We start from the raw sequence: 60,948 nt of genomic DNA on the forward strand, positions 1-60,948 counted from the left end.
TTTTCAAAAATTGTCAAAAAAAAAAAATAAATAAAAAATGAAACCGCAATAAACGAACCGCAATGTAGCAAGGGATTACTGTAATTTGAATTTCAAAGTGACGTCAGCAGCGCGACATCGCGGTCAGCAGCGCGACGTCAGCAGCGCGACGCGGCGTTGTTTACATAAAGGACAAAGATTGACTCGACGGAGTTCTCTTTCACTTCCGTGGATTGAAGTCGGGGGCCGGCGCTCGGCCGGCTGGCTGTCCAGGGACGGTGGATGGGGCTCGGACAATGCTTTTACGCACGCCCGGTCCTACTCTACCGAGCTGTCTTTCACCTCCGTGGATGGAAGTCGAGGGCCGGCGCTCAGCCGGGTGGCTGTCCGGGGACGGTGGATGGGGCTCGGTCATGGCTTTTACGCACGCCCGGTCCTATTCTATGGAGCTCTCTTCCAATTCCGTGGCTGAAAGTCCACGCCGCCACACGCCTGGAAGTTTGTTTTGTTAAATAAAGAGCCGTTTACCAAACCCACGTCTTTTCTTGAACTTTGTTAACGCTACAATATAGTTATATAGTAGATCTGTGGAATAACGACGAGGCTGACGTCAGGGCGCACCCACGCGCGGCGTTGTTGACAAAGGACGAGGAATTTGATCGATGGATTTAATGATTTAGAGTGCACAGATGGTTTGATAACATTATTGCTTATATAATAGTTATTTGATATCTAATTTATATATCGTTATATGGGCCTGTGGAATATTTTGAAGTGCAAGAGCCGTCAGCGGCGCGCACGCATTGTTGACAAAGGACGATTGATGGATTTAATGAATTGGAGTGACACAGATGGTTTTATTAACGTGTTATTTATGTAATAGTTTTTTTAATAACTCTGAATTTTACGTCAGGGCCGTTTCTCAGCTCTTAGTTTGTGTTTATGTCACGTTAGCATACCTATCGTTTAGCCTGTTGTTGCTCGTTCATGACTGTTCTTGGTGTTGGATTTTGTCGAATAAATTGCCCCCCAAAATGCGACTTATACTCCGGAGCGACTTATATATGTTTTTTTTCACTTTTTTGGGCATTTTATGGCTGGTGCGACTTATACTCCGGTGCGACTTATAGTCCGAAAATTACGGTAACTACTTTCATTTTATATGACTCATTTATAACTAATGTAAGGAGTGATGTCTACTGTAAACACAGATCTGTCACAAGCAAAGCAATTAGAACGATGCTATCATGCTGCCAACAATTTTCTATTACTTCTCTATTAAGGATCCGTCAGGCGTATTCAAACTGTGAGTACCGTAATTTTCGGACTATAAGTCGCTCCGGAGTACAAGTTGCATCAGCCATAAAATGCCCAAAAAAGTGAAAAAAACCATATAAGTCGCTCCGGAGTATAAATCGCATTTTGGGGGGCAATTTATTCGACAAAATCCAACACCAAGAACAGTCATGAACGAGCAACAACAGGCTAAACAATAGGTATGCTAACGTGACATAAACACAAACAAAGAGCTGAGAACGGCCCTGACGTAATATTCAGAGTTATTCAAAAAACTATTACATAAATAACACGTTAATAAAACCATCTGTGTCACTCCAATTCATTAAATCCATCGATCGTCCTTTGTCAACAACGCGTGCGCGCCGCTGACGGCGCTTGCACTTCAAAATATTCCACAGGCCCATATAACGATATATAAATTCTATATCAAATAACTATTATATGAGCAATAATGTTATCAAACCATCTGTGTCACTCCAAATCATTAAATCCATCGATCGTCCTTTGTCAACAATGGGTGCGCGCAGCTGACGGCGCTTGCACTTCAAAATATTCCACAGGCCCATATAACGATATATAGATTAGATATCAAATAACTATTATATAAGCAATAGTATTATCAAGCCATCTGTGCACTCTAAATCATTAAATCCATCGATCAAATTCCTCGTCCTTCGTCAACAACGCCGCGCGTGCGCCCTGACGTCAGCCTCGTCGTTATTCCACAGATCTACTATATAACTATATTGTAGTGTTAACAAAGTTCAAGGAAAGACGTGGGTTTGGTAAACGGCTCTTTATTTAACAAAACAAACTTCTAGGCGTGTGGCGGCGTGGACTTCCAGCCACAGAAGTGGAAGAGAGCTCCATAGAATAGGACCGGGCGTGCGTAAAAGCCATGACCGAGCCCCATCCACCATCCCCGGACAGCCACCCGGCCGAGCGCCGGCCTTCGACTTCCACCCACGGAGGTGAAAGAGAGCTCGGTAGAGTAGGACCGGGCGTGCGTAAAAGCCATGTCCGAGCCCCATCCACCGTCCCTGGACAGCCACCCGGCCGAGCGCCGGCCCCCGACTTCAATCCACGGAGGTGAAAGAGAGCTCCGGAGAGTAGGACCGGGCGTGGGTAAAAGCCATAATAGTTTTTCAAACCTTCTGTGTCACTCCAAATCCTTAAATCCTTCAAACTCTTCGTCCGCCGTGTCACTTAGAAACAAAGCCGCTAATGATGCCGGTAGTACGTGGGGCCCTTCGTCATCTTCGTCATCCTGAGATCAATATTTGTCCTTTATGTAAACAACCGCCGCGCCACGCTGCGTCGCGCTGCTGACGTCACTTGAAATTCAAATTACAGTAATCCCTTGCTACATCGCGGTTTCACTTTTTTTTGTGGGGGAAAATTTTTGAAAAAAACCACATAAGTCGCTCCTTATTATAAGTCGCCCACCCACCCAAACTATGAAAGAAAACGCGACTTATAGTCCGAAAATTACGGTACTTTCATTTGATTTTATTAAATATTACTATGCTGGTTCTTCCATATAATGAACTTCTCTAAGTCTGGAGCCGTTATCGCTGGCAGAGCTGTGTGTGGGGGGGGGGGGGGGCACAAGGGCACTGACACCCCTGAAATATGCTTGCTGCCCCAGCTGCCAGACCAGACTTTTCTGATTTTTCCGGGAATGTTTCGGCCATATTCGCCCCACCCACCCCCCATATAATGAATGCTTATCAGCATTTTCCTTTTCTGTTCGTTTTGCGGACCCACCTTGCCATCAATAACAGTCCAGGCACCAGGAATTTTGTCATGGCCACGTATCCAGTTGTGAATTGCCTCAGCTGACTGAGCCAGATTGAGCTGATGGAGAAAATAAAAGTACTTAGATCCAGACGAAGAACATTACAAATAGAGGCGGACGAGCAAACCTCTCCACCACCGTACCACCAACAAAAAGACAGAACCAAAATGAAGAACATATGACTTTTTGTGCTTCAGTTGTTTAGATTTCAACAAAGTTTCTCGCAGACTTCAGGTTGGGATTGTGTTCAAAGTTTGCATTACATAACGACAGCTGCTCTGTATTACCTCACCTTGGCATTGGATTTCTTCTGTATGCCTTCATAACTTGCACCTTCCTCTGGCTGTGGGATTCGTGGGGCCTTGCCATCAGCAACAAGCTGCACTGCCTTAACCTATTTTGTAAAACAGACTGCAATTAATTACTCTAACAACATATGCATCCATTTTCCACAGATTTCAAGCAACCGTAATCTTAAAATCCAGAAATGTATTAATTGTGTGTGGGAAAGCGAAGATGCTTATAATTGAATATTTGTCAAATCGTTTGTAACATACTCAACCTTTGTGGTTCATCTACAAAGTATAAAAAACAGTACGACAATTCAACATCAGACAGACAGACAAAAATTAAAATAATCAATCCATTTAACCTTATTAACCACAAATATGTACACAATGTGGGCTTTCCAAACAATCTATGAAAGCTGACATGATGGGCTGAAAATACTTTTGTTTTACTTAACTTTTGTACAGTCCTGGCTATATACATTTTCACTTTTCATTGTTTTTTTTACAATTGTAAAATACGCTACTCAGGAACACCAAAATATATTGCTGCAGTTTGAATACTATTTTGATGTAAATAAACAGCCACCACCATATCATCCCTGGTTGTTGTTTTTTATTTGCAGTTAATTATTGGCTGATGCCTGGAAATGATGGACATCACCCTGAGTTTCGTAATCACGACAGGTGTCGTTCGTTTGCTAAACCTAAAAGTTGAAATACAGCATTGGAGTCTGTAGTTAATGAGTGTTCATTTCAAAACCTTTCCCACTGGAAGTTGTGCATTAATGACCAGAGTGAAAAGTTCAGTGGGATTGCGTCATTGTTTGTTTTTGTCAAGTGGAGCAGGAATGAGAACCCAAATGCAGGAAAGTGAGGCTGGAGTACATGCAAGGGGTAATTTAATATTAATGAAACAAAGAGCAAAACAAGTCACTGGGATAATTACAAAAAAAGTTACCAGGAATCCAAAACAGAAACAAAGTACAGTCAAAACCTCAACATACGATTGTTGAATTTTTCAATATTATTTGACTCAACATCTGAAGTAATTCCCAACATACGACGTCATCAAGGTAAGCCCGTTTGATGGCAGCACGTGGGGATGACGTCAGCGTCACGTTATCAAGAAGGCTAACGCAAAGTAGTAATGGTGAAAAAAGGAGAAGGTGATGATTTCCTTATAATTAAAACAAGAAATCAAAAGAAAACATGAGCGCGGAGTGTGTGAGTGATCTTGCGAAACAATATGGCCAGAAAATGTCAACAATTTTGATGATCGAGTGATGACGATTAAGCAGAAAGAAGCTCTTAAAGCGGTCAAGCCATCCAAGGGGATCACCATCATCTCTAAACGTCACAGCCCTACCGTGGAAAAGATGGAACGCCTTTTTTTTTTTTTTTTTTTGTTAGCAATCTGCAAAGCGGTCGAGTGATGGTGAGGAGGAAAGTGAAGCAAAGAAAAGAGCCTGAATCGAGTGGACGTGAAGAGAGTGAAGATGAAATTTAAAAAGAAAACGTAAAAAAATATAAAAAAAATTAATATGCTACGTTAGTTTTAAGTTAACGTTATGTAAATTGGATAAAAAAATGAAAAATGGTAAAAAATATATATAAAAGATATATATGACATAAATAATATATGCCATATAAAAAAAATAAGCTAAGTTGGTTTGAAGTTCACATACTGTAAGTTACAGTAAGTTATGGAACGTATGTACGCATCTGTGTCTCTACAGTGACAACAAAACCCCCTTTTTATTGATTATTTCTTTGAAATTGTTTTTTTACATCTCTCTGATATAATGCATTTATTTTATTGATATGTGTAATTATATGCAGTATTTATTTAGGAGTTATCGTTGTTTTTTGGGTGTGGAACGAATTAGACGAATTACAGTGCAATCTTATGGAACTATTTGCTCCAACATACAACTATATCAACATACAAAGTAGGTCCCAGAACGGATTAAATTCACATGTAGAGATTTGACTGTATCAAAATAAACAATGGCATAAACAAACTTGAAACCAACAATGACTGAACAGAAAGCAGGGAACTAAATACAGACAAGCTGACACGACAATGACAAAAACCTGGACAAAGCGCAGCTGACTGAGGGAACTAGTGTTGGTTCACTATATAGTCTGCAGGAACTGCGTAAAACACAAATAAAATGTGCGCCACACCTTTTTGGGAATCAGTGTTTTGAAAACGTAACAGTAGAAACATCACAATGACCTTTCAATGGTTACCATTGCCTTGATGCCTTCCGGAAAGAGGAACCGGTTGTAGAGTATGTCTACAGTGTCATTGGGTTCAACAGCACACTCCCTCTGCAGCAGGATCGGTCCGGTATCCAGACCATCATCGGCCCAAAATACCGTGAAGCCAGCTTTTTTATCACCGTGGATCAAGGTCCTGACGACACAAAGGGCAGAAAAGGAAATTACAAATTACTTTATATAAGTGATTGGTGGAGATAAAATTGATGTAAAAATTGGCATGCCTCTTTTGGGAATATAATAAAAATGTCCTTTGACTCCTTGGTTTAATTTTAGAAAGTAGTTTTGGTTGCAAGCACCAGACTGATGGAATGACTTCAAGCAACTTCAAAACATTTAAGCAGTGCTGTATTGACTTTTATGTTATCCATTGATGCAGATTTGACCAATAAGAATGATATGTTTTTGTCACTTTCATTTTATTTGATTATTTTACATTTATTGTTTTCCATTCAAATATTTACACACAACAACACAAGTTGCTTAAACACTGTCACATTTGTAAACAACTTTCTTCTGCCATCATGCCATCACAGAGCACATTTGCACGTACTATTAATTTCTTTTGAGAGAGGGGAAATTCAGAATACATGGCTGGGATCATGTAGATCAGCGATCCCCGACCTTCTTAGCACCAAGGACCGGATTTTTGTCAGACAATATTTTCACGGACCGGTGTTTGATGACGTCACAATTTTTGCAACAAAAACCTCTCAAAACAATTCTAGAAAATACAAATCAAATGTCCAAAGTATCAATAAATCAAATAATCACAGACTGCACATGGTTTTTAGAAGTTTTCTTCGCAAAAATCCTCCGCGTTTGAACTCAAATCCCATTTCCGCAAAACAGACGAACCACAGTCTTTTCAGCCAATCATATAGCGTGACGTTTTCAATAGTGTTAGGGAGCTGATCTGAACACTGAGTGAATGTGGTGCCGGCTTTTAAGGTGTGGCGGATAAATTCAACAAGATAAAATTATACGATCGGCATAAAAACAATGGTATTGTGGTGCCAAAGGAAAGGAGACGGAGGTGTGTCGCAAAAAACTTTACCGAATATACTCGTAAAACGAGGAATAGAAAGAACACACACCACGGTATCAACACACCCTTCAACTTTTAGCTCCATGGTGGACTTCTGTATGCAAACACCTCTGCAACTTTATTCGCAGCGTCCTCATAACATCGCGCCAAAAACACGAGTAATGTGTTTTGTTCACGTCACGAGGTTTAGGAGAGAATCCGGTCCATGTTTCAAAATAAAACTTGCTCAGACTCAGATAAATAAAACGGAAATGCAAGTTATTTATACTTTCTTGTGTGGCCCTTTACCAGTTCGCGGCCCGGGGGTTGAAGACCACTGATGTAGATCATGTAGGCACCCCCGTTTTATAACTGAGGATGGGTCAGGCTACATTCATCGTTTAATGTGCCCCTGATGGGCCTCAAATATATTCCAGATAAAACATCTGGAAGTAGTGTTTGCCCAATGTTTTCGCTTCTTTCTAGCAGAAGCCTGACGGTCCTCTGACCAGGGACGTGCGGTCAGAGGAGGCAAGGGAGGCTACGCCTCCACTACCATCATGAAAAGGGGAAAAACAAATTCAATTGTTTTTATTATAGTCATTTTCCTTTTAATTTCAATAATTTTGTATCATTTTGAACCAAAATCGCTGAATTTTTATAGTTATTTTAAAACCGAAGACGATTCGCTCGGAGGAGGCAACGTCCTGTCTAGCCTCCTCTGAGGATTGCGTAATCACACGGCTGCCTATGTTGACAGGCTATGCAGTTAGACTGAACTGCTATGTCTTTATGTCGCTGTTTAATGTTTAAGTGTTCAAACACTGTGGCTATATTAATTAATTTCCGTAGTTAAGCTGCTGTATATAATATCTTGTGTTTTATGTCATCTGTCTGTAACGTCGTGTTTCTTTAGATGAACAAAACGGCTTTGAAAAGAGATCTTACGGAGGCTATGAAAAAAGGTTTTCCAGCCTTATGGCAGGGGGTGCTAGTGATCCCGGGATGCTTCATGCGCCTACATGTAGAATAAGAGATCTCCAATTCAAATTTACAGTGAACAACTGAGGAGCAGTCGTCCATTTGTTTCGTTTTACATTCAGTTTTTTTTTTTTTCTCCATTTTTACATTTCGTTTTACAATGGAGGATTACATATCCAAACGATTTTCAACTATGGACTTTCGGTCGAAGCAGGAGGTCTTCAGTAAAGGAAGACCAACTCCGGAGTTAAAAGGTTTGATTTGGACAACGGGACTTCGGAACGGAGTGGTACGCACGATCGAAAACAAGTGTTTCATTTCATGTGCTTTATTGAGTGTTTTTATGTGTGAAGACTGCTGATATGAGATTTTAATTAAAATAGTTCAAATTAAATAATGAATAGGCCACACTAGAGCAGCGTTCCTCAACCTTTTTTGTGACACGGTTAGGTGCCGGACAAATTTTACAGGGGGGGCGTCAGTGCCTCCCCAGTCATGAACCTCACCGCACGTCACTGCCTCTGACATCAGCGGAAAGGTTATCTCAAAGTTCCAGCTGAGAAAAACCGCTTCACAAGATGTTGCCACCAGGGACGCAGTACATTAAGTGAAAATCCATGAATGCCTATAAAAACAAATGTGTTTGTGTTTTTTTTATTGCCGTTTTTCATTGGTTAACATGAAAACAGGGAGTTAATTTAAAAAGTAAGTGAAAACGGAGAATGACAGTGATGGACTACTGCCTAATGGTCACAAAAGACTATTACCAGTTGATGGCTGAGGCTCCTCTGTGGAGTGGAAGGATGGAGGGGTGGTAAATGATGGAGCCATGCTTGGGATAATCGATGATGTTCATGGGGATGAACTGAGAGCAGAAAGGCATCACATTGATGTCAGCATCCACCGCCATGTAGGCCTCGACTACTTCTGGGATGGGTTTTCCTTTCACTCGCCACCGTGGAAACTTGAACACTGGTGTGCCATCCTTCTCTGCTGCCAAGGCTGAAAAAGCAAGTGACGGAGTAAATTTTCCAAATTGCCACTATTGTTTTAATTACCTTTTATGATAAAAAATTTTCCTCAGTCGTGTTGGTGCATTTGTCAGATCCCAATTGAAATATTCCGAACAACTTGTTTAATCTTTACATCATCACTTGAGTAAATCAAAACAGCAGTTGCAAATGCTTTGGCACATTTTTTTTATATTTTGTTGTTTTGTCTATTTTCTTTGTATTTGCAATGCTGCCTTTGCCTTTTTGTATCAGTGTTTTAAAGTTAGTATTAGTTAGTATTGCCTATCTGTTTATTTATCTGTGCATTTCTGTATTTATTGGATGGATGAATGAATGGATGGATGGATGGATGGATGGATGGATGGATGGATGGATGGATGGATGGATGGATGGATGGATGGATGGATGGATGGATGGATGGATGGATGGATGGATGGATGGATGGATGGATGGATGGATGGATGGATGGATGGATGGATGGATGGATGGATGGATGGATGGATGGATGGATGGAATTGAATCATAACTGATTTTTGTTTAAAATTAAGTCCTGTTTTTAATAAAGGGATGGAAATCAAACATTTTTAAATCGGATTTATCGATCAATTGCCAAAATAATTACAATTATAAAATTATTATTAATTAGTTGCAGCCTTACAATGTTTTATTTGTCAATAACTTACAATACAAACATTAATCGTGTATCCTCTCTCTCCAAACCAATCTTCCACAGGGCTTAAGATGTAATTTACAATTTCAACAAAAAAATGGTCAAACCTTTTAGCCAAAATTAACATCACACATCCTTTTGAAATATCAACTAATGATTGACAAAAAGTGTATTTTGCAGGTAATCCACGATTATTTACTATTTGTACATAGTTTTGAGAAATGCACTATACATTTTTCAAGTTTAGAATATGATACGAGCTTGAAAAATGTATAGTGCATTTCTCAAAAGTATATGTACATTTTTCAAGTTTAGAATATGATTCGAGAAATGGACCAAGGCCCCTCCATGAGTCGTCACCTTACCGTGTTGGAGGGGTTTGCGCGCCCCAATGATCCTAGGAGCCATGTTGTCTGGGGCTTCATGCCCCTGGTAGGCAAATACCCATGGCAAAAGGGTCCTAGGTGAGGGGCCAGACAAAGCACGGCTCACACAAGCCCCTTATGAAGAAAAACATAAATGGACTTCGTTTTCCCTTGCCCGGACGCGGGTCACCGGGGCCCCCCCTCTGGAGCCAGGCCTGAAGGTGGGGCTCGAAGGCGAGCGTCTGGTGGCCGGGCCTTCGCCTAACCCGGTCGGGCACAGCTCGAAAAGGAAACGTGGGTCCCCCTTCCCATGGGCTCACCACCTGTGGGAGGGGCTAAAGGGGTCGGGTGTAGTGTAAACTGGGTGGCGGCCAAAGGCAGGGACCTTGGCGGTCAAATCCCCGGCTGCAGAAGCTGGCTCTTGGGACATGGAATGTCACCTCTCTGGCTGGAAAAGAGCCTGAGCTGGTGTGCGAGGCTGAAAAGTTCCGACTAGACATAGTCTTGCCTCCACACACAGTTTGGGTTCCGGTACAAGCCCTCTCGAGAGGGGCTGGACTCTCTTCCACTCTGGAGTTACCCACGGTGAGAGGCGACGAGCAGGTGTACCTATTGCCCCCCCGGCTGGGCACCTGTACATTGGGGTTCACCCCGGTGAACGAGAGGGTAGCCTCCCTCCGCATTCGGGTGGGGGGACGGTTCCTGACTGTTGTTTGTGCCTATGCACCGAACAGCAGCTAAGAGTACCCACCCTTTTTGGGGTCCTTAGAAGAAGTGCTGGAGAGCGCTCTTTCTGGGGACTCTATCGTTCTACTGGGTGACTTCAATGCTCACGTGGGCAATGAGAGTGAGACCTGGAGTCAGCACCTCCAAATCCGAGTCCATGGTCCTCGGTCGGAAAAGGGTGGAATGCCCTCTCCGGGGATGAGATCCTGTCCCAAGTGGAGGAGTTCAAGTATCTTGGGGTCTTGTTCACGAGTGAGGGCAGGATGGAGCGCGAGATCGACAGGCGGCTCGGTGCAGCGTCGGCAGTAATGCGGACTCTGTACCGGTCCGTCGTGGAGAAGAGAGCGCTGAGCCAAAAGGCAAAGCTCTCAATTTACCGGTCGATCTGCGCTCCTACCCTCACCTATGGTCACGAGCTATGGGTCGTGACCGAAAGAACGAGATCCCGGATACAAGCGGCCGAAATGAGTTTCCTCCACAGGGTGTCGGGGCTCTCCTTTAGAGATAAGGTGAGAAGCTTGGTCATCCGGGAGGGACTCGGAGTAGAGCTGCTGCTCCTCCACGTTGAGAGGAGCCAAATGAGGTGGCTCGGGCATCTCATCAGGATGCCTCCTAGACCCCTCCCTGGGGAGGTGTTCCGGGCATGTCCCACCGGTAGGAGACCTCGCGGACGACCCAGAACGCGCTGGAGAGACTATGTCTCTCGGCTGGCCTGGGAACGCCTTGGGATCCCCCGGGATGAGCTGGATGAAGTGGCTGGGAAGAGGGAAGTCTGAGAGTCCCTCCTAAAGCTGCTGCCCCCGCAACCCTGCCCCAGCAACCGGGAAGAGGATGGATGAATGGATGGATGGATGGATGGATGGATGGATGGATGGATGGATGGAAGGAAATGGACCAAGGCGACTGAGGTAGTGTTTTGAATATTGTCACTGTCATTTTATTTGTACCTGTATTGAAGGGGGGGGGGGGCTAATTTGAAAATTAAGAGTGTGAGGAAAAAAGCAGAAAATTCAATTTTCGGAATAAGTGGCTGTTTATTATCAGCATGTATTTGGTTGTGCAACCACACATTTGATTTTGTTTTCAAGTTAAAAGTCCTGTTAAAAAACGTTAAAACAAATGTTATGTATTCAATAAATAATACTGTTTCAAGCATTTCGGTGCATCTCACAATTACAAGTTACAAACTGACTTCATGAGGTTGGCAACCAAACAAATTCAAGACATAAGTCAGGGTGCCACAGTATCAATCGTATTTTTAGGGCTGCTTACCCAGTTAATCACTAAACCTGTAATCGTTCAGTTACAATTTCCCAACAGCCAGTGCTCCAACTCACGCCACACTTATCTTTACAAACATTTGAGGGTAAGGGAGGGGTAATGACAGGTTAGTCAGAAGGACATGACCACAGCTCACCAATAGCTGGAAAAACAGGGCACAAAAATCCTTTTTGAGAGCAGTCAGTGTGCATGACATGATCTCAACGCAGACCGCTGTCAAAACATACAGTGGGTCAACAGATGACAAAGTCCATTGTGATAAGTTTATACTTTATACCAGTGATCCCCAACCTTTTTTGCGCCACGGACCGGTTACGTGTCAGAAATATTTTCGCGGACCGGCCTTTATATAAATAAATAATAGATTTATATAACTAAATAATACATTTATATAAATAAATAATACGTTTATAATAAATATATGAATACGATGAAATAAAATGATACGACTGGCATAAAAACAAGTATAAACGACATTAAAATAAAACTCACCATTACATTGAATTTGTGGGAGCACTGAGCTTGTTTCTCAGAAACGAGCCGGTCCCATCTAGGCGTAATCGGAGACAATGACACCCGAAGTGGTTAAGGTTTGTCTTTTAATGCAGGATGCTTGGTCTCCATGTGCCGAAACAGTTTTGAGGGCTTCATTGCCTCGTTAGCTAGCCTGTCGCCACATATTATGCAGAGTGGGCTTGGCGCGTCATAGTCTTTTAAATGCAGCTTTCCTTTTCTTAGAAGTCGTAGCCTCTTCTTCTTCCGTCTCCTCATTGGGCTTTTTTCCCTTTCCGAAGAAGCTTTCCAAACATCTCTGTTTCTTGCTCATTTTTGCTTGCTTCGCGGGCTCAACTGAGGTGACATGTCACATGACCGAGACGAGCGTCTTGACCTGAACCGACGGATGTAATTGGGAGAGAATCGCCAATTTTTTTATATTTTTCAAAATAAATACTTACTCATTTTTGCTAGCTTTGCGGGCTCGACTGGGGAAACATGTCACGTGACCGGGACGAGCGTCTTGACCTGAATTAATTGATCGTCGATTAAAACAATTTTTTTTTTTTTTCTGTGTGGCTTGGCGGCCCGGTACAAAGTGACCCACGGACCGATACCGGTCCGCGGCCCGGTGGTTGGGGACCACTGTTTTATACTACTTTAAACTCAGAAGATTACTTCAACGAATAAACAAAAACTCAAATTGTGAGGATAATATTTGTCAATAGGTGTGTAAGTGTATTGAGTGTCCGAGAGGTAAAAACCACATGACCTTGCACTTTCCAAGAAATAAATGTGGCTCCTACACTTTTTTTCTGTTAACATGGCATCAATGGAACAGGCCAACCTTCAGAATTACACGAGCATTTAAGCTTCCGTCAGTCAATCTATAAACCCGAAACAATTCAATACCATTTTTTAATCCCATACAGCACAAGTACCGTATTTTTCGCAACAAAAGGCGCACTGGATTATAAGGCGCACCCTCATTGAATTTTTTATTTTAGAAATTATTTCATATATAGGGCGCACCGGAGTAAAAGGCGCATAAAATAGAAGCTATACTGCAACAAACTGAGGTTGACTAGGGTTGCGGTATGCATCCACTAGCCCAGCACATCCGGCCCACGGGACCGTTTAATCCGGCCCGCCAACCCTGAACAAATTGTATTATTAAACATTTTTTTTGGTCATTTTGCCTGCAATGACTGCGTTTCCCCAGTAGATGGGGAACCGCTCGCCTGCGCATTTACTACCGGAAGCCGTGTCAGAAAGCACGGTGCACACTCACAAGTGCGTGTACGTACTCAGTAGTACGGACATGGCGCACTCGCGCTCTATTTGTATCAGTCTCGAATTTAGAGCGTGGGCTGTGACGACAGCATTCTTGTAATTCGCGCGCTGAGCTTTCAGATACAGTTTTACGCTAAAGCCACCCACAAACCTTCCCCTGGAATCCTTCTATTAAAATGAGTCGTCCAAGGAAAAGCAAGGTGGACACAGTGCCGAGTGTTTAAAAAAAGAGTGGCCAATTTGGCTTGACGTACGCGACGTGACGTTCAGCCACATCAACATCAACCCGTCACAGATCGAGGTAAACGGACCAACACCTCGGATCTCTCCTAAGAATTGCCACAACAAATTTTACTCCAGACTATGACGCACTAGCAAAAAAGGGAGACCAACAACACTGTTCCCACTGAAAATGAAGGGGAGGCTCTCAAGTTTGTTGTAAAAAAATGCATTTTGAATATGATTTGTACACATAGCAGGGATTGAAACTAGCGACCATTCTCATTTTCAAACAATGCAGGATGCTCAAGGACATTGATGCACCACCTGTTTGCGACTAATCTTAACCTGTAAAGTTCTTAAGGCTTACTTTAAGGAAGTGTTTCCCGTTTCCTCACCTCTGTTACCAGGTGTTTGTGAGTTAAAACTCTGCTCTGATTTTCAGATACCCCTCACCGTGTTGCCGTTTTGATTGCTTGATTTGGATGTATGCTTTCACCGATTCTTCAAGATGATATATTTGGTCAGAATGTTTGCCGTTTGATGTGATCTCATAAAATAAACATCTTTCATTAATCTGACCTGCAGGCACTGAAGTGATGGAGACTGTTATTCATAATAACAGTGTCGTATTTTATGAGAATCACTGATAGCAGTTTTTTAGTGAATTATTTATATATATTTATATAAGTGTCTTTGGGTCATTGAAAAGCGCTATATAAATTGAATGAATTATTATTATTTATTTTTATTTTTTTTTAATGCTGTTAATAAATGCATTTGTTTTCAAAAAACTTGTTTGGAATATCCATGCTTTACTACCTACTAAAGGCCAAAATATTTTATGCAATGACCTTTACAGGTCGCTTATATTACTTCACACAAACACTACGTCCATCTGCTCCTGGTTCGGCCTTCCGGTCCAAATTTAGAACCCAGTTCGGCCCGCGAGTCAAAATGTTTGCCCACCCCTGCACTAGCCAATAACCAATGAGCCCTCTGTAAACAATCGTGTTTCTCAAACTATCTCCTATAAAATGATCAGAACTGACTAAAGTTCGATCTAAGCATCGATACTGCTTACCTATTTTTCCCTTCCATATCGATCTGTAAATTTACTCGAAACATTAACAGAGCAGCCTATTTTGACATGAAATAGCCTCGTGCGTATAGCAGCTATCACTATAGCATTAGTCACCCGCAAACTCCCATGAGCCTCAGCTCGCAGACTCCCATGAGCCTCAGCAAAGTGTAAACAATCGCGTTTCTCAAACGATCTCGTATAAAATGATCGGAACTGACGAAAGTTCGATCTAACACATTGGTACAGCTTACCTATGTTTCCCTTCCATATCGATCCGTAAATTTACTCGAAACATTAACAGAGCAGCCTATTTTGACTTGAAATAGCCTCGTGCGTATAGCAGCTATCATTATAGCATTAGCCACCCGCAAACTCCCATGAGCCTCAGCTCGCAGACACCCATGAGCCTCAGCAAAGTGTAAACAATCGCGTTTCTCAAACAATCTCCTATAAAATGATCGGAACTGACTAAAGTTCGATCTAACACATTGGTACAGCAAGGACGCACGGAGCCTTTGGCAGGGCAATCAGACCATCACGGACTACAAGCCCGCGCCGCAGAGCTGTGAGGGCGACGTCCGTCTGCTCAACAATCTCAACCGCTTCTTTGCTCGCTTCGACGCTCAGAACAGCACTTGCCCGCTGAAGACCCCTGCCCCTCCACAAGAGCAGCCCCTGTGCCTCTCTGCTGATAGCGTGAGGAGGGCGCTTGCCGCTATCAACACCCGTAAGGCGGCGGGCCCTGACAACATCCCAGGTCGAGCGCTGAAGGACTGCGCTGGGGAGCTGACGGGTGTCTTTACGGACATCTTTAACATTTCCCTGCAGCAGGCCATCGTCCCTTCGTGTTTCAAGGCTGCCACCATCGTACCTGTGCCGAAGAAACCTGCCCCGTCCTGCTTCAATGACTACCGCCCCGTGGCACTGACGCCCATCATCATGGAGTGCTTTGAGCGGCTTGTCATGGAGCACATCAGATCCATTCTCCCCCCCCCACCATAGACCCCTTCGAGTTTGCGTACCGAGCCAAACGGTCCTCTGAGGATGCCATCTGCTCTGCCCTCCACTCGGCCCTCACCCACCTGGAGAGTAGGGACTCGTATGTGAGATTGCTGTTTGTGGACTTCAGTTCTGCCTTCAACACCATTGTGCCACAACGACTCATCTGCAAACTCCCCAAGCTGGGCCTCAGTACCTACCTCTGCAACTGGCTACTAGACTTCCTCTGTCAGAGGCCTCAGGTGGTACGTGTTAGCGACAAAATCTCCGCCAGCATCACGCTGAGCACGGGGGCCCCCCAAGGCTGCATGCTCAGTCAGCTGCTCTTCACCCTGCTGACGCATGACTGCGCTGCAACCTACAGCCCCAACCACATGGTGAAATTTGCTGACGACACGACTCTGGTGGGTCTCATCACCAAGGGCGACGAGACTCAATACAGGTTGGAGGTTGACCTTCTGACCACGTGGTGCAAGGACAACAACCTCCTGCTGAACGTCAACAAGACCGAGGAGATTGTTGTTGACTTCCGGAAGGGTCACACCCAACACCTGCCGCTGACCATCGATGGTGCTGTGGTGGAGAGGGTGAGCAGCACCAGGTTCCTGGGGGTGCACATCAGTGAGGATCTCTCCTGGTCCACCAACACCGCATCCCTGGCGCAGAAGGCCCAGCGCCGCCTGTACTTCCTGCGGAAACTCAGGCGAGCAAGTGCTCCTCCGGCCGTCATGACTACATTTTACCGTGGCACCATTGAGAGCGTCCTCTCCAGTTGTATCACTGTTTGGGGTGGTAGCGGCACTGAATACAACATGAAGGCCCTGCAGCGCATAGTGAACACGGCTGGTAAGGTTATTGGTGCTTCACTCCCCTCCTTGAAGGACATTTACACCTCCCATCTCACCCGCAAGGCGACCACGACTGTGAGTGATGTGAGTCACCCCGCTCACTCTTTGTTCGATCTTCTGCCCTCTGGGAAGAGGTACAGGAGCCTGCGCTCCCGCACCACCAGACTCACCAACAGCTTCATTCTCCAGGCTGTTAGGATCCTGAACTCTCTCCCCCCTTCTGCGTAGCGTCCTGTACTTTTGCGCTATATTCTGACTGTCTGCTGTATGCACACTTGCTCCATTTTTGCTCCTCTTATTTATTGTGTTATTTGTTTATTTATTATTTATTCATCACTCTTATTTATTCATTGTTTGTGCATTCTTGTTTTTATTTTTTTTGTGTTGTTTACTTGTATGTATATTGTGTACTATGTCTTGTCACCGTGGGATAGTGGGAACGTAATTTCGATTTCTTTGTGTCTTGGCATGTGAAGAAATTGACATCAGAGCAGACTTTGACTTTGACTTTTGACTTTGTACTGCTTACCTATGTTTCCCTTACATATCGATCCGTAAATTTACTCGAAACATTAACGGAGCAGCCTATTTTGAAATGAAATAGCCTCACGGGTACAACAGCTATTCAGTGACGCCCCCTGACCACGGTTGCCGTAATACTGGGAAGCGATGCGACCTTATAACTTACTAGTCGTACTAAAACATTTTGGCAGAGCACTGTGTACAACCAGTATGGACCAACAAATTCATCAATTGATCCATATATAAGGCGCACCGGACTATAAGGCGCACTGGCGGCTTTTGAGAAAATGTTAGGTTTTTAGGTGCGCCTTATAGTCCGGAAAATACGGTATCCTATTTTTGAATAGTTACAGGTCAATACCAAGCACCGATACCACTAGTACTTTTCACACAGAAAATCTTCCTCCCCAGAAATGATTTTTAAAAAAATGACATAAACACCTATATATCCCAGTATAACAATTTTCCTTGGAATTACATGACGTTAATGGAAACATTTTCTACTTTTCCCATTTGTAGTTTCTGATGGTCACAAACATTGCAAGTACCTTAAAATAAGGCTGGTATCTGCACCGATACCCGGTATCGCTGCTTGTCCATTCCTACTGACAACGAAGTAAAACGAATGGACAAAGTAGAAATGCTCTGCAATATAGTTCTACTTTTTGTAAACAAAGGTCTGGCTCTACATTTCTAGTGAAACAATGATTATAGAACTTTCTGAAAACAAATTTAATGGTGTTAATGAATTTTTGGCCGCGTTCAGTACATGTGAATAAATACTATGTAATGAAGATGTAAATGTGGAGATGAACTGGCCACTGTATTTGCCGTAATTGCTCACTTTTGACTGACAGTGAAAAACTTACAATGATTCTAAGAATATGTAACAACGTTTTCTCTGGCAAGTTTGTGAAGTTTGGGCCACAGAGAAAAAGCTTAGGGTTCGTAAACAAGAACGACCAGTTCAGTCAGTGAAGGTACTGAAGAACAACAAAGGCAATGTTCAAGTTGTGAAGAACTAGAGAAATAAATCAAGATATGGGGAAAGTAATGGAAGCTAGTTGAAGTCAAAGTCAAAAAGTCAAAGTCTGCTTTATTGTCAATTACTTCACATGCCAAGACACACAAAGAAATCGAAATAACGTTCCCACTATCCCACGGTGACAAGACATAGTACACAATATACATACAAGTAAACAACACAAAAAAATAAAAACAAGAAGGCACAAACAATGAATAAATAAGAGTGATGAATAAATAATAAATAAACAAATAACACAATAAATAAGAGGAGCAAAAATGGAGCAAGTGTGCACACAGCAGACAGTCAGAATATAGCGCAAAAGTACAGGACGCTACGCTAGGCTATTAAATGTTACTCATGCTTTAGAGAGGATGTAGCCAAGCCATAGTCTTTCACATATTCTATATTTATCAGATATATCCATAAAGACCTTTAAGCCTTTTTAAGACGATGGCCAGCAAAAGGTTTGATAAAAATACCTCGATCCATAGTGCCTTTAAACAGATGACGTCCACTAATTACAGTAGCGTGTTTTTTTTTATCTATTTTGTCAAGAATTTCAAGAGTTTTGGTATTTTATTTCTAACGCTTAAACCTTTCATGTATTCATTATTGAGTGTACAACGAAAAGTACCCAATTTGTTCGATAAATAGCTGTACAAGACCACAATTCAGCCTTGGTTACGTGACAAAAGAGCTGTGTCCATGCGCGCAGCCATTTTATAAAGTGATTAAAACATTTCTACAAAGAGACAATATCAGGAACATTTATACTAACATTTTAGTGCCATTTGGTGGCAATGACAGCAGAAATGGCTAAGACTTTGTAAGATCTGGTTTGTCATTTGAAAAAATACAAATATATTCAACATGTAAATAAGCTTTTATCCAATAGGGTCTTTGTCTTAATTTTATCTAGACAACAGCTTCGTTCTGATTGATTAATTCCCAATATGTGGGCATTGGGAGCCCAACGTGTCTCTTCATTGATTTGGCTTTGTTAAAACACACCGGGCCGTGGGTGGAATTTCTTTCCCTATATGTATTTTATTCTATTCTAGTTGATTTGGCTTGACAACTTTAAGGCACGTGTGTCAAAAGTGCACTGCATGTTTTAAAATGTGCTACAGCTACATTGTAAAAACAAAAACCATTAGTGTATGCATTCTCTTTTTACTTGTCTAAACAAAATGAAAACAAATAAGTTCCTTACTTACCAAGGGGGTCAGCCTTGCCATTTTGGTCAGGTACAGTAAACACACCAACGACCTTGTGACCCTGTTTCTTCAGGTTGCTGTACACCTCCTTGCCAAACAAGCTCTGGCCAATTATAGCTAGTCTGAGCTTATTCTGGAAGTGATTCTGTAATGGAAGGAGAAAATAAATTAATTTCAGGCATTATACAAATTGTAACCGACCCACACGCACAATATATTGCAGATAAGTATACACATATACGTATTGCACATATAGTGGGTGGGGATGGATGGATGGATGGATGGATGGATGGATGGATGGATGGAATTGAATCATAACTGATTTTTGTTTAAAATTAAGTCCTGTTTTTTAATAAAGGGATGAAAATCAAACATTTTTAAATCGGATTTAGCGATCAATTGCCAAAATAATTACAATTATAAAATTGTTATTAATTAGTTGCAGCCTTACAATGTTTTATTTGTCAAGAACTTACATGGATAAAAGTGTTAGGGCTGTCACAATGCAATATTTAATGTAAAAAATCTTGTATTTTTGTGATAAGACGGACTAATGCTGTACTCGCCAAACTTTATGAGACTGATTCAGTTCATGTTCTCCGTAGTTAAGCAAACGTTTGAAATTGCCTTGTTTTGATTAAACACAAAAGATAATATATTTATACTTCGGGATTACTACTAAAATTAATGAACAATTACTGTTGAGAGGCTGACAGAGGATTTGGACTGTTCTGAGGTAAAAAGATGAATTTTGACAGCTTTAAAATATATATCAGAGTTATAATAATGAAATAAATCATGAAATTTGTGTTATACACGTTTACTTAATTACATGTGTCACTGAAAATATAAAGCATTCTATGTATTGTGTGTCTTTATTACCAGACTACAGTCATGTACTTAAATTAAAACAACAGCTTTCCTTCCACCTTTAGCTTATAGGAGTTAACATTGGATGCAGTTTGTCACTCTGTTCCATACAGTGGGTTCCCTCGATTGCAATTCCAAGAAGCAAGATGTTTGCCTTAGGGCTACTTATCATTAAGCATTTGCCATTGGTCAGAATTAGAGCCGAGAAAAGCTACTGGCTGACTGACGATGACGCCTTCACCCTCCCCATCTGTTCCAGACACGTGTAAAGACCAAAGGGGCTGCGAGTTGGCTCTGTCAAGTGCACGAGGCAGCTGGTATCGTATAGCATGTTGCAAATGGTTCACGGCCACTATTCACTAATTATATCAGAATTGCACTAAAATCTCAAATCATAGAAGCACTCGTTAAAAAGGACCAGGCAGTAATTCCACGATTTTGAATATTCTTTGGAAGTCATGCACGGTCGCATCACTACCCTCCGTGATTTAAAAAAAAAAAAAAAAAAAAAAAAAAAAAACGTGCTGATGCAACTCCTCTACGTTTTGCAGTGTGTAACACAGTAGAGATGAATCGGTACAGCTATGAATTAAGATAGAAAATATTCAAGTCTTTCTAAGCCCAAGCGACTTCGCATCAGTCAATTAATATGTGTCAGTGGCAAGTTTGTATGAATGCAACAAAAGCAGCTTTTACTCACAGAGGTGGAAAATGTTCTGAAGACCTGGCTTGCTGTCGACAACATACTGGCGTTTTGTGTTCTTAAAAAGATGAACAAAATAAAAGACTAAAAGTGCGACCCTGCCAACAAATGTCCGTACATTCAACAACCTGATACGTGTCAAGAGTGAGAGAGCGGCTTGTCGCTCTCCACAACATGCACGTAGCACCAAAGCGTACGTAGTATGCTATGCAGTGTGCGTGCGCGTTCACGTTCTACTCCGCGGGCACCCGCGTTTTTGTCTATTTGAGTCTGTTTACTTGACGATCATTAACATTTTTTATGATTATTATTATTGCAGTAGCTAGAACTTAAACTCTTCCTGGATTGTCATCGTAATGTGCCATTTAGGATTGTATTGGTTTTCTAGTTTTAAATAACTTTGACATCTTCAATTTATAATAAACAACAATCTCATTCGTATAAAGCTCGGGGATAACAATTAAAATATATACATTCAATTTAACATTCACACTCAGTTATGAATTAAAATATAATCACTCAAAATACCATGTGTTATAATCTAATAAAATAAATAATAATTATTAGTTTACAATAATAGGTTCTATGTGCGCCACTCATCTAAACGCAATTTTCTGATATGTGGAATATGAATTAAACTGCAAAGTCCCTCTGTGTTGAGCCATCTCAGGGGGCACCTGGGGTGCCACTTGCTGTCAACTAAAATTGATGACATCACAGTTTCTCAGGGCTCAGATATGTGACCAATCACAGCTCAGCTTGAGAACATCAAACGAGCCATGATTGGTCGATTTAGTCGACAGCAAATGGCAAAATACGTTTTTAAACGCTTTATTGTACATGAGAAATAGTAGTGATCAAATTCATTTTAGAGAAAGCCTTTACTGCTGGAAATGGCTGAATAATTAAAGTTTTCCTTTGACTAAACCTATCCTCCACTAACAAAAACAGGGGACAAAAATAATTGAACAAGAGTAGTCTACTTACTGCAATATAGAGGTGTTAATAACAAAAACTGTTAGCTCACCAAATGAGAGAAAATAATCCCTGAACACTAACCAACTAAACAAACAAGCGCTATAGCTACACCAGAAAAATCAAGATCACAGCTGCAAGGAGGGATATGTGACAGCTGTCATTTGGGCCTTGCCTCACACTGACAGCAGCAGATTTGAACTTTGCATCTCCTAGCAGCAGCCAATGACAAAGCTGTTAGTGTCCTTGCAGCAACCAATCAGCAGGACTGTAGCAGGAAGGCAATCAGCTACGGAGAGGCACGCACACACAAAAATCACCACAAAAGATCCTTTCTTCCCCCTCATTTTATTGTTTTGATTGATTGATTGATTGATTGATTGATTGATTGATTGATTGATTGATATCTTTATTTCAAACATAAAACAGAAAGAGAAAAAATAGAACATATAGCACTTTAAAGTGCCATATCTAAGTCCATACCACAAACAAACAAACAAACAAACAAACAAACAAACAAACAAACAATAAACCAACAAACTGAAGAAAAAAACAATAAAGAATGCTGGAAAAGGAGTAGGAGGAAGCTTATTTTTCTGTTTCATTATTGCTTGTGTGCAGCCATTTGGCATATTTAGTCCTTGTACCTGCTAAACAACATATTTTTGTAATTTTTTTTAAATTAGTGGATATTTGGACTTTGCTTGAGTTCCTCACTTAGACTGTTCCATAGTTATACAGAAACATTTTAAGGTTGTTCTTATGTTTAAGATTTTGAAGTTGTGATTCCCCCTTAACTTATAACCTCCCTCCCGATTCCTAAATACTAGGGGTGTAACGATTCATCGATACACATCGATTAATCGATACAATGCTCTACGATTTATTGGCATCGATGCTAAACGTAAACATCGATTTATATCGCCGTGTTTGACCTCGGACATTAGACGCGACTTTATTTTGAAATCCAGTTCATTGTTGCTTGCTTCCTCTTTCTGGGAGCAGTACGCGGCGTGTTGTGTTGTGAGCAGAGCAGGCACGTGAAAGGGGAGCCGACAACTACGCGGCTCCTGGGCTGGTGCTATGGCTAGTGTCCAAGAAGACGAGGAAATTCGATCCCCTTTGGGCTTCAAGTCATTCGTTTGGAAGCACTTTGGATTCCAAAGAAAAGATGGCTCAACGGACAATTAAAATTATTGTAAATAAATAGTTCAGTAATGCACTTTAAAGTTAATGGTATTACAAAAAAAGAAAGAATATTCATTTTTCTTTACTTCTATGAGAAAAAATATAGGAATTTGATCAAGTTCAGTGTTAAAATAAGCACTTTGTATACTACAATACTCTTGTAATTTCCTAAATAAAGAGTTTGCAGTACCTTGTTGATTTTGCTCTTTTCATCTGATCGCGGTGGTGCCTTTGTGGGCAGTCGGAGAAATCAACGCCAACAAAAAAAAATACATCCAGCCTAGTTAAGACCATACCAAAGACTATAAAAATGGGACCCATTGCCTCCCTGCGTGTGTGACGATCATTGGGACTTAAAAATTGGGTGTGTATTATACATGGGTACAGGCTTTTTTCCAGCATCAACATGCCATTTTTAGGGTGCGTATTATACATGGGGGCGCATTATACACGGAAAAAAACGGTATGTGTTATTATTGTCACGATGTTTAATCAGTATCAAACATGTATGTTATCTTGATGTTCCATTTACACATGAATGTATAAATGGCGGAAAGGGTTAATGGTGATACTAAGTGGTGGTGAGATCCCACACATGAGAGTGACCTCGGTCACGTTCATCCAGTTGAAGCCTAAACAAAATGCTGTTTGACGGAACACAAGTCAGAGAAAAAAACATTTGCAAATGTCACGTTGACGGACAGTTGACAAGATTTGGGAGTGGGAAACAGGATGAAGCATCCCTGAGAAAATTGTTACTTCCATGAGAACATGGTCACCTCATCTGGTTGAATCCGGTTGAGACCGGCCGAGATGCAGGTGCAGTTTATTCTGGAAGCATTTGGGTCATCTGAGGACAATGTATGACGTCATGGAAAAAAACTGGTACATGACCAAGCAGGCATAGTACCCACGAACTGGACTGGTATAAAAGGTTCGTTCGGACAAAGAGCAGCGCTCTCTCTTGCCCGGTGGGCTTTCCCTGTCAGGGGTATGCCCCTGCGGCCACTGCCGTGGGTCGAGAATGCCGATTAGACAAAGATAGATTTCATTCTTTCTGAGATTAACCCAAGGTCCGTTAAGATGAATTTTTACAATCTTCAAATTGGACTTAGTCAAATTTTAAGCTTAAAGACAGGCTAGGAGATGCAGACCTCGGTGCAGGAGAGAGGAGCCATTTTTAGGGCGTCATCATCTCCATTCTTTAGGCCACCCTGTTCTTTTAAACAGAATTCAGATTTTGGAACAAGGAGAACTGATCACTCGACTTTTCCACCAAACAGCATTTTAGACCTCTAGCCTCTTAACCTTTTTTACTATATTTTTGAGTTTTCAATCGAGAGAACTTCGAGACTGAATAATTTTTGCCCTATTGAGAATGGTGAGTGGAAATTATTTTTAGTTGTTCGAATAATTGAAACTTGTAATTCTCTTTCTTGCTTATTCATTAAATTTCTACTTTAAAATCATTTAATTTCGATTAATGATTATTTTGATCTTTTATGCTTTAAATCTCTTTTGTTTCTCTATCATAGTCATACTTTAAACCGTTCAGTTCTTTTTTAAATGAAGACAGCTTTAATCCTTGACATCAGGGAGTGTCAGAATCTAGTTCAAAACCGTTAACTTGAGCTCAGCTAGTGTGGGTGCACGCTAGTGTAAATAAACGAGTTCCTACGGTCTTAACAAAGACAGCTAAATCTATTCCAAGAGGTTAACAAAAGCCCCAATCATTATAGGAAAGAAGAGCCGCTAAAACGGCCGCGATTGAGGAGATCCTGGGTCTCGACAAAGTTGTTACTCAACCCTCGGGTTTCTTTGATTTCAGCGGGACTGGCGTCCGGAAATGACGGAATTAATCTAACAATACATTAGTTACCTGAACAGCGTTTAGACTCGGAACAAATCTTCTTTCCGTACCGGCTTAAATCATTTCTCGTCTCACCTACAGACTGCGTTACTGCAGAGGGGCTAAAGTACAGAATTTTACCCTTTAAACGGAGAGCCACTTACATCAGATAACTGCACGATTGACAGTAATCAAACGTTAGTTGGAGTTGTTCATGTTCCTGTATCCACTGTACTACTTGTCCATTGTTGCTTGATGTAGGTTGAGTAGTGTCCCTGAGCATTATGTTTGCGTTTTGTGTTACCTCCATTCAGTTCCAATCCAGTTGATTTTCTATTGAGGATACTTATTCAAGCTTTTCCAGTTCCTCAATACTCCTCACCATCAGTATCTTGGCCTCTTCTGGTCATCCATTAAGCTTGATGTATATCTTGCAATTTCTGGTCCATGTACTTTTTTTCATTCTTCTCAAGTGACGTGCTTTCTTTGCAATGTCCGCTTTGTCAAATGTTTATTTATGTAGATGTCTGAACCTTTGAGCAACTTACCCTGTTTTAGAAGTGCAATTTTGTGCTTCCTGTTCACAAATTTCAGAATGACTGCTGGCTTATCGTTACTGTTTCGTCTGGGGAGTGGATGACAGGCTTCAGCCTGGTTGGAGTCCATAGTTATTCCTTTTGTTTGCAGAATTGCAGCGACCTGTTGCTCGGCTGAGCTTGCATCTTGCTCACAGCCATTGCTGCCTGCCGTCACTGCCCTTACATATGATATAGGTTTAATTGCTATTCCAGTGATGACAATGTCATTTATTCTTGAATATTGCTCAAGGTCTGCAACCCGACTTTCAAGGTAGGCAAGCCGCTTGTCCTTCTCAGCATTGAGCATACGGAGCTTCTTTACCTCTTCCACCAGTGCCAAGATGTTTTTCTGCTGCATCCTCACAGCAGAAACTTCTTCCGAAAGGAAGTCAATGTCACGTCCCCACGTCACCTGACTTCCAGCCTAGCCCGACTCATGGAATTGCCAGCACCTGCTACAGCTCGTTAGGTTCCCTATATAACCTCTCTGTGTTCTGCCAGTGGTTGTCAGTTCGTCTGATTACCCTGCACGTGATACTGCTGCCTTTTTGTCCCCGGACCAAACTTTGTAGCCAACTGCTTCCTTGAACTTCGACCACGCTCCAGATCGCCGCCTGTCCTGACTACTTGCTTGACCTTCGACCACGCTCCAGATCGCCGCCTGTCCTGACTACTTGCTCGACCTTCGGCCACGCTCCAGATCGCCGCCTGTCCTGACTACTTGCTTGACCTTCGACCACGCTCCAGATCGCCGCCTGCCCTGACTACTTGCTCGTTCTACGTCCCCGTTTTCCCTCTCACCATTAAAGGATCGTGCTGCACTTGGTTCCCTGTCTTTGTTGCCTGACAGAACGAACTGACCAGAAATGCAACCAGCGCACGATTCCCTAGACACGGCCCGCTTGACCCACACGGAGTGGGAGCTCGGCAAGACCACAGAGGAGATGGCGGCGTTAACTAGGGTCGTCCAGCAGCAGCAACAGCAGCTCCAGCTGCAGCAACAGCAACTGCAGCAGCAGCAACAGCAACTGCAGCAGCACCACCAGCTCCACCAGGACCTGGTAGAGGCTCTCAGGGATCACAGAGACTTGGCTCCTCTGGCTGCTGCAGATCGGTTTGTGCCATCTCTGTCCACGTCCGTGCCGCTCAGCCCCGCCGATCAGCCCACCGTTATGTCCACGCCCCGTCCTGCCTCGGCACCCGGGCAGTACGTGGACGTCCCTGAGCCCAGACTCAGCAACCTCGCAAGGTTCGACGGTGACCCCAAGTACGTCCGGGCCTTTCTGACGAACTGCCGCGTCTTGTTCGACCTCCAGCCCGTCACATTTGCCACGGAGCCAGCCAAGGTGGGTTTCGTGCTGACTCACCTGACGGGCGAGGCATGGCTGTGGGGAACGGCAGAATATGAGCGGCAGGGACCCGCCTGTTCGTCGTTTGACGCCTTCGCCGCTGAGATCCTGCGCGTATTTGACTTGGGCTCCGCCTCGGAGGACGCCTCCACAGAGCTCCTCACGCTGCGCCAAGGCAGCAGGTCCGTCGCCCAGTACGCCATCCGGTTCCAGACGGTGGCGCGTCGTAGCGACTGGAACACCCCGGCTCTCGTCGGTGCCTTCATCCACGGACTCGCGGAATATATCAAGGACGAGTTGGTGTCCTGCGAGCGCCCACAGACCCTTGAAGTGGCCATGGACCTGGCAGTACGGGTGGACCGGCGGATCCAGTCGAGGCGACGCGAGGAGAGGAGAGTGTCTCCGCCCCCCCGTCGCCGTGACATCAGCCCGACACCTCGGGTGTCAGGGAGAGCACCGGTTTTTTCACCTGACCTGTCGTCCGCCAGGGACCCTGTCCACGTAAGCCCGCGCGCCTTTACTGCTCCTCATACCCAGCCCAGCTGGTCAGAACCGATGGAGATCGGACGCACCTCTCTCTCTGTGAGGAAACGCAGTCAGCGCATCAGAGAGGGGCTTTGCCTGTACTGCGGGGGTGAGGGTCACTGGGTGGTCTCTTGTCCGACGAGACCTAAGGACACCCGCCAAGCAGGGATCCGTGTGGGGTCGGTTTTCTTGCCCCCCACTACCTGTCGCGAGTCCCAGTCCCAGAACCACTACTCGACTCCAGCCCGCGCCCTTGCCTCTCGACCCTCCGCTTCTCCAATCCGTGGACAGCGGCCGCGGGTCCGGTCTCGCCGTCGGCTGCAGCGGATGGTCCGGGCCCTTACTCCGCTGCCGTTGCGACGTCCGCAGCCGGGTTCTGCTCCGGTGGGCGGGGTGTTAGGGTCTGACCGGCTTCCTGCTCGGAGTCGTCCGGTAGGGACCCGTCCGGTTCCCGCGCCGGCCCCCTGGTCGGCGTCTCCCGACGCCGCGGCTGGGAAGGTGGACTGGGCGGTAGTGCCGCCTGATGACGGGGCTTGGTCGACATGTTCTGATTCGGACTATTGACTGCCGCACGTCTTGGGTTCCCCCCCTCCCGCCCGGTCTCCTGCTCCGTCTTGGGGTTCTGCTTTTGGGACGTCGGGGGCCGTCCCTTGGGGGGGGGGTTCTGTCACGTCCCCACGTCACCTGACTTCCAGCCTAGCCCGACTCATGGAATTGCCAGCACCTGCTACAGCTCGTTAGGTTCCCTATATAACCTCTCTGTGTTCTGCCAGTGGTTGTCAGTTCGTCTGATTACCCTGCACGTGATACTGCTGCCTTTTTGTCCCCGGACCAAACTTTGTAGCCAACTGCTTCCTTGAACTTCGACCACGCTCCAGATCGCCGCCTGTCCTGACTACTTGCTTGACCTTCGACCACGCTCCAGATCGCCGCCTGTCCTGACTACTTGCTCGACCTTCGGCCACGCTCCAGATCGCCGCCTGTCCTGACTACTTGCTTGACCTTCGACCACGCTCCAGATCGCCGCCTGCCCTGACTACTTGCTCGTTCTACGTCCCCGTTTTCCCTCTCACCATTAAAGGATCGTGCTGCACTTGGTTCCCTGTCTTTGTTGCCTGACAGTCAAGTGACTTTTAAATGTCCTCAACCTCCTCCATGGACATGGTCAGGTTTTCTTTTCGGCCCCATATTGCTCACGTTGGTCCCAGCGAGCTATGTAAATATATTGAGCACTTCTGGTCATTCGTTATGATTTGGAACTGCCGAATTGTGCGTTCTTTTTCTAAATCTTTGCCTATTCTGATTGAAAAGTAAGTGAGCTTTTTCATTGGATACTCATGACTTAAGCTATCACTAAAAAAATAATATTAAAGCACACATATCATGGAAAATCACATTTGTTTTGCTTTTAAAATCATTTTCTTGTGTATCTGGAGTATCCAGGAGTGTAGAAAAGTGTAATATCTCCCTCCAGTAGCTGCAGAGATACTGTTATGATCGTTTTGGGGGGCTATTTTTTTACTCTGTTCAAATTTCTCCGTTTTCTATGACGTTTTTTTATCTATTACATCACATCCGTTGGAGCGGGACAAACCAAACAAGGTAATGGGTGTTGCCAAACGGAAATCCGAGTAATAAACATGGCAGATTCACAAATCCGTCATGTTTAAGATGAATCCGCTTTGTTTACTACTTTTGACTGACTACTTTTGACTGACTACTGACTTTTGTAGTCCAAACAACTCAAGGATGCCGACGTGGAGAAATCAAAATGTTCTGTTGTTGGATGCATCAATCCACACAAATCATTGCACAACATCAGAACCTCAAAGAAGTGCCTGGTCAATTTTAATTTTTCAAGCAGTGTTCCCACGTCTGTGGGCAAAGTCTTGCTTGTTTAGGAGTGTTTCAGAAATCTTTTGTCAGTATGGAAAAGGATTTGCTGAAAGACTTCATTTCATTGATGGTTCAGTTCCTTCAATGTATGGAAACGATGGACACAGTAAAGCAGTAAGTTTGAGATGACACAAAAATAATAAACTATTTCACTTTAATAATATTGTGTGACTGCACTTGTTTTCAAAGCATTAGCATCAGTCTTTCTGCTGATTTTGGAGCTGTGCGCTCTATGTTTCCACTTCTTGTGGGTTTATTTTGTATTATTCTTGGGGAACACAATGTGTTAAATGCATTCGTTAGCTTCTCGCTAGCGCTGGCATTAGCTTAAATCATAGCTTGACTGCAGTACTTGTTTACAAGTCGTTCATAAATATTGTGAGGGGATTTATTTTATTACGTGCCATGTATGGACAAGTCTTCTGCCGTTGATATCTTTTAATCAATCAAAAGGTTTGCGGCGCAAGTAAACGCTACCTCGTTTAAATAAAGCAACAACAACAACAAAAAAGTAAACGCTAGCTTGACTAAAAAACTACAAATATGTCGACCGGAAAGGGAGGTGCACATCTTGCGGCCTGAGGGGTGTGAAGTATCTCATTATGCATTTAAAGAGACCGCACCTAAATGGCTTGCTCTGAGCCACACCTCAGAACAAGTAGAAAAGATGGACCTGTGATGCTTTCAAAACAAGGAATTCAGACAAAAGCATCACTGTTCCACTTTATATTGACCACAACAAAATGAGTAAAACATAAAACAGTCGAATTTATTACCGTGATACTTGGGCTTTAAGGAACTACCCTAACCCTGACCAAGCAACCGATATCATTAGTTGTAATAACACTACAAGATGGCAGACATCCCTTAATGTACCCAAATCCCAAAATAGTGGCGAAGAAGAGAGAGATTAGTTTAAAAAAATCGTCTTCAAGGCAAAATAGAAAACAGATTAGAAGTATTGAACAAGTGACTTTTGTGATTGATGGCGGACTCGTCATACAAAGGCAGTGTATCGACTAACTTTATGTCCTGATACCTGGATTGTGTTCACAGAGTGAGTAAGACATTTTATTAATTTGGGGATTTTAGAATGACATGCAGGACAAACACATGTTCATGTAAAAATAAAGTCTTTGTGAGTTGACCTTTGTGGAAGCATGCACAAAATTTGTTCATGCACTTAATGTATTTTTTGCTGTTCAGCAGTTTTGTGCCATCTGTGAATGGAATTTTTATGCAAGTGAGGACTTTGCACAGGGAGAAAAAAAAACAAGTTTTTTGGGGGAGTTGAAGGGTAGATATTTCACTATCGTGCAGTGGTTAAACATTAGTGGATACATAACACGAGCTAACCTCCTTTTTTCTCTGCCCTTTGAGCCTTTCTTTGATGATCTCCACATTCTCTCTCACTCTCTCCTCCCCCTCCATCCTTGGGGCCTGTTGTTGGGGTCGGCACCTCCTAGTTTGGAGCCCGTTCACTTCCCATGCTCCTGGCCGGCTGCCTGGTTCTTCCTCAGGGTGGGGTGGAGGGGTGTCATGAGTGTATGGCTAGACATCCCCCCCTCCCCATTTCTGGCCCACAGGAGTAGGGCTGGGTGAAATGGCAAAAATTGTTGATCGTTTTAGAATTGAAAGTTTTAAAGCATGAGTACTGAAAAGAGTAGTTCAATATACGTATATCAACAAAATTATAAAGGCAAACCTAGAAAAATATTAAAACCATGTTTACTAGAGGCGTAAAACTTAATTGATTAACGAACAACAAATCAATTCGTTCCCAAAACGCTGGTCTTTTAGTGACCCCAAGAGCCAAAAAGTCCGCAGAATCTAGAGCAGGGGTGTCAAACTCATTTTTTTCGCGTGCCGCATTGTAGTCATAGTTTCTTTTGGAGGGCCATTATGACTGTCAACCCAAATAAATGTATGAGCACCTCATATTATATACAGTATAAGCTACAAAACAAACTGACAAATAACTCATTTTCAAATCAGACTAGTAAAAACTGGTCAAATATTACATTTTTTTTACATTTTTAAAAGTGAAGACAATTTGCAATTCTAGTAATGACACACGACTTTGATGCACAATTTGTCTTCACGGGCCACAGTATCTGGCCCCTGGGCCTTGAGTTTGACACATGTTCTAGAGCAGGGGTCACCAACCTTTCTTAAACCGAGAGCTACTTCCTGGGTACTGATTAAGGCAAAGGGCTACCAGTGTGACACACACTTCTGAAATAGCCAATTTGCTCAATTTGCCTTTCACTATGTGTTATTATTGTCATTTCCAGTTCACATGTGTGATTTTAACAAGAATAACACAAATACAGTCAAACCTTGGTTTTTGACCACAATCCGTTCCAGAAGGTGGTTCGAGAAGCGAATCGGTCGAATTCCTAATCTATGTTTCCCATTACAAATACAGTGGAGCTTCGGTTTTCGACCATAATACGTTCCAGAAAGCTGTTCGAGAAGTGAATCGATCGAATTCCAAATCATGTTTTCCCATTACAAATAATGGAATACAAATTAATCCGTTCCAAGTAAAAAACGCCTTTTTTAAGCATTTGTTCATTTGCATATTTTTGTCCGATCGCGCAACTGCAGCGCACCGCCGAACGTGCAACCATAGCGCGTCACCGGCCGTGCAACTGCACCGCGGTGGTCGCATTATTGTGACAGAGCCGTCGCTGAAATTTAGAAAATATTTTTAAAGTCCTAATGTACTTTCCAAAACTTAAGTGGACCTCAGTGCACAGGGAGCTTAATTTTGTCCGATCGCGCAACTGCAGCGCACCGCCGAACGCGGAACAGTAGCGCCTCCCATCTCACCCGCAAGGCGACCACGATTGTGAGTGATGTGAGTCACCCCGCTCACTCTTTGTTTGATCTTCTGCCCTCTGGGAAGAGGTACAGGAGCCTGCGCTCCCGCACCACCAGACTTACCAACAGCTTCAACTCCAGGCTGTTAGGATCCTGAACTCTCTCCCCCCTTCTGCGTAGCGTCCTGTACTTTTGCGCTATATTCTGACTGTCTGCTGTATGCACACTTGCTCCATTTTGCTCCTCTTATTTATTATGTTATTGGTTTATTTATTATTTATTCATCACTCTTATTTATTCATTGTTTGTGCCTTCTTGTTTTTATTTTTTTGTGTTGTTTACTTATATGTATATTGTGGACAATGTCTTGTCACCGTGGGATAGTGGGAACGTAATTTCGATTTCTTTGTGTCTTGGCATGTGAAGAAATTGACAATAGAGCAGACTTTGACTGTTTTTTTGACTTTGACTTCTCTATGACACTCTTTGCACATATGTAGAAGTTGTCCTGTCTTATTTTGTGTGTTTTCTGTGTCCTCTGCTGTCCATCCCGGATCACTTTTACCAGAGAAGCGCTGTTAAACATCGGACAGTCTTCTTCTGGTATTTTCTCTCCTGTTCTCTCTGATTCAGACTGTTTGTCGGAGATTCTAGCCGGAGCGGCGGTGCTATACAAGCTAGCGCGACGACGGCGGCGCGGAAAGCGAGCCGGAGCACTCGTAAAGCTGAGGCAGAGAGGGTTCCGTTCTGCCCTACCGTCAATTCATCTGGCGAATGTCCGCTCCCTGGCGAACAAGATGGACGAACTGCTGCTCCTCACTTCAAGGAACACGGACTTCAGCAGATCCGCCGCGCTGTGCTTTGTTGAAACGTGGCTCAGCGAACGAACCCCCCACCACGCCGTGGAGCTAGCGGGGTTTCGGCTAACTCGTGCAGATTGCAGCGCGGAGCTCTCCGGAAAATCAAAGGGAGGTGGTCTCTGTTTCTACATTAATGAACGTTGGTGTACTGATGTCACGGTGTTGAAAGAGATTTGCAGCCCTCTCCTAGAAACACTTTTCATAAACTGCCGGCCGTTCTATTCACCACGGGAGTTCTCCTCGTCATGGCGGCTGTTTACATTCCTGTTTACATTCCACCACACGCACGTGCGAGTGAAGCCACGCAGATGCTGGCTGACCAGGTAACAGACATGGAGAAACTTCTACCAAATTCACTAATCATTGTTCTGGGTGATCTTAACAGGGCGAACCTCGCACACGAACTCCCCAGATACAGACAGCACGTAACGTGTCCCACCAGAGGGGCACAGACTCTGGACCACTGCTACACCGTGATCAAGGATGCTTACCACTCTGCGGCTCGTGCAGCTTTAGGACTCTCGGACCACTGTCTAGTTCATCTGATCCCGGCCTACAGGCAGAAACTAAAAACTTCTAAGCCTGTGGTGAGGACTGTGAGGAAGTGGACAGTGGAGTCAAGGCAGGACCTCCAAGCCTGCTTTGACTGCACCGATTGGGGAGTTTTCGAAGCTGCAACTTCAGACTTGCATGAACTCACTGACACTGTCACATCATACATCAGTTTTTGTGAGGATCTGTGTGTGCAGACTAAGACCTTCTGCACGTACAACAACGACAAACCTTGGTTTACACCGAACCTCAGGAGGCTGTGCAAAGTCAAGGAGGAGGCCTACAGGAGCGGCGACCGCGACCTGTTCAAGCAGACCAGAAACACACTGAACCGAGAGGTCAGGAAAGCCAGGAGGTGTTACGGGGAGAACCTGAAGAGACACCTCTCTGCCAATCCTGATCCCTCAACAGTGTGGAAAGGTCTGCAGAGCATCATGGGCTTCAAGAAACGAACCCCCCGTCCTGTGGAGAGCCCAAGGCTTGCTAACCAGCTAAACAGGTTCTACTGCAGGTTTGATCGGTCCTCCCACACAACGGGACTTCCTGCAGCACAATCTACATACTCACCTCTCCCCACAACTGCTCTGTCCACACCTCTATCAACGTTGTCACCCACTCTCTCTCTTGCAGAGGCCGCGCCCGCACTCCAGATCCGCGAGGAGGAAGTGCGCCAGATGTTCCGGAGACAAAAGACCAGGAAGGCACCGGGCCCAGACGGCGTGTCACCTTCCTGCTTGAAAGTCTGCGCTGAACAGCTGGCGCCCACCTTTGCACGGATCTTCAACCGTTCTCTGGAGCTGTGTGAGGTGCCCTCGTGCTTCAAGAGCTCCACCATCTTTCCAGTGGCCAAGAAGCCCACCATCACAGGTTTGAATGACTATAGACCTGTCGCACTGACATCTGTGGTCATGAAATCTTTCGAGAGGTTAGTACTGAACCACCTGAAGGATGTCACGGGCACCCTGCTTGACCCCCTCCAGTTTGCCTACCGGGCAAACAGGTCGGTGGATGATGCGGTCAACATGGGACTGCACTACATCCTGCACCACCTGGACTCCCCAGGAACGTACGCCAGGATCCTGTTCGTGGACTTCAGCTCGGCGTTCAACACCATCGCTCCTGACATCCTCCAACAGAAGCTCATCCAGCTTGCGGTGCCTGCCTCCACCTGTCAGTGGATCACCAGCTTCCTGACCAACAGGAGACAGCGTGTGAGGCTGGGGGGCATCACATCTGACACCCGGACCACCAATACTGGAGCCCCTCAGGGGTGCGTCCTCTCCCCACTACTCTTCTCTCTCTACACCAACGATTTCTCCTCAGGTGACTCTCTTGTGAAGCTCCTGAAGTATGCTGACGACACCACTCTCATCGGACTGATCCAGGACGGTGATGAGACTGCGTACAGACAGGAGGTGGAGCGGCTTGTCCACTGGTGCAGCCAAAACCACCTGGAGCTGAACCCGCTCAAGACCGTGGAGATGACAGTGGACTTCAGGCGAGACCCTTCACCACCTTTACCCCTCACTATCCGCAGTAATACTATTCTCTCCACGGACACCTTCAAGTTCCTGGGAACCACAATCTCTCGGGCCCTGAAATTGACCGGCCACATAGACTCTGTCCGGAAGAAGGCCCAGCAGAGGCTGTACTTCCTGAGACAGCTCAAGAAGTTCAACCTGCCGCGAGAGCTTCTGAAGACCTTCTACACTGCCATCATCCAGTCTGTCCTCTGCACCTCCATCACTGTCTGGTTTGGATCGGCCTCCAAACAAGACAAGCACAGACTGCAACGGACAAACAGGACTGCAGAAAAGATAATTGGAATCAACCTCCCATCTATCCAAGACTTGTACCTCTCCAGGACCAGGAAACGTGCAAGGAACATCTCTACAGACCATTCTCACCCAGGTTGCAGTCTGTTTGAACTACTCCCCTCCAGACGGCGTTATAGAGCTCGGTACGCCAAAACCAGCAGACACAGAGACAGCTTCTTCCCCCAGGCTGTTGCTCTGATGAACTCATACCACTCTTAGAGTCTCAGAGTCATTACCGTGTAATAACATCCTGCTCTCCACACCTTTTTTGAATTTGTCTACACTGTTTGTACTTTGTGTCCTCTCTGCATCCATTGCAGCCTGGTCATCCTGGATAAGGGACCTTCCCTGTGGTCTCTTCTCAAGGTTTCTCAGTTCCCCTAGCTGGAGTTTTGAGTTCTTCCTTGCCCTCTTGGGAGTTTAAGATCAGGGGATGTTTGAGAATATTTGCCATTTTTCACATGTCCTGAGTGTTGTTAGTCACCTAAATGTTGAACAGAGGCTGTGATTTACCGAAGTCAAATTCCTTGTTTGGCACGCTCAAACATGGCGAATAAAAAACTCTTGAATCTCTTGAATCTTGAATCTTGAATTATACGGCACTATTTGCCTGGCGGATGGACATGCGATCAACACACCACTTTTCTCCCCAGTGACCGTGTCCATATGTCCCTCCGCCCAGCAAAGCGGTGCCGCACAACAGCGGCCCACAGCCTTTTTACGAGTGTCTAAAAGTGATCAAGTCATCACAAAAATCACGGAAATAATCATATATAAGCCCCCCATAATGATGGTTTGTGTATAAAAGCTTCCTTTCAGTAATGTCCGTCTTGATCTCGTTCTGTCTCATCTTTGTGTAAATTTTACGGCACTATTTGCCTGGCGGATGGACATGCGATCAACACACCACTTTTCTCCCCAGTGACCATGTCATATCCCTCCGCCCAGCAAAGCGGTGCTGCACAACAGCAGTCCACAGCCTTTTTACGAGTGTATAAAAGTGATCAAGTCGTCACAAAAATCACGGAAAAAATCATATATAAGCCCCCCATAATGACAGTTTGTGTATAAAAGCTTCCTTTCAGTATTGTCCGTCTTGATCTCGTTCTGTCTCATCTTTGTGTAAATTTTACGGCACTATTTGCCTGGCGGATGGACATGCGATCAACACACCACTTTTCTCCCCAGTGACCGTGTCATACATCCCTCCGTCCAGCAAAGCGGTGCCGCACAACAGCGGTTCACAGCCTTTCTACGAGTGTATAAAAGTGATCAAGTCATCACAAAAATCACGGAAAAAATCCTATCTAAGCCGCACCGGACTATAAGCCGCAGGGTTCAAAATTTGAGAAAAAAGTCGCGGCTTATAGTCCGAAATTTACGGTATCTCTGCAGCACCTGGAGGGATATATTACACTTTTCTACACTCCTGGATACTCCAAATACACAAGAACATTATTTTAAAAGCAAAAGAAGTTGATTTTCCATGATACATCTCCTTTAAAACAATAACAATAATTAAGTTTAAATTTTAAATAGTGTATACTGTACAGTGTAATTTGTGCCATTTCCTCAAATTAAGTCATTACATGAGAAATATCAAAGACTCATATCATTAATATGTTACCTACGTAAAATGTAAACTAAAACAAAAATGAAGCATTTGGGGGGAAAAAATAGTTACCAAAACCGCTCTAAAACTAACTACACTGCTCAAAAAAATTAAAGGAACACTTTGAAAATACATCAGATTTCAATGGTGACAACAAAAATGTTGAATATCTATACTGATATGGATAGTTCAATGTCTCAGGAACAAAAAGATGCCACATCTTTTGATGGAAATAAAAACCATCAGTATATTGACACCCCAAAAATCAAAGTGAAAAAATGATCCATTTTGCCTAAATTCAATTTCTGCAACTCAAAACTCTTTTCAATATCTTGTGTGGCCCCCACGTGCTTGTATGCATGCTTGACAAGGTTGCGGCATGCTCCTAATGAGACGATGGATGGTGTCTTGTGGGATGTCCTCCCAGATCTGTCTAAGGGCATCAGTGAGCTCCTGTAAAGTCTGAGGAGCAACCTGGCGGCGTCTGATGAACTGAAACATTATGTCCCAGAGGTGTTCTATTGGGTTTAGATCAGATGATCGTGAGGGCCATTCAATTGTTTCAATTCCTTCATCCTCCAGATACTGTCTGCATACTCCTGCCACATGAGGCCGGGCATTGTCGTGGATCAGGAGGAACCCAGGACCTACTGCACCAGCGTAGGGTCTGACCATGGGTGCAAGGATTTCATCCTAATACCTAATGGCAGTCAGACTGCCGTTCTCTAGCCTGTAGAGGTCTGTTGTCCCTCCATGGAAATGCCTCCCCAGACCATCACTGACCTACCACCGAACCGGTCATGCTGAATGATGTTGCAGGCAGCATAGCGCTCTCCTTGGCTTCTCCAGACCCTTTCACGTCTATCACAGGTGCTCAGGGTAAACCCGCTCTCATCTGTGAAAAGCACAGGGCGCCAGTGGCGGACTTGCCAATTCTGGTGTTCTATGGCAAATGCCAATCGAGCTCCACGGTGCTGAGCAGTGAGCACAGGGGACACTACAGGACGTCGTGCCCTGAGGCCACCCTCGTGAAGTCTGTTTCTGACTGTTTGGACAGAGACATTCACACCAGTAGCCTGCTGGAGGTCATTCTATAGGGCTCGGTCAGTGCTCAACCTGTTTCTCCTTGCACAAAGCAGCAGATATCGGTCCTGCTGATGGAATGAGGACCGTCTACGGCCCTGTCCAGCTCTCCTAGACTAACTGCCTGTCTCCTGGAATCCCCTCCATGCTCTGGAGATTGTACTGGGAGACACATCAAACCATGTGTGACAATGGCAATAAAGATCTATTCTATTCTTGCAACAGCACGCATGGATGTGCCATCCTGGAGGAGTTGGACAATCTGCTCAACTTCAGGAGGGTTAAGAAATCGCCTCATGCTCCCAGTCGTGATAATGACTCTAGCTAAAGCCAACACTTGTGGAAAACTTGTTAAAAAAGATCAAGAGGGAGGAACTTGAAATGGCCTCCACCTGCAAAACCAGTCCTGTTTTGGAGACCAGCTCGTTGTTGCCCCTCTAGTCCACCTGTTGTTAATTCCATCAACACCAATGCAGCTGAAACTGATTAACAACCCCCTCTGCCGCGTACCTAACCAAAACCTTATCAGAAAAGTGTAATTGAATTTATGCCATACCCTGATAAAAAACTGTTCCTTTAATTTTTTTGAGCAGTGTACATTTAAAAAAAAAAAAAAAAGTTTACTGAAATAAAAATTCCAAAATTATTCCAACCCTGGTTCCAGGTGATTTCACCATTGAGCATGTGGCGTTGTATAAAGAAATCAACTGCCTTGCAAGCATGCTCTATAAAATACATTTTAATTCCTTTTTTTAATCAACTACAACCGTCGTAAAGAATGGTGTTAAACTTTCTTTTACTGTTGCATCCTTTATAAATCCAAAAATGAAAAAAAATTCAATGGCTTACCATCTGAGAAACAATGAACTTTCCTTCATTTGTGAAATTGATAATGTTGTGTTTTTTTTGCAAAATATTGTATTATGTACATGTCAAACATTTTGCTGTACCTTTACATTACTTTACCCCTTTACTTGTGCTGTACCATCTCCATGCTTATTATCCCAATTACGGTAATGGTAATGAGTGGTCGTGGTGGTTCTGCAAATAACACAATCTAAACTTGTACAAGGTAAAAAAGAAAAATAGTCCAAAAAGAAATATTTGTATTTTTCCAAAAGCAGAGGTAACGACAGTCAAATATACCGATATACAAATCTGTCTAAAACTTCTGTGGAATTGGAAATCCAGTCTGCCAAATTATGACGCAGGTAATACCTGATTATTGATCGAGAATACCGGCAACTCACGGGCGCTTGTAATAACGAATATGAAGAATAATCAGTTTTTGACGGTTGATTTTTTGAGTGTCTATAATAAAAAAAAACATACGTGAAATTATATTACATTAAATGGAATGGAACGTTAGTTACGAAGGAAATTAATCTGTATGGATTATTAAATATATTGTGTTATGATTGTTGTGAATTTCCATGTTAAGTGAATAAAATCAACGTGGAAATTCCACTGTAAATATAATGGTAATATTCAGTGTCATGCTGTCAGGTTTTGTAGGTTGTTTTGTTTTGTCTTGTCCGTCATGTTCTAACTTCCTGTTTTATTTTGTACATCACATTCCAGATCACTGGTGCTTCCGCTGCACGGTCGCCCACTTGACCTCCCCGTTGGTTAACCACTTACACCTGTGTCGTCCGCCCTGATTGTCTGCACCTGTGTCCTTCCCCTTCTGTGTGTGTATTTAGCCTGCGTCTTCCCCTTGTCCTCTGCCAGTGCGTCTTGCAAGCCATGACCACCAGCGACTCCATAGCCACGGATTTAGCCCTTGATTACCTTGCTCACAGAGACCTTTTTGTCCACGCTTTGTGGGTTGTGCGTGAGACCTTGCCTTCGTTTCTTCCTCAGTTTGAGGCACCTTTGTTTTTGCCCTTTTTCCCTCAGTTTGAGGCGCCTTTGTTTTTGCCTTTTTTCCCTCAGTGTGAGGCACCTTTGTTTTTGGAGCGGTCATCCGCCGAAGAAATAAAACACCTTGAACTGTCGAAACTCTGCATTCGAGTCCTCTCCCTGCCTGAGCCTGACAATTCAGACCTTTAAAAAAACTAAAGAGCCCAGGAAAATCAGGAGTCAAAATACGAGGTGATAAACTTGACAGTCGATTTGTTGTCGATTAATCATAATACTACACTGTGGAATATTGTAGATTGATGTACTGTGCATATAAACAGCAAATTACACATAAATTCATGTGCAATGTAAAAAAAGTTACAGTATTTTCTGCACTATAAGGAGTACTGGGTTCTAAGGCGCACCTTCATTGAATTTTTTTATTTTAGAATTGTTTTCATATATAGGGCGCACCAGATTAAAGCTACTGCATCAAACTGGGGTTGACTAGGGTTGCGTTATGCATCCACTAGATGGAGCTGCGCTAAAGGGAATGTCAACCCAGTCAATGAGGTAAAAAAAAGTCCAACTCCCATTCTGTATGAAAGTGATACGGTTTGGCTTCTTACTTGGTCCAGCAACCCCACTCATTCTTGATGGTCAGAAACTTTCTTTAGTTTATAAGAAAAAAGCAAGTGCGTGCGTTGATGCGTAATGCGTTGATTAGCTTTTTAGCTTTGGCGCCGCTTTGGCGTGTGTGTATGCGCTGCCAAACATGCTGCGGTGAGGGTGTGTGGTCACTGTCTATTGCGCCTGTGCGGTTCACTGTGATTGCCTACCGACAGGCTTACCTGTATATCAATCAAGCAATGGGATTGATTCTAGCCTATAGAAAAATGTTTTTTTTTTTTAAATGTCATGCGATCGACCAGTAGTAGCATACTTCGGTGACGCCGCTGACCACGGTTGCCGTAATGCTGAAAGTGATGCAACCTTGTAATTTACTAGTCGTACTGAAATGTACTGAAACATTTTGGCAGAGCGCTGTGTACAACCAGTATGGATCAACAAATTCATCAATTGGTCCATATATAAGGCGCTCTGCATTATAAGGCGCACTGTGGTTTTTTGAGTAAATTATAAGGTTTTAAGTGCGCTCTATAGTGCGGAAAATACTGTAATATTTGTCATTTTCTGACCTGATAATCAAGAACTGTAGTTCAAGTCATTCTATGACATCTATACGTCATTACATGTTAAGCACACCAAAGTATTACGTGAATGTACAGCTGTACAAGACCACAGCGCTAGCTAGCATGAGGTGACTAGTTGCTGACTGTGCTCAAGTGGACTAAAGGTTAGGAACAGGCCTTTCCGCAAGGCAGAAATCAAATGTCAGGTTGGAATTTCCCATCTTCTGTCTATACACAGCATCAAACTTTTCATTCATTGACACCGTAAAGACGTCCTTCCACAGACCAACACGACCTGCATGGAACACAAGATGAGAGGGAAGAAAGTTAGCATTTTAAATGAAAATTTAAATCTACACGGTGGCTTGCCAAACATTTGGACAATAATTGTCATTTAATGCCGCATATGTCAGCAAAGAGGAGTGATCTGAAAACTTATGGCTCATTACAAAATTTATTAACGATTACATTGGAGCAGGGGTCTCAAACTTATTTTTATCGAGGGCTGTAGTCATTATAGTCATAGTTTCCTTCGGAGGGCCATTATGACCCAAATATACAACCCAAATAAATGTACTAGGAATGCCTCATTATATACAGTATAGGCTACACAACAAACTGATGAATAACAAATCAGACTCCTAAAAATATTTAAACTATTTTAAAAAGTAAAATTGCTAGCAATATATCTATTTTTAAAAAGTGAAGACAATTTGCAATTTTAGTATTGACACATGAATTCAATGCACCATTTGTCTTTGCGGGCCACATAAAATGATGTGGCAGACCATATATGGCCCCCGGGCCTTGAGTTTGACACCTATGTTATAGCGTAATGTGCAATTGAACAGTGAACAGAAATATTTTTAGTCTATTCCATAAAATACTCTGTATTTGCTTGTACTGCCTACAGACAAGCATAAAATGAAAGCGCAGTTTTTAAACACATTTTACGTGTGACTTCCTTAAGATAGCAAGGGTTGGTCAAAAGACTGCAGATGGTCTGCATATGGTCACTGAACCATACTTTGCAGAAGTTTATTAAGTTTATTTTAACCTAAGTCTGAACCTAGGGTTGTCGCTATAGAATATTTGTAGAATCGATTATCCATTTGATTATCCCATTGATCAAAAGAAGGATTAATGGTCATTGTTTTCTAAAGTAGAATAAGATGTTTGCAAAAGTCTTATTTATAAATGTATAAAAGCTAAATCAGTCTGGTTCCATGAAGGATAGCAAAAATCTGAGAATATATTACTTTTGAGAGCCTGAAATCAGAAAAATTGGACAATCTTCAGTTAAACAAAGGTGCCAAACGATTACTCGATCAGCAAAACACAAGGCAATTTATTTGACAATCAATTTGCTGTTGATTAATTGATTAGTTTTGACACCTCTTTTCTGAAGTATAAACTATACATTTATGATATTTGACAACAATTTAGAATAAGAAAATGTAGGTTGCTTAATGGCAAGAAGTTTGAAAAGCACCTTTCTACTTTCAAGATATTTACCGTGATTTTCGGACTATAAGTCGCTCCGGACTACAAGTCGCACCAGCCATAAAATGCCAAAAAAGTGGAAAAAAACCATATATAAGTCGCCTCCGGAGTATAAAGTCGCATATTGGGGGGCAATTTATTCGACAAAATCCAACACCAAGAACAGACATGAACGAGCAACAACAGGCTAAACGATACGGTATGCTAACGTGACAAACACAAATGAGGAGCTGAGAACGGGCCTGACGTAACATTCAGAGTTATTTAAAAAAACTATTACATAAATAACACGTTTATAAAACCATCTGTGTCACTCCAATTCATTAAATCCATCGATCGTCCTTTGTCAACAATGCCGTGTGCCGCGCCGCAGTTCAAATTATTCCACAGGCCCCTACAACGATATATAAACTATATTTTAAATAACTATCACATAAACAACAATATTACCAAACCATTTGTGTCACTCCAAATCATTAAATCTATCGATCAAATTTCTCGTCTTTTATCGATCGTCCTTTGTCAACAATGCCGTGTGCCGCGCCGCAGTTCAAATTATTCCACAGGCCCATACAACGATATATAAACTATATTTTAAAAAACTATCACATAAACAACAATATTATCAAACCATTTGTGTCACTCCAAATCATTAAATCCATCGATCAAATTTCTCGTCCTTTATGTCAACAACGCCACGCGTGAGCAGCTGACGTCAGCCTCGTGGGTCAGTTGCGACTCCTTTTATTCCACAGATGTAGTATATAAATATATTGTAGCGTTAACAAAGTGCAAGGGAAGACGTGGGTTTGGTAAACGGCCCTTTATTTAACAAAACAAGAGTTCTACGAGCCAACAACTATGAACTGTAACGATAAAAACATAGAAGTTGCTACACGAAATAAAATATATATCAAATAACTATAACAAAAATAATTTTTTCCAAACCTTCTGCGTCACTCCTAATCATTAAATCCTTCAAACTCTTCGTCCTCCGTGTCACTTTCAAACAAAGCCGCGACTGATGCCGGTAGTACGTGGGGCCCTTCGACATCTCCGTCGCTGACTTCAGACTCCTCGTCAGTTTCAGTTGGAATTATTCCAGTTTTTCTAAATCCTGACAGAATGATTTTGGGTGTAACCGAAGCCCACGCTTTGTCGATCCATCCAATGACGTCCAGGAATGTTGCACGTCGCATTCTCCCGGTTGCCGTGAAGCTGTGTTCTCCGTTCACCATCCACTGCTCCCGCAGGTTACGCAGAACTGCTTTAAAGCTCCTATTCACGGAGACGTCAAGTGGCTGAAGTATTTTAGTACAGCCTCCAGGGATGATGGCAGGTATGGAGTTGAGGCTTTTTACTTTCTCTTTTATCTGTGGCGTGATATGCGCTCGCATGCTGTCCATCACAAGCAGAGCTTTGTTCGCTCTGAAGAAGCTTCGATTTTCGCCAATCCCTTACAAGTTTCTCACTAACCAAACTTTCTTTCTGCTGCTCGATTACTGTTTTCGGCTGCATATTTTACAACTTGAAGTTTGTAACCTGCAGAATATGAGTTTCTTTTTGGTGCCATTTTTGTTAAGCCCTTCCCAGTTGATGAGTCACGGCCAACGGTGAAAGTTAGAGCGCCCTCATCCAGTTTCGTCTGAAAATAACAGTTTTTTTTTTCAGCTGTAGTTTTTTGTTTTGTTTATTTGGTTGTTTCATCAAAGTCAAAGTCTGCTTTATTGTCAATTTCTTCATATGCCAAGACACACAAAGAGATCGAAATTACGTTCCCACTATCCCACGGTGACAAGACATAGTACACAATATGCATACAAGTAAACAATACAAAAAAATAAAAACAAGAAGGCACAAACAATGAATAAATAAGAGTGATGAATAAATAATAAATAAACAAATAACATAATAAATATAAGAGGAGCAAAAATGGAGCAAGTGTGCATACAGCAGACAGTGGACTTGGATATGGCGCTTTAAAGTGTTAATTGCTTTATTTGATTTTTTCTCTCTATTTTTCATGTTTTGAATATGTTCAAGATAAAGATATAAAAGCATGTGAAGTGATCAACTATACTAAAAATAACATGTGAAGTGGTCAACTATACTTGTCAGTGATGTGTTAATGATCAAGTAAAAATTTGTGAAAAAAAAACATATATAAGTCGCTCCTTATAGTCCGAAAATTATGGTACTTAGAATTGTATTAATCTCATTCTTACTGACTCCTCCGTGAGTCGTCACCTTATCGTGGTGGAGGGGTTTGCGTGCCCCTATGATCCTAGGAGCCATGTTGTCTGGGGCTTCATGCCCCTGGTAGGGTCACCCATGGCAAACGGGTCCTAGGTGAGGGGCCAGACAAAGCACGGCTCATCAGCCCCTTATGATGATAAAAATTAATGGATCACGTTTTCCCTCGCCCGGACGCGGGTCACCGGGGCCCCCCTCTGGAGCCAGGCCTGGAGGCGGGGCTCGAAGGCGAGCGTCTGGTGGCCGGGCCTTCGCCCATGGGGCCCGGCCGGGCTCAGCCCAAAAAGGAAACGTGGGTCCCCCTTCCCATGGGCTCACCACCTGTGGGAGGGGCCAAAGGGGTCGGGTGCATTGCAAGCTGGGCGGCGGCCAAAGGCAGGGACCTTGGCGGTCTGATCCCCGGCTGCAGAAGCTGGCTCTTGGGACATGGAATGTCACCTCTCTGGCTGGAAAGGAGCCCGAGCTGGTGTGCGAGGCAGAAAAGTTCCGACTAGATATAGTCGGACTTGCCTCCACACACAGTTTGGGTTCCGGTACAAGCCCTCTCGAGAGGGGCTGGACTCTCTTCCACTCTGGAGTTGCCCACGGTGAGAGGCGTCGGGCAGGTGTGGGTATACTTATTGCCCCCCGGCTGGGCGCCCTGCACATTGGGGTTCACCCCGTGTGAACGAGAGGGTAGCCTCCCTCCGCCTTCGGGTGGGGGGACGGGTCCTGACTGTTGTTTGTGTCTATGCACCAAACGGCAGCTCAGAGTACCCACCCTTCTTGGAGTCCCTGGAGGAAGTGCTGGAGAGCGCTCCTTCTGGGGACTCCGTCGTTCTACTGGGTGACTTCAATGCTCACGTGGGCAATGACAGTGAGACCTGGAAGGGCGTGATTGGGAGGAACGGCCCCCCCCGATCTGAACCCGAGCGGTGTTCTATTGTTGGACTTCTGTGCTCGACACGGATTTTCAATAATGAACACCATGTTCAAACATAAGGGTGTCCATGTGTGCACTTGGCACCAGGACACCCTAGGCCGCAGTTCGATGATCGACTTTGTAGTCGTGTCATCGGATTTGCGGCCGCATGTTTTGGACACTCGGGCGAAGAGAGGGGCGGAGCTGTCAACTGATCACCACCTGGTGGTGGGTTGGCTCCGATGGTGGGGGAAGATGCCGGTCCGACCTGGCAGACCCAACGTTCTGTGAGGGTCTGCTGGGAACGTTCTGGCGGAATCCCCTGTCAGGAAGAGCTTCAACTCCCACCTCCGGCAGAGCTTTTCCCACGTCCCGGGGGAGGCGGGGGACATTGAGTCCGAGTGGACCTTGTTCCGCGCCTCATTGTTGAGGCGGCCGACCGGAGCTGTGGCCGTAAGGTCATTGGTGCCTGTCGTGGCGGCAATCCCCGAACCCGCTGGTGGACACCGGCGGTAAGGGATGCCGTCAAGCTGAAGAAGGAGTCCTATCGGGCCGTTTTGGCCTGCGGGACTCCGGAGGCAGCTGACAGGTACCGGATGGCCAAGCGGAACGCGGCTTCGGCGGTTGCTGAGGCAAAAACCCGGGCGTGGGAGGAGTTCGGCGAGGCCATGGAGAATGACTTCCGGACGGCTTCGAGGAAATTCTGGTCCACCATCCGGCGTCTCAGGAGGGGGAAGCAGTGCAACGTCAACACTGTTTACAGTGGAGATGGCGTGCTGCTGACCTCGACTCGGGACGTCGTGTGTCGGTGGGGGAGAATACTTCGAAGACCTCCTCAATTCCACCGACACGCCTTCCATTGTGGAAGCAGGGCCTGAGGACTCTGAGGCGGACTCTCCAATCTCTGGGGTTGAAGTCACTGAGGTAGTTAAAAAACTCCTCGGTGGCAAGGCCCCGGGGGTGGATGAGATCCGCCCGGATTTCTTAAGGGCTCTGGATGTTGTGGGCTGTCATGGCTGACACGTCTCTACAGCATCGCGTGGACATCGGGGACAGTGCCTCTGGATTGGCAGACTGGGGTGGTGGTTCCCCTCTTTAAGAAGGGGGACCGGAGGGTGTGTTCCAATTACAGGGGAATTACACTCCTCAGCCTCCCTGGTAAGGTCTATTCAGGGGTGCTGGAGAGGAGGGTCCGTCGGGAGGTCGAACCTCGGATTCAGGAGGAACAGTGTGGCTTTCGTCCTGGCCGTGGAACAGTGGACCAGCTCTTCACCCTCAACAGGATCCTCGAGGGTGCATGGGAGTTCGCCCAACCAGTCCACATGTGTTTTGTGGACTTGGAGAAGGCGTTCGACCGTGTCCCTCGGGAGGTTCTGTGGGGGGTGCTTCGGGAGTACGGGGTACCGAGCCAACTGATAAGGGCGGTTCGGTCCCTGTATCACCGATGCCAGAGTGTGGTCCGCATTTCCGGCAGTAAGTCGGATTCGTTCCCAGTGAGGGTTGGACTCCGCCAAGGCTGCCCTTTGTCACCGATTCTGTTCATAATTTTTATGGACAGAATTTCTAGGTGCAGCCGAGGCGTTGAGGGTGTCCGGTTTGGGGACCTCAGCATCGCGTCTCTGCTTTTTGCAGACGACGTTGTGCTGTTGGCTTCTTCAGGCCGTGATCTCCAGCTCTCACTGGAGCGGTTCGCAGCCGAGTGTGAAGCGGTCGGGATGAGGGTCAGCACCTCCAAATCCGAGTCCATGGTCCTCGATCGGAAAAGGGTGGAATGCCCTCTCCGGATCGGGGATGAGATCCTGCCCCAAGTGGAGGAGTTTAAGTATCTTGGGGTCTTGTTCACGAGTGAGGGGAGGATGGAGCGCGAGATCGACAGGCGGATCGGTGCAGCGTCGGCAGTAATGCGGACTCTGTACCGGTCCGTCGTGGTAAAGAGAGAGCTGAGCCAAAAGGCAAAGCTCTCAATTTACCGGTCGATTTACGCTCCTACCCTCACCTATGGTCACGAGCTATGGGTCGTGACCGAAAGAACGAGATCCCGGATACAAGCGGCCGAAATGAGTTTTCTCCGCAGGATGTCCGGGCTCTCCCTTAGAGATAGGGTGAGGAGTTCGGTCATCCGGGAGAGACTCGGAGTAGAGTCGCTACTCCTCCACGTTGAGAGGAGCCAGCTGAGGTGGCTCGGGCATCTCATCAGGATGCCTCCTGGACGCCTCCCTGGGGAGGTGTTCCGGGCATGTCCCACCGGTAGGAGACCCCGGGGACGACCCAGGACGCGCTGGAGAGACTATGTCTCTCGGCTGGCCTGGGAACGCCTTGGGATCCCCGGGATGAGCTAGATGAAGTGGCTGGGGAGAGGGAAGTCTGGGAGTCCCTCCTGAAGCTGCTGCCCCCGCGACCCGACCCCGGATAAGCGGAAGAAGATGGATGGATGGATGGATGGATCATTCTTACTGAGGGGCTAAAAGTATGTGAGGTCATCTCTACAATTTTTGGCTCTACTCACCCCTGCAAATGGACAGCGCCTCTGAGCTATAGCACTGTTCAATGAGTTGGTTGCAACTTTCCACCATAGCCTCGTGCTGATTCTTGTCACAAGATACACCCAGGAACCAGGCTAGCTGCTCCACCAGTGCTCCCAGATCCTACAAAAAGTAAGAAAAATGACTATGGAAAATGTATGTAACTAATGAAGCCTGACTTCATAATGCAATTTTGCAATTAAGGGAAAAATTCTCTTCTGCAGGGTGGACCATCTGTTTTTATTCGGTTAAGAGAGATGAGAAGAATGGCGGAGGTTTGTGAGAAAGACAGGATGGATGGATGACAAAATGCAACATAATGATTAGAGCTGTCAAAATGAATCGATTAATCGACAAATAACTGATTGTCAATTGTGTGATATTGTTCACTTATTTGCTTGGTTTTATCACGAAGAGCAAATAAACAACAATAATTGGAGAAAAATGTAATACCGTAATTTTCGGACTATAAGTCGCACCGGAGTATAAGTCGCACCAGCCATAAAATGCCCAAAAAAGTGAAAAAAAATACATATATAAGTCGCTCCGGAGTATAAGTCGCATTTTGGGGGGCAATTTATTCGACAAAATCCTACACCAAGAACAGTCATGAACGAGCAACAACAGGCTAAACGATAGCTATGCTAACGTGACATAAACACAAACTAAGAGCTGAGAACGGCCCTGACGTAAAATTCAGAGTTATTCAAAAAACTATTACATAAATAACACGTTAATAAAACCATCTGCGTCACTCCAATTCATTAAATCCATCAATCGTCCTTTGTCAACAATGCGTGCGCGCCGCTGACGGCTCTTGCACTTAAAAATATTCCACAGGCCCATATAACGATATATAAATTATATATCAAATAACTATTACCGTTTTTTTCCGTGTATAATGCGCCCCCATGTATAATACGCACCCTAACAATGGCATGTTGATGCTGGAAAAAAGCCTGTACCCATGTATAATACGCACCCAATTTCTTTTTTTTTTTTTTTTTTTTTTTTTCTTTTTTTTTTTTAAGTCCCAATGATCGTCACACACGCAGGGAGGCAATGGGTCCCATTTTTATAGTCTTTGGTATGGTCTTAACTAGGCTGGATGTATTTTTTTTTGTTGGCGTTGATTTCTCCGACTGCCAGTAAAGGCACCACCGCGATCAGATGAAAAGAGAGGAAAGTGACGTGCGGACATGTGAAAAAGGCGGCTCTACGGAAGAGGATTAGGGCCAGTGAAGAAGAAAAAAACGAGGGGTGACAGAATTCTGACTTTAAAGTGAAAGAAAGCTGGACGAGTCGATCTTTGTCCTTTATGTAAACAACCGTCGCGCGACCGCGACGTCGCACGCGTCACTCATCCAGCTTACTTTCACTTTCGTGGATTGAAGTCGGGCGCCGGCGCTCGGCCGGGTGGCTGTCCAGGGACGGTGGATGGGGCTCGGACAATGCTTTTACGCACGCCCGGGCCTACTCTACCGAGCTGTCTTTCAGCTCCGTGGATGGAAGTCGAGGGCCGGCGCTCAGCCGGGTGGCTGTCCGAGGACGGTGGATGGGGCTCGGTCATGGCTTTTACACACGCCCGGTCCTATCGTATGGAGCTCTCGTCCCCTTCCGTGGCTGGAAGTCCACGCCGCCACACGCCTGTAAGTTTGTTTTGTTAAATAAAGAGCCGTTTACCAAACCCACGTCTTTCCTTGAACTTTGTTAACGCTACAGCTCAGTGGCCTAGTGGTAGAGTGTCCGCCCTGAGACTGGAGGTTGTGGGTTCAAACCCCGGCCGGGTCATACCAAAGACTATAAAAATGGGACCCATTGCCTCCCTGCTTGGCACTCAGCATTAAGGGTTGGGATTGGGGGGTTAGATCACCAAATGATTCCCGAGCGCGGCACCGCTGCTGCTCACTGCTCCCCTCTCCCCCAGGGGATGGATCAAAATCACATGAGGATGGGTTAAATGCAGAGGACAAATTTCACCACACCCAGATGTGTGTGTGACGATCATTGGGACTTTAACTTTAACTTTAAATATAGTTATATAGTAGATCTGTGGAATAACGACGAGGCTGACGTCAGGGCGCACGCGCGGCGATGTTGACAAAGGACGAGGAATTTGATCGATGGATTTAATGAATTAGAGTGCACAGATGGTTTGATAACATTATTGCTTATATAATAGTTATTTGATATATAATTTATATATCGTTATATGGGCCTGTGGAATATTTGTAAGTGCAAAAGCCGTCAGCGGCGCGCACGCATTGTTGACAAAGGACGATTGATGGATTTAATGAATTGGAGTGACGCAGATGGTTTCGCGCTGCTGTCGTCACTTGAAATTCAAATTACAGTAATCCCTTGCTACATTGCGGTTCGTTTATTGCGGTTTCTTTTTTTTTTTTTTTGAAATTTTTTGGAAAAAAAAAAACCACATATAAGTCGCTCCTGAGTATAAGTCGCCCCCCCACCCAAACTATGAAAAAAACCGCGACTTATAGTCCGAAAATTACGGTACACTTTCATGCAAAATTTTATTTCATCTGATTATTTGATTAATCGATGGCGTAATGCAGGAGTCGGGAACCTATGGCTCACGAGCCAATATGGCTCTTTTGGCGACGGTAAAAACGTTATTAAAAAGAATACATTAGTACACTCAAAAAATCGTTGGTCTTAATTAAAATACATGCATTTAATTGTATTTAACCTATCGGTTTTTTTTAAATGGTATGGCTCTCACGGGAAGTTATTTTTTAAAGATGGGTATTTATGGCTCTGTCCGCCAAAAAGGTTCCCGACCCCTGGCGTAATGGATCGAATAATCGATTTTAAAAATATTCAATAGTGACACCCCGATTAGTGATGGCGGTCAACTATTAACGGACTATTTATCACTACAGCTATAACGACATTTAAGTACCGTTTTGCTTCAAACTTGGCTCAGGATTTGCAAGAACGCTGGGTCAGCAACACTGCGATGAGGAAGCGGGGAAACATGGAAAAGTTAGCATTTCCTGCAGTTAAATTTGCAGATGACTGCCGCTTGTAAAGAAAAATTGGCCTCAAGCTTCAATGTTTCCACCTTCTTCCCGAATATATTTATTTACCTTATACATGTCCTCATATTTCAAGAAGAGAACATTCGAATCCATACGATGTTCCCAGAATTCTAAAACATGTTCAAACCAGGAGCCATATCCAACTGCAGAGAGAGAGAATAAAGAAAGAAAGAAATCATATGTGACTTTGATGGGTCGGAGGACTGAACAATAACCAGAGCGTTAAATGAAGAGCATCAATGTTCATTTACGCTTGTCATTCATGAAGCGCTGGCAGAACTCCTGGAAGGATCCTCGGTAGCTCATGGTCCTGAGAGAACGGTGGAACTCAAAGTAGGATACTACCAGGTCTTTGGGGTTACGAGCCATGTATATTATCTGGTGGAAAACCACAGAAGAGGAATATGTGAATTGGTCTCAGATAATATAAATACATAGTTAACTCCTATGAATTTGCTAAATTCGAGACCCAGATACATGTATTTGCTTTGGTTTTTGTTCAGTTTTTTTAATTATTTCTAAAAATCTGTAAAATTGTAGCCAAAAGAGAGACCAGAATTACGTACATATAATATATAATAACAATATATATAATAATATAACTGAATCATTTCAAACATCTTCAGAGTCAAAAGTTATTTAATCTTGTATGATTTTTTTAGGCATTGCCCTTGTGAGTACCTCTGATCAGAGGTACAGTATGAGTAGAGGCAAAAGTTGGGGCCAGGAGTGGTAGAATTGTGACGTGTGAGGCGTTAGTGACACAGATTGAATCCAAAATTTTGGGATTTCTCGGTAAGAATTAAATTTCCTTCTACATGATAATGTTTTGACAATGAAATGCAGGTGGATATGTTTTAATGTCCAGCTGCAAACACAAATCTATCTTTGTATTGCATCAGAGCACAATTTAATTGTCATGCCGTCATGTTTTGTGGGTTATTGTTGTCTTGTCCTGTTTGTCGTATTGTCACTTCCTGTTTTATTTTGATAACTCTCCTCTCGTTTCAGTTTGTGGGTCCTTCCTCTGTGCGTCAGTCTACTTGTATTCCTTGATCCCAATTGTGTGCACCTGTGTCCTTTATCCTAATTGTCTGCACCTGTGCCCTTACCCTTCTGTGTGTATTTAGTCAGAGTCTTCCCCTTGTCTTGTGCCAGTGCGTCTTGTCCCGTCCAGAGCACCAGCGGTCGCGTGAGTTAAAGAGAACCTTTAGAGAACCTAGTTTGTGAGGAAATCTTTGTTGTCAAGCCTAAGCTCTGTGTTTTTCAGTTTTTGTTTTTTGCCACCGTGTATTCCCTCTTTTGAGGCGCTTTTGTTTTTTTGCTGACTCCAGCCTGTCAGAATAAATTCCTTTTTTGTTGGCACTCTGCATCCGAGTCCTCTCCTTGAGCCAAGTCTGACAGTACGCACTGGCCAGTCATGGACTCGGCAGAGTCGGAGCAGCTGACAGCCGCAGTACGCACCCAGGCGTCGCGGCTCGCCCAACACCAGGAGCAAGTGGAGGCTCTGGGTCTTGGAGTCCAAGGGCTCGCAAAGAGCCAGGAAGAATTCCGAGGGGTGGTGGCCGCCCAGGTGGAACTGCTGAGTGAGCAGATGCAGGAAGTTCTCTCGCTTCTGACCGCGGGATCAGCGGCGACGGCCAGTCCACCAGCTGCCTCCCCTGTGGCCCGTTCTGCTGTCGCTCCCATTGCTGTGGGCGCCAGACTGGCTCCTCCGGAATGCTACTCCGGAGAACCCGGGCTTAGTAGAGCCTTCATCACCGAGTGTGAAATGCAGTTTGAGCGGTCCTCAGGCGAATTCCCCACGGAACGCTCCCGGGTGGCCTTTATGGTCTCTTACCTAACGGGAAGGGCCCGGGCGTGGGCGACCGCCGAATGGGCTAGGGATTCTGCCACTTGTCATTCCCTCCCCGCCTTCATCGAGGCCCAGCGTATGGTGTTCGACCCAATCTCCTCAGACCGAGAGAAGGCTCGTGAGCTATGCCGGCTGACCCAGGGTCGGGAGACTGTCGGGGACTACGCGATCCGCTTCCACACTCTGGCCGCGGAATGCGGGTGGAACTCGACGGCCCTGTATGACGTCTTTCTCAGGGGCCTTTCAGGACCCATACAGGACCAGCTCATCCCCCTCGACCTCCCCACAGACCTCGACGCTCTCATCGCGCTGGCTATTCGCACGGACAATCGACTGCAGGAATGGAAGAAGCAGCGCGCAAGCGGGAACACACCCGCCTTCTCCCCCACATCAGTGGCCGGGTCTTCACCCCTCGAGGCACACCGCCTCACGCCGAACATGGCTCCGCTGCCTTCTGGGATCGAACCCATGCAGTTGGGCAGAGCTACGTTGACCGAGGAGGAAAGGCAGCGCCGACGCCAGGAGGGTAGATGCTATTAGTGCGGTGCGCAAGGACATATCCTCCCCTCCTGTCCGGTGTGGAAAGGCCTGATGGTGATTACCTTTTCTGTTGCCCATCAGAAGGTTCGGGGCCTACCCATCGGCACAATTACCTGCTCAGGAAAAGACACGAAACTTGGGGTGCTAATAGACACCGGGGCCGATGAGAGTTTGGTCGACTGGGCGTTTGCTCGGAGATTAGGGGTCAAGACTGAACTGCTAGACACGACAGTGAAAGCCAAGGCGCTCAATGGAAAAGCGCTTTTTGATATTACTCACGTAACCGAACCCGTCTTTCTGTCGTTTGGCAACCATCATGAGAAAGTAAGATTGCATGTCGTAACCTCCCCCATGAACCCTCTTATCCTCGGGTATCCAGGGCTAAAACGCCACAACCCAACTATAGACTGGGAATCCGGGGAGATAAGGGGATGGGGACCCCATTGCCAAGTTTCATGTCTCGAATCTAACCCCCCGATTGACCCTAAACGCGGTTCTGACCCTGTCTCTGTTTCTCCTGCCCTAGACCCAGAAACCCCAGGTCTGACCGGGGTTCCCGTGTGCTATCACCAACTCGCAGAGGTATTCAGTAAAGTAAAAGCTACCTCTCTACCGCCCTACCATCCGTATGATTGCGCCATTGAGCTCCTGCCCGGCTCTACCATACCCAAGGGGAGGCTTTATTCCCTTTCGGCACCCGAAAAGCAGGCCCTGACTGATTATATTGACACGTCTCTTAAAGCGGGTTTGATTAGACCGTCATCGTCTCCTGTGGGGGCCGGATTCTTTTTCGTGGGCAAGAAAGACGGTACCCTACGCCCCTGCATAGACTACAGTCCCCTCAATCAGATCACGATTAAGAACCGGTATCCCCTTCCACTCATGTCAACCGTATTTGATCAACTGCAACAAGCTCGGGTGTTCACCAAGCTAGATTTGCGCAACGCGTACCACCTAGTGCGCATCCGGGAGGGGGATGAATGGAAAACGGGATTTAACACTCCCAGAGGACACTTCGAATACTTAGTAATGCCGTTTGGCCTCACCAATGCACCCGCTGTATTCCAGGCCATGATTATTGATGTACTGAGAGACTTTTTGGATCGTTTTGTTTATGTATATTTGGACGACATTCTGATCTATTCACCGGATTTGGAGACCCATGAGTCTCATGTTAAGACAGTATTGCAACGCCTCCTTGATCACCAACTTTATGTCAAAGCCGAAAAGAGCGAGTTCCATGTCAATACTGTATCTTTCCTTGGCTTCATCATAGCCCCTGGCAAAGTGCAGATAGACCCGGCAAAAGTAAGCGCGGTGACTAAATGGCCTACACCTGATAGCCGCAAAAAAGTGCAGCAATTCCTCGGCTTTGCTAACTTTTATAGGCGGTTCATCAGAGGCTTCAGCGCCACAGCGGCTCCACTGCATGCTCTAACATCCCCTAAGGTTCCGTTCTGTTGGACGGCGAAGGCGGAGGCGGCCTTCCAGGAGCTGAAGAGGCGCTTCAGCTCCGCCCCGATCCTCACGCTGCCCGACCCATCCCGCCAGTTTGTGGTGGAGGTCGACGCCTCCAATCGGGGAATCGGCGCCATCTTGTCGCAGAGGGCCCAGACCGACAACAAGCTCCATCCGTGCGCGTTCCTGTCCCGACGGCTGACGTCCGCAGAGCAAAATTACGATGTGGGGGATCGAGAGTTGTTGGCGGTCAAACTGGCTCTGGAAGAATGGAGACACTGGCTGGAGGGAGCACAGCAACCTTTCGTGGTTTGGACTGACCACAAAAATCTACAGTTCATCAAGAAGGCTAAAAGACCGAATTCACGCCAGGCTCGTTGATCCCTCTTTTTTAATCGATTCAATTTCACTTTGTCTTACAGACCGGGGGCCAAAAACACCAAACCGACGCACTATCACGCATCTACAGTCCGGATCCGGTGGCCACGGAGCCCGAACCCATACTCCCCCCTCATTGTGTGGTGGGAGCAGTTACTTGGCCTATAGAAGGCCTGGTGAAGCAGGCCAATGGCGACGAACCACCCCCTAGGGCAGGGGTGGCCAACCAGTCAGAGACTAAGAGCCACATTTTTTACTGTGTCATCGCAAAGAGCCACATCATACACATGAGCACACATGAACATTCCCCCCCCCACATACACACACTCACACACACGCGCGCACACACACACACACACACACGTGCACACTCACACGCACAAAACACGCGCGCGCACACACACACACAACCTCTGCTCAGCCAAATTTATTGTGTGACATTATCATGTCACGCACCAACATGATAATGACAAATTGACCTCCTACAGTACTAAAACCACAGACCAAAGACCACATTTTCAACAATGAACATTGTGTGCATTGTCTCACACAGACAAACTCTCAGTTCAACAAATTCCACAAACAAAAACATAATAAGTTTTTTCACTTACTATGCGTGGCGGGACAGACCATTCGTTTTAGTTTGTCGTTTTCAGGAGACAAGATTTCAATAACGTCACTGAGGCATTTTTTAACAAACTCCACTTCATTGTATGGCTTTTTAGCCCGTGCAATGTTCCAAGCCAGTTGAAACAATGCAAGCGTGACAGTCTCTGAGTGCTTCGTAATTTTTTTGAAAAACTGTACCTATTTTTCTGCCTGACTTTTCAAAGTGTCCAAACTTGTGCTTGCGAAATTCAGTCCCTTTTGGAAAGTCCTTATCGATATTGGCATGAAGTGAGCTGAAGTGGCGCTGAACATTTGAAGCTTTTAAATGCGCTAATGACGTCCGACATATCAGGCAGAATGGCTTGCCATTGCGTTCAACAAAAAACAACTTTAACTCTGTTAAAAACGTCCTGTGTTCATCCTCATATATTCGTTTAGCTGTGCATTTTTTCCTTGCCATTTTTAGAGCGAAATTGACACTCCTCAAATGGGTTTGTCCCTCCTCCTTTGCAGGATTTCACCTCACACGCATGCGCGTTTGACCAAAATACCATATTGAACTCAAGCGAAGTAAATACGCACAAAAAATAAACACAAATGTTGATATGAACGTAAAAGAGCCGCATGGAACCAGCCAAAGAGCCACATGCGGCTCGCGAGCCGCGGGTTGGCCACCCCTGCCCTAGTGGGTGTCCAGTGAACAGACTGTTTGTTCCCACGAGGCTGCGCCCACAGGTTGTCCATTGGGCCCACACCTCCCGGCTCGCCTGTCATCCAGGCGTGCGAAGAACCCTGTATGTGGTTCGGCAACGATTCTGGTGGCCATCCATGGGGACAGACGTCAGGGAATACATTGGAGCCTGCTCCGTCTGTGCCCGAAACAAGAACTCCCACGGCGCCCGTGTGGGTCTGCTGCATCCCCTCCCCATTCCTTCTCTACCGTGGGCCGAGATCTCGGTGGACTTTGTCACAGGGCTTCCTACGTCTAAGGGTAAAACGACTACACTAACCGTGGTAGACAGATTCTCCAAGATGTCTCACTTCATTGCCCTGCCCAAGTTACCTTCGGCAAAGCGAACGGTGGAGGTCATGATGGATCAGATTTTTAGAATTCACGGATTACCACGGGATATTGTCTCTGATAGGGGTCCCCAATTTACATATATCCAGGTTTTGGAAGGAGTTTTGCAAGCTCATAGGGGCTACCGTGAGCCTCACTTCGGGTTATCACCCGGAGGCGAACGGCCAGACGGAGCGCGTAAATCAGCAGCTGGAAACCGGCCTCCGCTGCCTAGTGGCCCAAAACCCCTCCTCATGGAGCAAGAACCTCACGTGGGTGGAATACGCCCACAATTCCCTGCCTACCACTGCTACCGGGATGTCTCCCTTTATGTGCGTGTTTGGTTACCAGCCCCCGGTCTTCCCCGACAGTGAGCTGGAGGTGTCCGTTCCCTCAGCGCACACCTTGGTGCGACGCTGTGGTCGCATTTGGTCGGCGGCACGGGCCACTCTGGTCCGCCAAGGGGACAGAGTCAAGAGGATGGCTGACCGCAGGCGGCGACCGTCACCCGTCTACCGGCAGGGCCAACGGGTCTGGCTGTCCACAAAAGACCTTCCCCTCCAGGTGGAATCCAGAAAGCTGGCACCCCGTTTTGTTGGTCCGTTTCCCATCTCCAAGGTCGTCAACCCAGCCGCTGTGCGTCTTCGCCTGCCCAGGTCGCTTTCCATTCATCCCACCTTTCATGTTGGGAAGGTCAAACCAGCCAAGGACAGTGGGATGATGCCAGGCCCCGTGCCGGCTCCGCGAACAGTGGGGGGAGGGCAGGCTTACACTGTCAAGAAGCTATTGGCGGTGTGCAGGTGGGGTCGGGGCTGGCAGTTCCTGGTGGACTGGGAGGGTTATGGACCAGAGGAGCGGCAATGGGTGCCGCCGAGTTTTATCTTAGACCCTGGACTGTTTACTGACTTTTATGCGGCTCACCCTGATGCTCCTGGTCCGTCTGGGATCCGGCCCTAGTGGGGGGGGGGGGGGGGGGGGGTATGTCATGCCGTCATGTTTTGTGGGTTATTGTTGTCTTGTCCTGTTTGTCGTATTGTCACTTCCTGTTTTATTTTGATAACTCTCCTCTCGTTTCAGTTCGTGGATCCTTCCTCTGTGCGTCAGTCTACTTGTATTCCCTGATCCCAATTGTGTGCACCTGTGTCCTTTATCCTAATTGTCTGCACCTGTGCCCTTACCATTCTGTGTGTATTTAGTCAGAGTCTTCCCCTTGTCTTGTGCAAGTGCGTCTTGTCCCGTCCAGAGCACCAGCGGTCGCGTGAGGTAAAGAGAACCTTTAGAGAACCTAGTTTGTGAGGAAATCTTTGTTGTCAAGCCTAAGCTCTGTGTTTTTCAGTTTTTGTTTTTTGCCACCGTGTATTCCCTCTTTTGAGGTGCTTTTGGTTTTTTGCTGACTCCAGCCTGTCAGAATAAATTCCTTTTTTGTTGGCACTCTGCATCCGAGTCCTCTCCTTGAGCCAAGTCTGACATTAATGAAACCAAAAGATTCCTGGAAACAATACTGAAGGTCCCACATTTAAATTTGTTGATTGTTTCATGTTTAGCATGATTTCATTATATTTTATTGTATTGTTTTATAATTGCAATTAATAATTGATTATCATTATTTCTTTATTTCAATTTAATTTTTGCTAATTGGCTTTGTTTCTTTTTTGAGTGAGTGTTGCCTTACCTTAGCCTCTCCATTGTGCATTCCTGTGGGAAGGAATCGATAGGGAAGATGACTTTTGATGAGACGTGGGGATGTGAGCTCCTGCAGGAATGGAAAACACTCTTTTTCAAACTTTTTACATTCTCAACTTAGGAGAAATACGAGGGAAATTTCCGCATGTTTGCACAGCCTGAAAACCAACAGTGAATGCCCGTGACCATTGATCCCTTGTTGACCAGTTTTTCAGTGTTGTATCAATGCTGACATAATTTGAAATACAATACCTTAATGATATCCAAGCCTGGTTGAGGGTACTCTAAGACAGGTAACTGTTCATCAATGTTCATAAGCCCAATTTCATCTGCGTCTGCTCCTTGACTCACAAGGTACACAACCTCTTGAAGTAGACTGGTGCCTAAAATTAAAAACAATAACAATAAACTAAACAATAAACCAAACAAAACCATATCAAAATTAGGAATTATTATTATTAGTATAGTAGTAGTAGTATGGTTGAATAAAATAATAATGATTAATATCGGTCCATGCGTCAACAAAGCCATATTTTATGAGCAAATATGATAATAAACACACTTGCACTGCTTGCAAATATGTTGTGCAATTGAGCTGTGTGCACAATTATTTTCCCCCTATTACAGGGATGGGCAATTTAAATGATGGAGAGGGTTACAATTTTTCAAAAATGCTACTGGGGAGTTGCATAAGGACCACACACTTCCTAAGCAGATGTATAGAAAAAAAAAATTAAATATGGACAGGGTCATTGAAGTTGATTTGCTTTCTTGGGTCACGTGAAATGATCTGGCGGGGCGGATCTGGCCCCTGTGCCTTGACTTTGACACGAATTATTATAATCAATGTGGCATCCACAGTGGTGAATAAAACGTGTTTACCTGATTTGGGATAGGTGATAATCCATATGTCGCTTCCTCTGAGGGAGAAGTTAGCGACTTCCTCCATCTTTCCTCTGCAGAAGGGTGGCAACCGGATGCCATCAAACTCGAAATATTTGCTGTCGTACTCAATCGGTGTACTTGGAGTGTTTACTTCACTTTCCGCCATCGTAAGGTAAAATTAGCTCGAGATCCCCGTTTCAAATGAAAATGAGTGACGCATAGGATGCGCCGTTCGATCAGAATGCGCAGCTTCTTCACTGCTTCCAGGGCGAATCATATTCAAGAAAAGTGACGTAATGTTTTCGTCAGTCCTTTTTGCCAGGCTCAAAGATGCGTGGGGATGGCTGATGGTATGGTGGCACACTTGCCTGTTGTGTGCGACACCGTAAGTGCGATTCCCGCATGTGACGGTGTGTGCGTGTGTGCGTTCGTGCGTGCGTGTGTGAGTGTGAGAAAAAAAAAGGCTCAAGGATGTGTACACCTGCGCATATCCTACTCAGAAACCATTATCAGTCCGCCATTAATGAGCGCTACAGTCACATCATCGTGTTCTAAGAATAATCTGTGCCTCACGTAAGAGCTGGTTTATTTACCTTTGGACCGATTACAATGAATAAATAAATAAATAATTAAATAAATAAATAAATAAATAAAAGGCTGTCATCAAACTTTTTTTCCTTTATTTGAGGATCATTAGTGTTCAGTATCAAATAAAATATTCCACAAAATCAATAACATTCAAGCAAATAACAAAGGGTAGCTCCTGCTGTGGCCTGGACCAAAATCATTTTTAATCATCACATCTGAGCACTAAAGCAGTATGATCTTTTTTAAATAACTTTATTTTTTAAAAATTAATAACCTGGGTGGCTCGGTGGAGCACTGGCTAGCACGTCCGCCTCACAGTTGGGCGGGTGCGGGTTCGATTCCACCTCCGGCCCTCCCTGTGTGGAGTTTGCATGTTCTCCCCGTGTCAGCGTGGGTTTTCTCCGGGCACTCCGGTTTCCTCCCACATTCCAAAAACATGCTTGGAAGGCCGATTGAGCACTCCACATTGCCCCTAGGTGTGAGTTCGAGTGCGGATGGTTGTTCGTCTCTGTGTGCC

General features: G+C 44.9%; 2 protein-coding genes and 1 long non-coding RNA gene across 4 annotated transcripts in view; all 3 read right to left on the bottom strand.

Moving 5' to 3' along the window:
- The window catches only part of aldh1l2 (aldehyde dehydrogenase 1 family, member L2), a 62,634-nt gene extending 41,445 nt beyond the window's left edge, over positions 1 to 21,189 (bottom strand). Inside the window, exons 1-6 of the mRNA XM_037242580.1 lie at positions 20,987 to 21,189; positions 19,417 to 19,561; positions 8,425 to 8,659; positions 5,620 to 5,785; positions 3,369 to 3,470; positions 3,046 to 3,135 (exon numbers count right to left, since the gene is read on the bottom strand). Of these exons, the coding sequence (XP_037098475.1) occupies positions 3,046 to 3,135; positions 3,369 to 3,470; positions 5,620 to 5,785; positions 8,425 to 8,659; positions 19,417 to 19,561; positions 20,987 to 21,031 (783 nt within the window). The 5' untranslated portion in view covers positions 21,032 to 21,189. The remainder of the gene's footprint in view (positions 1 to 3,045; positions 3,136 to 3,368; positions 3,471 to 5,619; positions 5,786 to 8,424; positions 8,660 to 19,416; positions 19,562 to 20,986) is intronic.
- Positions 21,190 to 25,321: 4,132 nt separating this feature from the next.
- Positions 25,322 to 39,585, bottom strand: LOC119116880. The gene is made up of 3 exons (XR_005096384.1): positions 39,254 to 39,585; positions 29,268 to 29,278; positions 25,322 to 25,334 (listed from the first exon to the last, which is right to left on the bottom strand). It is a non-coding gene; the product is annotated as an uncharacterized LOC119116880 (long non-coding RNA).
- A 1,433-nt stretch (positions 39,586 to 41,018) lies between these two features.
- Positions 41,019 to 60,196, bottom strand: sult4a1 (sulfotransferase family 4A, member 1). Of its 2 annotated transcripts, XR_005096383.1 has the most exons (8): positions 59,841 to 60,196; positions 59,211 to 59,341; positions 58,948 to 59,028; positions 51,627 to 51,753; positions 51,424 to 51,518; positions 48,249 to 48,436; positions 44,836 to 44,865; positions 42,280 to 42,649 (listed from the first exon to the last, which is right to left on the bottom strand). XR_005096383.1 is itself a non-coding variant. In XM_037242581.1 (7 exons), exons 1-7 carry the CDS (start codon positions 60,007 to 60,009, stop codon positions 41,293 to 41,295), a joined length of 879 nt encoding a protein of 292 aa, XP_037098476.1. In that variant the 5' UTR covers positions 60,010 to 60,192; the 3' UTR covers positions 41,019 to 41,292. The 2 variants fall into 2 exon arrangements, 1 of the variants encoding a protein (XP_037098476.1); XM_037242581.1 differs by lacking the exons at positions 42,280 to 42,649; positions 44,836 to 44,865 and adding an exon at positions 41,019 to 41,429 and having other exon boundaries at positions 48,298 to 48,436; positions 59,841 to 60,192.
- Positions 60,197 to 60,948: the final 752 nt, after the last annotated feature.

The sequence above is a fragment of the Syngnathus acus genome, chromosome 23 (assembly GCF_901709675.1).
Source record: "Syngnathus acus chromosome 23, fSynAcu1.2, whole genome shotgun sequence".
Taxonomy (NCBI): domain Eukaryota; kingdom Metazoa; phylum Chordata; class Actinopteri; order Syngnathiformes; family Syngnathidae; genus Syngnathus; species Syngnathus acus.

Coding starts and splice junctions, on each gene's coding strand:
- sult4a1 (XM_037242581.1), bottom strand. CDS start 60,009: ATGGCGGAAAGTGAAGTAAACACTCCAAGTACACCGATTGAGTACGAC. Junction 59,029..59,210: donor CAGGCTTGGATATCATTAAG/GTATTGTATTTC, acceptor CCATTCCTGCAG/GAGCTCACATCCCCACGTCT. Junction 51,519..51,626: donor GCGCTTCATGAATGACAAGC/GTAAATGAACAT, acceptor CTCTCTCTGCAG/TTGGATATGGCTCCTGGTTT.